Raw genomic sequence first — 72,089 nt, forward strand, 5'->3', positions numbered from 1 at the left:
GCTGACGACTATGCTACGTCTCTGAGTTGGGACGTAAGCCACGAGCAGGGTTCCATTGTTCACGATTTTGTTTAGGTGGTTGTCTTTGTTATCCGTGAACACGTAAGGGGAGACGAGTCTAATATTGAGAAACCATTTGTTATCGGGTAACAACACCCACTTGTCATCTTCAGTGAAGACGAGCATATATGGTTTGTTTTTGACGACGGTAGTGCTCTCAACATCGTCTAAGTCGAACAGTTTACCTCCGAATGATGGGTATATTCTCCAGTTGTCATCACCGGTGTTGACGAGGGCGTACTTAGTGTTGGCTGTTGCTCCTGTGGTATCTATCATATCACTTAGGGTTCCACCGGAGGAGACTTCAACGCGTTTGTAAATGTTGTTTTTCAGTTGCAAGGCATACGATTTACCATCTACTCCGGGAGCGTCGAAACCGCGTGTGTCTCCGAGGTCGGAGATCCCGATATTGACGCATTTTTTCACTCCGGGTCCTTGTGCGCTGGTCATGTTACATGAAGTGTTAAGCTGAGGTATCCTATATTTACAGGATTATGATTTATATCTAACACCGATATTGTCAGTTCAGGTATGTTGCCCTGGGTTAATCTCTTATACTGCCGTGGTGAAAATGACTCGGTTCTACCGTCGTTGAATTTCTCAGTTTTCACCGGCACTGCTCTCAGTATAGTGGAAGGGTGACCTCCTTGAATGTTATACGTTGTGCTCACCTGACCGAGATGAATGTACAGCTCTCGGTACGGTACTAGGTCGGGTAACTTCGTGCCTGTGACGGTTGTTGTTGGTTTTATCTCGTCAGGAGACATACCGAGTATCCTCGCTAATGGTCGGCCGAGCCTCAAGGAGGTTCTTCCGTTGTTGATTAACACCACTGTGCCGTTTGAGTCGTTCATCTTGAGTTCGGCTCCCAGGGGTTTGAAGACTTCGTCGTTTAGCGAGCACACGCTGTAGTAGCCGTCAGTTATTTGACTGCGAGTTCCACTGACGAACAGCTTATTGTTGCTGATATTAATGTTAGTCCATTGCGGTAGGTAGGTGATATCGCAGAGTGCGACTTCGAGTTGACCTGACGTGTTATCGATCGCGTGCGTCAGCTGAACGGCCTCACCGCTCGTTATTCCTGGAAGTGTTATGTACATATTACATATATATTTATTATATAATAGTTTTAAAATGTATTCCCCTGGTGTGTTTTACCCTAAACTGGACGTAGATTTCTCCCCCATGAAGATCGTGGTTGCTCCTGAGTTGTATTTCAATGCCCAGCTTTTAGATGTGTTCGATAAATATAAACTTTCGGTGACTAACATCAAGGCAGTCCACGCTTGGTTCAACAACCCTATGCAGTTCTGGCAGAATCAATTAAACTTTGCCGTGTGGTGCGCTACAACGGGATGTGGTGTGACATTGACCGACACTCGGCGTGGACCGCTGAGTCAGTCTGTGTTCAAGTTCCACGTGTACTACCAGGTCAGACGTATCCTTAAAGAGATCAGCGCCCCCCTCCCACAGGACAAAGCGTGGGACGCAACAAACAACCCGTACGATAGACTGGTCTACGAACGTATTTGCAATGAATTCGAAATAAACCCTAAGACGGATTGGCGTTTGCCGGGGCTGAACCACGGGTTGGGTATTCCTTACAGCGATGGGCTCTCAGTAAAAGCATTTAAGAAAGATTTAATAGTAAACTTTATGAAACGAAAAATGTTTAGTACTGAGAATTTTTTCCATGCATTAGATGATATTGTTCCTAAACCTACCAAATATGGACCACAACCAGTGAAAGATGCCAGTGATGATTTACTGAAACGAGGTATACTTAGGCAGGACTTTGCTTTGTCGAGTAATGAATGGAGGGATGATCGTATGGACTTTAAAGGTGGTGTTGCTTTCACAATCCAGAAAGTGGAGCAGGACCAGTCAAACGCAGACGGGTGGAAAATGTTCATGCTGGACACGTCGAAAGGATTCACTCGTGCTGGTACAATACGCTTGAACGACTCGATTCGAACGTACGTGTGGGCGCTGTTGGGTGCGCAGTCGATGACGCGTTCCAACATCCTCGGTAAGGGAACTGCTTACGACGCTCAGAAACAGTTCGTTTCCAACGTTGAGGATGCTATAAATTCTCCAGTTGATCTCCCGCGGGCCATCAACCGTTATCAAAACGTGTTAGAATACGCCAGATCGAAAGTCAACTACGTGTTCGGCGTGGGGTTGTACATGGCTCCGAGTGATATGCAACTGAGAATAAAAAAAGTGGTGGGTTATAACAACAAAATAGTCATAGCCACGAAGGATCAAAAGTTGGGTATCAACCCCGATATTAACACCCCACATATCCCACACACCCAACCACGTGAAACGGGTATAGTTGCGCCACCACCGGAGCCTAAAGTTCATGTGGAGGTACCCCCGGGGGGTGTGGGGGTTTCCACCACCTATCAGCAGCATATTGATAATAAAACAACTTTAATGATTGGTGGGGTAACTTTGGGACTTATTTGGTTAAAGATTTCTTAGCCGCTACGTACACCAGACCCGCCACGGCGACGATGGCTGCCCACAGGTTTTGACTGAGCCACATGGTAGTTTTAGACAGAGCGCTCAACAACCACGAGACGATGCTACCCAGTATGCCGGGAAGGGCTTCAGCGGCTTTACCAGCCAGTTTAGCTAGGCCTTCCCCGAGTTTTTTGATCCAGTCTTTAACACCACCACCACCGCCTGGAGTTCCACCGCCGCCGGCAGGCCCCACAGGGGTTCCTCCCACCAGTGACACCACCAGGGTTGATATGATTAAACCCAATGCAGTCAGAATGCTGGCGATGGTGATCCCTTGCTCCCGGAATAATATCCGAATCCTGTTGGCTAAAGTTGTATCTTCGTTCAGTATTCTATCGATTGTTTCCCGAATGCGACTGATCTGGGATCGAAGATGTTCACGATTCGAGGAAGCGGCTTCCAATCGTGTACGTCTCTCGTCTTCTAAATCGCGTAGTCGTTCATTGATACGATTCTTCATATCATCGTCGTCAGTTTCGGTGAGTTTGGTTTTTTCCCTAGCGATGTGCTCGTCGATTTCGTTCAGTTTCCCCATGTTGTTCACGAGTTCTTCACGCACGCGTTTCACGGCTTCGTCTAAGCCGTACAGTTCCCTTACCGGAAAGTCAAACCCCGGTAACGGTTTGTCCCAGTAGGTGCTCAACAGTTTTTCTATGCTGTCCGAGGCTTCTGTAGCACGCTCTGGCGTCATTTCATCTATAGTGGTGAGGTGGGATCTGGTAGCTTGCAGATCTTCTTTAACGGTCTTAGGTATTGCACCACCGTAATCACGCATGTTTAGATGTTCAATGATAAATTTAGCACCACCATTGCGGCTGGCTAGAGTTGACAAGGCCAGTGGTTTTTTAGTGATCTTGTTAAAGAGGTCAACCCCTGGGGCAGACTTAAGACGTAGAACACCCTTTGTATCAACAAAAAAATTCTTATGGTATATACCCTGGGGTTCAACGTAGTTTTTATCGCTTTTTAAACTTTCGTAATAATCATTTACCGTTGTTTCTAAAAGTTGTTGGCTCAATGGCAAACTAGTAAATGAGGTCTCCTGCTCATCAGATGCCTGGGCACTAGCGCCCCGCATATCATCCATAGGTATGTCTTCATCCATTAGTATTTAAATATATTTTATTTATATATAACAATGTACGGCAGAAAATTAGATCCTTTCAGAAGATTGAGAGAGCCATTAGGTGCCAGAGCCGTGCGACAGTCGGTGACTATCACCAACAATCCCAGCAAGATAGACCAGAATCAAACTCTGCTGGTTAGATTTCCAAACCTTGGTGAGAATGACCTCATTGTACCAGGCACTGTTCGACTGGCGTTCAATATCACGTTGACCTCCGACAACGACAAACGCGAGCTAGTGCGGAACGTGGGTCGAGCTATCATCAAGAAAACGACCGTCAAGATCAGCGGTAATGAGGTGCTGAGCATCGACGACAGCGACGTGTTTCACTGCTACAAGGATCTCTGGAAAAGCGAGAGAGAACGAGTCAATGATGTGTACCAGGGTATCAGCAAATCAACCCGGGCGCGCATAGGATACGTCTTCATGACAGACCAGCAAGACAAGCTATCGGACGGTGAAAAGGCCATCGCTCTAGCATACGGGAATCGATTCTGCGTGCCGCTCGACTTCGAGTTGCTCACGGGACACGCGCCGTTTTACCAGGCCGCACTGGGTGATAGGCTCGAATACGAGCTCACGTTTAACGACTATAGTAAAGTAGTGCGTACGCCGAACGGTGATGAGGCTAGTTATGCCATAGACAACATCTCTCTGGAGTTCGACATGGTCACTAGCCCGGAGCTGGCCAGGCAGGTTCGAAGCCAGTACTCTGGGAAGATGGCAATTCTGTACGATCGCGTACTGAGGCATAGATCAATCATGCGAGATAAGAGCGACACTGTGTGGAATATCAACCTGAACGTGCCGGCGCGATCGATGAAAGGTATCCTGGTCGTCCCCGTGGAGGATTACGATCCATTCCGGAGGGACAGCGAGAAGTTTTTCAACCCCGAGATTGAAAAGGTGGAAGTGACCATCGAGGGCGTGCCCAACCAGCTGTTCAGTCATGGTATGAGGCCACACCAGCAGTGGGATGAGATAAAAAAGCTACCAGTGGGAGACTACATAACAAAGGACCTGGACCTAGGCTCCGTGCAGATCGGTGAATACCTGACCACCAAGTATGCCCTATGGTTAGACATGCGATCCACGGATGATGATAAACTGCATGGCAGCGGGCGTCGTATAGATAACGGCAGCGAAGGGATAACCATCCAGATTACTAAGAAGGCTCAAACCGCTGGTAAGTTGAAATTATATCTGTACGTAATTATGGACGCGCAACTTAATATAGACAATGGGAGATTCGTGCAAGCCATCTACTAGTGGGGGAGACCCCCTGGGGTTACCCACTGACCCACACTGCGCTATCATATGCGGGCAGACTGGCTGTGGGAAGACCGTTTTCGTGTTGGATATGTTGGAGGGTTACTACAAGGATGTGTTCGATAACATCGTTATCATGTGCCCTACTCTGGGCATGAATAAAACGTACACGCGACCTTGGGTGATGACGGACCCGGACGTACACAAAATCGACCCTGGAACACGCCTGCAGGACTGGTTGAAAGCTCTTCACGAGAAATTTAAAGGGGAACCGACGCTGTTTATACTGGACGACTGCAGCGCTAATCGCGAGATAACAAAAAAGAGAGACATGCTATCGTACCTGGCCTTCTCCGGCCGGCATGCAAATCACAGCGTCTGGGTGCTAACGCAGAAGTTCAACTCGGTGTTGAAAGACCTCAGGGAGCAGACGCGATGGGTGGCCTTATTTCACTGTAAGGACAGGGATTCGTTTGAGGAGTGTTTGAGAGAGAACGATGTGATGAGTAAATTAGAACGGGAACGGGTGAAGAAACAGCTCGCTGAAACTAAACACGCTAAGCTCGTGCTAAAGACCGACCAACCAGTAGCATATATAGTTTGCTAAGCAAAGCTAAGTAAAAGCTAAGCAAAGCTAAGCAAATACTAAGCATAGCTATGATATTTGAAGTATTTGTCGTGTGCAACTTAACCTTCATTTCTCTGTGTTTTGTTTGTATCGGGTATTATATAGTTAAAACTAAATCTTACTTGTTATATTATAAGATGGAGTGTGAGGAATTGCTCGAACAATTGTCGCCCGCAGGCCCCACTGATGACAAGCGAGAGAAACTGGTGGCGTTGGCTGTTGGCGGCAAAGCCAAACATTACTTTGGAGACTACACTCCGGATAAAATTAACAAAATGTCAGCCGAAGAAATCGATAAGCTGTACGCTAGATACGAGTCCCGGCTCGGAGCAGAAATGACAAAAACAATAGGATCGGCTATGACCCAGATATACACCGGTATTGTATCACAATTCCTTCCCATTCCACCAGAGCGCCGACTTTACCTGTGGGAAGACCTCGAGAAAGACCCTTTTATCGAACACGCCGTGAGCTCTATCAGCTGCGGGCTGTACCACAAATATGGTATGTTGTTGGCTCCAGTGACGGCGGCGATTATCACAGCAAAACATTGCCAATTTGAGAGAAAGAATAATAATAATAGTATAGATGGATGCTGCACAGGAGGAGACCCCAGTGAGTCCCGAGGTGACGGAACCAGTGAGTCCCGAGGTGATACCCCCAACAGTAACCAGACAGAAGAATCCTAAGAGAGTAGCTGCCGGTAAAAAAAGGTGGTGTAACCAACATAAAGTGACTAACCCAACCCGACTGTTGTTGGCTGTAGGCGTAACTGCTGCCGTGGTTATAACATGGTTATACACCTCCCACAGTGAGCCACAACCCAACAGTGAGGTAACCCCCAACAGTGGGGGTATGGGGGTATCCCCCATGGTAGACCCGCATATCATGTTATAATTTAAAATATTTTATATCATATACATAATGTCTGAGGGGAAAACGTTCGTCAACGACGCATACCACGCCACAGTGGTAACCAGTCTAGCAGTAGGGTACGCTCGGTTGACTAAAATGGTGCTTAAACAACCAACTATCAAGCTAGATTTCAACCTGCAGGATATGGGTATGCTCATAATGAACCTTGGTATGGCGATGGCCACAAAAGACATCCTAGTAAAACAAGGAATAATACCTGATAATATAATGAAATAAATATAGGGATGGCCACGATAGCTATGATGGTCGGTGGGGCGTTAGTGAATGCCCTGGCATTTTCCGGGAGTAATTTCCTCTTCTCTAAACTACGAGATGGGGCTGAAATACAGGAAGAAAGGAAGCGACACGATCTCGCTATTGAGAACTTACAAAAGGCACAGGCCGAGTACGCTAAAAAACGCCTCCAGAGGATCGATTTTATTAACGAACAACTCACGCGTGAAAACCATGCCGTTCAAACATTCAACGATGTCGATGAAGCAATGAAAGAATACTATTTACTAACTGGTAAACAATTGGAACCGCTCAATAAACCCACACTCGCTCAGTACTACACACCATCCAAGGGACAAATGAATCGTGAACTGGGCTTCATAGTGTTGGGTATAGCAGCTACTGCGTTGGTTGCAAAGCAATTAAACTAAAATACTTATATAAGTAAACATGAGACCCGCTCCATACCGATGCGAATACATACTTATGGGGAAGACCGAGGCTTGTGGTAGGAAATGCAGGAATCAGGGGTTCTGTTGTTTCCATATGGGAAGTCCTAACTACACGTGTTCTGTGTGTGGTATCGGGGTTAAAGGACACTACTGTTTATGTAAAGCTCACGGAGCGAACGTAGTCAGACATCAACTCATATACGAGAATAAAAAAGGCTACATAAAAGAACGTAGGCGGCTGCTCAAGATAGCCACTTAAGAGTTACTGTGAATCAATTAAAGATTATACACACCTATGTATAGCTATGTCTGTGGAAAACATATTCAAATATGAACTGGCCTTATGGGGCAGCTTCAGATTTAAGATAATAGTGGACGTGGTATGGATTAAAGAGGGTGTTAAGTATACTCACCCCTTCGAATGGGAGCGGGATATCGCGTCTCAATACCATATAGAACGTTTTTTGAGTATAAGTGAATACAAGGAATACTATACCCAAGGCGAGTACTGGATTGAAACAGCCACACTATATATTTTACCAGGTACGTGGGACGATTTGACAGAATGTCTAGAATTGTACCCGGCCACCAGAAAATATTTTTTAAGAGTTACTGCCGACCAATTAGACATTGATTCTCTTAGGTGTAAACACTATGGCTACTGTGCGCGAGCTCAAGCGGGCCGCAAAGCAGAGAGGTGTTATCGGGTATTCTAGAATGCGGAAGCCAGCATTGTTGAGATTACTAGGTTTAGAAATCCCTCCTACGGTAAAACAGTTAAAAGCTCAAGCGAAACAACTTGGATACACGGGTTATTCAAAACTGGGGAAAGCCGGGTTAACCGCATTGTTATCACATGCCCCAGTAGCACGTCCAACTGTAAAACAACTGAAAGCCGAGGCACACGATTTGGGTTTAGGCGGGTATTCTCGTATGAGAAAACCACAGCTTTTAGAATTATTACGACAGAATAGAGCTATTGACCTACAGTTCGTGCGCACTGAGCACGCCGTAGGCAATTATTTGAGAGGTTGGCGCATGTGTGTTGATAGAAACATAGACATTACAGATATCAAGCCTCTGATAGCTGATAAGGTCAACCAGGAACTAAATAATCTAGGAAGTATCAAGTTTCAGATCACAGTGAAAATGTCGCTCGATAAGCAGGTTGGGAGTACCACTGAGTATGTTCAGCCTTACTTCCGAGGTAAACAAGAGGTCGTCACACATGCAGAGACCATTGACGCATCAATCGATACAAGTTTTCAGCAGATACGAGAATACCTAGAACGCTACACACACTTAGGGTCCGGGTGGGCTGTAGATAAAATCGATAATGTCTATCTAGATATAGCTAAATACGTGCTGTTCAGAGGTGGGTCATACCTAGCCTTGCCTCCCTACTATAAGAACAAACAAGCCATAGTAAACGTTAAGAATAGAGGAAACGATTGCTTGAGGTTATCTATCAGGTCAGCCTTATTTCCAGCTGCCACTAATCCGAACAGGCCTTCTAATTATCCACAGGACGATGGGCTCAACTGGGATGGTATAGATGAACCCACCCCAATATCCCAGATCACTAAAGTAGAAAAACAGAATAATCTGGCTATAAATGTCTTTGGACACGAAGGTAACACAACAATAGTACACAGGGTCAGCCCGGTGAAGGATTGTCAAGTTATTAATTTATTCATGATTCAAAAAGGTGAAAAGTATCACTACACGTGGATAAAACATCTCAGCCGGTTGTTGCACGACCAGTCGAAACACGTTGGGGAAAAACACTTTTGTGTACGATGCCTACACTGTTTCAGTCGGGCCGATTTATTAGAATCCCACCTGGAGGATTGCCAAGGTGTTGGGCAGACGGCCATACGAGTCGACATGCCTAAGGAAGGTGAAAATATCCTAAAATTCGACAATCACAAGAATCAAATGTCTGTGCCTTATATCATATACGCCGACTTCGAAGCCTTAGTGGCTGCCGCCGGCGAGGCTCCCAGTGGTGCCTTCACACAAAAAACACAAGAGCATAAAGCCTGCGGTTTTGGATACATTGTCGTCCGTTGTGACGGGGAAACGAAAGCTCCGGTAGTGTATAGGGGTCCTGACGCGGCTGAAAGGTTTCTAAAGTGCTTGCAGGAGGAAGAAAAAATTATTAGGAATGCATTGTATAAAATCGCTCCAATGCGTATGACCAGAGCCGACATGCTAGCTCACGCCAGTAGCACTAACTGTCACGTGTGCGACTCACCACTTAACGGTGATTCGGTGAGAGATCACTGCCACATAACTGGTAAGTATAGAGGCGCCGCTCACAACGCGTGCAACCTCAAGCTTAAAATCAATCCTAAGACAATAAACATCCCCGTTGTCTTTCACAACTTGAGAGGATACGACTCTCACTTGATCATGCAGGCCATCGCGAAAATCGATGGTAATATATCGTGCATCCCAAACAACATGGAGAGATACATCTCCTTCAGCTTAAACGGACTTAGGTTCATTGACTCGTTTCAATTCCTCCTGTCGTCACTCGACAGTCTGGTCAAGGTCAACAATACCTTCCCTATCACAGATCGATACACAGACGCCGAGACTAGACACCTGCTCATGAGGAAGGGCGTATACCCATATGAGTACATGGATAGTTGGGCTAAGTTCACCGAGACCAGACTACCTCCTATCGACTGCTTTTATAGCAAGCTGAATGAGGCGTCCGTCTCACGAGACGATTACTCGCACGCGATTAACGTATGGAATAAACTGGGTTGTAAGAACCTTGGCGATTATCACGATCTGTACTTGAGGACAGATGTACTACTGTTAGCCGACGTGTTCGAGACGTTTCGGCAAACATGTTTCAAGCAGTATAAACTCGACCCCGCATGGTATTACACCAGCCCAGGTCTGTCGTGGGACGCCTTGCTTAAAAAGACAGGAGTTAATTTGGAATTGCTCACAGATTATGACATGCACCTATTCATTGAGAAAGGCTTGCGAGGTGGGATTTCCATGGCATCCAAACGATACGCGAAAGCAAATAATCAATACGTGAAAGGTTACGATCCTAACAAACCAACCAATCACATTCTCTACCTCGACGCAAATAACCTGTACGGCTGGGCCATGAGCCAGTATCTACCTACAGGAGGATTCGAATGGGTACCAAACGTTGATGTTATGAGCATTGCACCAGATTCGAACAAAGGGTATATCCTCGAAGTTGACTTAGAGTATCCCAAGGTATTACACGCATCGCACAACAGCTATCCCCTTGCACCCGAACGTATGAAGGTTAACACAGACTGGATGTCTGAGTACCAACATAACTTGTCAGGTGGTCGTGTGGCGGACGTTGAGAAACTCGTGCCTAACTTAATGAATAAGACTAAGTACATAGTTCACTATCGCAACCTACAGCTGTACCTGTCATTGGGTATGAGACTGACCAAAATACACAGGGTGCTCATGTTCGACCAGAGCCCATGGATGGAGCCCTACATCAGAATGAACACAGACCTACGAAAAAAAGCCACCAGTGATTTTGAGAAAAATCTCTACAAGCTCATGAACAACTCGGTGTTTGGTAAGACTATGGAAAACCTGAGGAAACGCGTAACCGTGAAACTGGTTAGATCTAGTGAGGAAGACAAGCTCAGGAAATTGATAGCCAGTCCGGCATTCAACCGTAATAAAATATTCACAGACAACCTGGTTGCCCTACACATGAAGAAAAGCCACATAAAATTCAACCGGCCTGTTTACGTGGGGATGAGCATCCTCGATTTATCCAAACACCTGATGTACGACTTTTACTACAACGAGCTCAAGAAACAGTATGGCGACAGGTGCGAAGTGTTGTACACTGACACGGATTCCCTGCTGATGGAGATTCGAACCGAGGACGTGTACGAGGACATGGGGAAACAACTCGATTTATACGACACCAGCGACTATCCTAAGACCCATACTATACACAGCACGGTAAATAAAAAGGTCCTAGGTAAGATGAAGGACGAGTGTGCTGGCACGCCAATAGCTGAGTACATAGGTTTGAGACCTAAGATGTATTCCATATTGAAAGCCGACAATAGTGAGATCCGAAAAGCTAAAGGGGTTAAGAAGTATGTGGTGAAACAACACATCAAACACGCCAGATTCAAGGAGGCCCTGTTCAAAACCCGTACCTTTAGGCATAAGATGAACACGCTTAGAAGTGATGGACATAAGATATACGGACTGACTATAAACAAGACGTCCTTATCGCCTATGGACACGAAACGTTGGATAGCTATTGATGGTATAAACACATACGCGTATGGACATGAAAAAATTTGAGGCTATTTATTATAGCCCGCGTGGATATTGGAAAGGAGCTAGCGCAGTAGATAAGCTAGCTAAAATGGCGCGAGTATCACCAGAGAAAGCCAAAGCGTGGCTTGAAAAACAAGCCCTGTGGCAGATCTATTTGCCGGCGCCACGCTACGTACCTAGAAGGAGTTTCGGAATTAACATACCTAATAGCATTCACCAGGCAGACCTACTGTTCCTACCTCATGATAAGAGGTACAAGTATGCCTTAACCGTAGTGGACGTAGCCAGTCGTTACAAGGAAGCCGAACCCTTGACCACGAAAGATTCGGCCAAAGTAGCCAAAGGATTAGAACGCATATACAAACGCAGCCCGCTGACTTGGCCAACAGAGCTGCAAGTTGATCCAGGACGGGAGTTCATGGGTGCTGTTTCACAACTGCTAGCCAAACACGATACAAAGGTCAGACGTGGCACGGCCGGAGCCCATCGCAGCCAAGCTATAGTTGAGAGATTTAATAGGACTTTGGCTGAGCGCTTGTTCGGCCATCAATATGCTAGGGAAATGACAACCACTGGAAAACGATCGACTGAATGGGTAGCGAGGTTACCCGAGGTGGTGTCGGCAATCAACCATGAAGTAACCCGGCTCACTGGTAAGAAACCGGCAGACGCTATCAAACTAAAATCAGTGTTAGCAGAGTCGTCTGCTCCATTGCGTGGAAAGGAGAAACAGATACCAGATAGGGCCTTAGTTAGGTATCTATACCAGCCGGGGGAACACGAGGGTGATAGCCGTAAGCGAGCCACCGATCCTATATGGTCAGTCAAAACTTACAACATAGATAAAGTGGATATGAAAGCCGACGAACCTAACTTATACTACTTGAGGGGTGGGCCGGGTAGGGGGTTTGTAAGAGAAGAATTATTGATCGTACCGTACGGCACAGTGTTACCGCCTGCCAAGTCACGGTAAACGTGATGGCGTGGCTTTGTAGTAGGGGCAATAATATCAAGAGCTAATGGTCCCACCAAAGCCTCATTTAGTAAATGAGGCTTTTTAGAGGGGTTTTTGAAAAGTGTTTTCGGACTATCATTCTCTATACTACTTTAGATATAGCATTTCGCGACTGATTATGTTACATCTACCTAGAGTACAGACTACATAGGTGGGGCCTACAGGTAGGATAAAGAAACGTCCACGTCTTTGCTACCAGCCAGACCCAAGATCGGGAATACCAAGAGTCAATACACCGGCCGAAGATTGTTACATCCGGCAGAGGTACCTCCGGACTCACGATGAAACTACCGCCCCTTCCATGGAGCGGCCTTGACCCGTCTCTACCCTCCACTCAGACTGCAATGGGCACGTCGATGGTGCTCTTTACAGATGAAAGTCGGTTCAGATATGATGGTATAGTTCGAGTTTTTTAAGGCCTGCAGAGGAGGGCGATTGGCGCCGAATTGCAATCTGAATGTTCATTCGTTCGATGGAGAACGCGTCATGTTATGGAGCGACATTTGTGGCCAGAGAACAAGAATGGTTATCATCAGAGGAAATCTGAATGCCCAGCATATAGTGATGAAGCGATGAGACCTTCCGCTAAGGGGAGTCATTCTGCAGCACGACAACACACGGCCTCGCACCGCCAGAAGTGTTCTTGTATACCTGTACAACGCGTAACATCAACTTATTGCCTTGACCAGGGGCATTCTCCGGGCATGAACTCCTATTGGTCACCACTTTATGTTTTATCAAGTTTTACTTCTGCATTTACAATGATAATAAGGAGCGATACCACGTGGTCAACTATATCCTCTGCATTATATCACTATGTAATAAATCAAGACAAATGCCTGAGACGGACTGTGAAACTGTGAAACATAGATTTCCTGTGTTCAGTCCGTCTGAGGAGACACTATTCTTACCTAGCTGGTGGCTATCGGTTACAACTGGTCATCGCTAGCCCATGCTCGCTCGTCGTAACAGGCGTCTGACGAGGACATGGCGGTCAGGCTCGCTGACTTGAATGGTCCACGTCATCATATACCAAGTGCGTAGATCGATGCTGGTGATGTTAATCACTGGATTGTCAGGTCCAGACTCGATTATTCACCGACATCTGCCATATAGCTGGAATATTCCTGAGAGCTGCGTAAAATTAAACTTACTCAGCCACATCCTAACGCCATTGGTTCTGTCGGGTACAATTACCTCAATATTCACAATGTCAAATCAGGTTCGAAGTGCTATATATTTCATGCAGGTGGCTACCAGAATTGTCACGTGATATCACAGACCGATCAGGATACACTTCTGTTCCACGAGTTTTTCACGCGCAGAAGCAGACGTCACTTTATATATCCAATGCATTTCATATCAGTTCCGTTGTACCTGTTTATAATTTAGTTAAAGTCGTCATGGCAATGAACTCCGACCCGCTTCTATATTTGTCTGTTATTTACGTGTTAGAGGTTTCTTTTACATTTTGGACGTGTGTGCATCATGAAGATTGTTTACGAGTCAACGTCTTTCAATACGACATCCCACCCTGCCCTAGTTTCATAGTTTGAAGAGAACGTTGGAAAAATCCCCGCAAGGTATGTACAGCGATAAATAATTAAACAATGTGTTTGTAAAGGTTCAATGTAGGGTGAAAGACGGCAAACGAATTTGGGGTTTGACATTGCTTTGGTTGTAACCATATGTAAACAGACTCGCGCAAAAAGTATTCGAAACTGGACGTAATTCCCATAGACTTGTAAAATTGTAAAATAAGATTTCTGAATATATATAGAATTTTTTTTTGTGTTTCCATGGCAACAAGTTCGAGCTCGACTGAATTTGGTGGTAGCGTTCTTTTCGGGGGTAGAACTGTAAAATTGTACAATACTCTTCTTCCACTCGGCCATATGCACACCGGAATGTTGACATACCTTAGTCGTAATTAGTAGACATATTGATGAAGAATATTTTGCTGTTGTGCGGGATATTGATGACTTTGTGTTCTTGTTTACATTTCGACATGGATTTTTTTTATAGATGATCATAGGTTTTGTTTGCAGGCAAAACTATTAATAGTAATAATAAGCAAGATAAAGAAAATCATATATGCTTTTGGTGGTAGAACTGAAGCTTGCGGCAAAATCAAATAGTTCGTTACTGGCTTTCTAAGAAACAACTATTTGAAGGTATAAATAGTCGATAAGCCTCGAGAGATCTTGTCTATCTAAAGACAAATACTTGACCAGTACAAATTTATGCTCTTAAGAATAAGTTAATGCCTATGCACCTTGAGCGAGGCGTGTTGTTGGTGTAAGGGAGATAACTACGATTCCCGGCAATACTTACTGTTTTCGAATGTCTTAAGTTGTAAGTATGTAGTTTGCTTGATTCAGAATGGTAAATCTATTTTGTCTTGGGTTTGTTTTATGAAAAACTGTGTTTTGATGTAATGTCGGCTTGAGTGCAGTTTACCGTCGCAGTCAGCGGGCAGAATTACTCGCATCATTTCGCGCCCGCATTTTATATTTTCTGAAATTCTGTGCCAGTTCTGTTATTTAACCCGTCAGTCATGACAGTTGTCCACATGACCACAGAATCATTCCCGGCTGTAAAGTAATTATCTGATCGTACGCAGCACTACAACATATCAATACTTTACAGGATGTTACCTGCATTGACTATTTATAGGGTGTTATTTTACGTCAAGGTTAAACCCAGCACTGTTATTTCCCCGCTTCCTGGCTCAGTTGCCCTATGCATACCATGTCTAATGCCCAGCGTTCCTTCCAGTCAGATTAAATCAGAGTGTGATTACCCCAACAGGCACTGAGTAGATAAGAGTGAGTGAGCCAGATGGATTTATAAGGGTTTAGAGCATGGAGTCCACCCACCCCTAGCACACCCACATCCACCCCCACCCCTAGCACACCCCAACCAGCTCTAGCACATTCCACCCTGACCTAGCACCACAAACTTAGTCTTAGCACACCCACCCATCCAGATCACACAACATCCAGTGTACACCACCCACTTAGCACACCCTATCCACCTCTATTACACCACTCCCACCCACCCATAACACCACCCACCCCTAGCACATCCAACTAAGCCTTAGCAACCCCCCCCCAAACACCTCTAGCAACACCCCGAGCCTCCCCCACTACTCCACTCATTCACACCACTAGCACAACCCACCCGCCCCTAGCACACAAACCACACTACACCCAGCCTTAACACACCCTACAAACCTCTACTACACTCACACACCTGCATGAGTATCCCCTCTGCACACCCAACCCACCCTTTGCACACCCCACCCACCCATAGCACCCTTACCCATCCACAATACTACCTTAGTACACCCTACCCAACCTAAGGTCATGTCTTGTACACCCCACATACCCCTAACATGGCCCACCTAGCACAAATCAAACACCCATCCCTATAACACCCCAGCATCCTTAAGACACCCCTGGCACACCTAGCCCAGCCTTAGCACACCCCATCAACTCTACTCCCACCTCATTCTTTCTTTGAATATACATATTTATATATATAAACATGCACCCAATTACACATACATGTACCAGCTACCTGCAGGATAAAATAGATGCAAACACAATGAATAATACTAGGCTCCAGTCTGTGTGATATGTCCAAAAGCAGCCACTCGTGAGCTGCGCATTCGATCACAGGAACTAGTTTACAACCATCAGGTTACATTGACCTCAGCATAGCTCTTCAACTGCCATGACATATGCGGTTGTCAGACTAACCTTGTCATTAGCATGGTGCTATGTTGAACAGCTGAACAAGTACTGCAAGAGGACACAGTGATGCCTTGGTTCTGGAACAATTTCGTATAGGTTGCATGAAACTGGTAGGTGTCTGTGTTACTAGGAGAGGCTCTATTAGAGCATGAAGAAAACATGGGTGTTGTAGTCATGTGACTGCCTTATGGGACATGTCCGCCTGCCAGTAGAGTTTTGTGCAGTCATTTCGCAATTCATCAGTTCAATGCGAATTTTATCGGCATACATACTTAAGTGCCTAATGTACATCAATATCCGCTTGGACTTATCGGGAAGCAAGTCCTCTGTACCTAATGATATTCTCATTGTTAGAATCCAGGACAGAGTTGTTCCACAGCATGACATTAAACATTACACTCTTCTTATAGTTAGTTGTTATTCCCCTGTGTCTGATGATATCACATATGACAATCTCTCTTTAGGATTCTATATAGTTATCCCCCCGATGTCTGATGATATCACATATATGACAGTCTCCCTACAGGATTCTGTCTCATCATTCCTCAGTGTCTGATGATGTCACATATGACAATCTTCCTACAGGATTCTATCTAGTTATTCCCCTGTGTCTGATGATATGAGATATGACAGTATCCAAGATTCTATCTTGATAGTCCTCAGTGTCTGATGATATCACATATGACAGTCCCTATACAGGATTCTATCTAGTTATTCCCCTGTGTCTGATGATATGAGATATGACAGTATCCAAGATTCTATCTTGATATTCCTCAGTGTCTGATGATATCACATATGACAGTCCCCATACAGGATTCTATCTAGTTATTCCCCTGTGTCTGATGATATGAGATATGACAGTATCCAAGATTCTATCTTGATAGTCCTCAGTGTCTGATGATATCACATATGACAGTCCCCACACAGGATTCTATCTAGTTATTCCCCTGTGTCTGATGATATGAGATATGACAGTATCCAAGATTCTATCTTGATAGTCCTCAGTGTCTGATGATATCACATATGACAATCCCCATACAGGATTCTATCTAGTTATTCCCCTGTGTCTGATGATATGAGATATGACAGTATCCAAGATTCTATCTTGATATTCCTCAGTGTCTGATGATATCACAGATGACAGTCCCCATACAGGATTCTATCTCATTTCCCAGTGTCTGATGATATCATATATGATATTAGCAATCTGGCTGCTTCTTAGTTAATGCCTAGTTGTCTAGGTTCATGGGCCCATGAAGATGCAGGTTAGAATTCATTTTTAGCAACCCACTCTTGTCATAATGATGCTCGATGTTGATTGTCTGGTCAAGACTGGATTATTTACAGACAGCTGATGGCTGGAATATTGCTGGATGTGGCTTTATACAACAACCAACAAACCTGGGTCCATGAGAATAAAATATACTTCGTCGCCATTTTATATCAGTTGACTAAGTCTAAACCATTGCTCTGATACTCAAATCCACGAACGCTATCTTGTACTTGTAGGTAAAAAGTGTAGATCACTGTCAGATGTAAAAGAAACCTTTTCTTGCTGCATGGAAGACTAAGATTGTGAGTTTTACCTTCCAGAGTTTACAGAAAAACTGAATATGGACAAGTTTCCAAAGTGCAGTGTTTGCATGCAACAGTTTTGTTACCAAGGACCACCGCCCCGACTGTTGCCATGTCTGCATGCTGCATGCGACGTCTGCTGTTCTGATTCTGAGACAGAAACGTTGGAATGTTCATATTGTCATAAAGAATATGATAAAGGACAGAAGTTTCCAGAGGACAAAGTCAGGGCACAAGAGATCTTCCATCTGACTGTCCTTCATCATCCCGCCCAGTTGCTGTGCACGAACAGACAAGATGGTGGGCAGGCTGTTGTTTGGTGTAACTCATGTGAGGCTTTGTTTTGCGAAAATTGTCAAGTTGCACACAGTGACATGAAGATTACAAAAGGTCACAAAATTCAGACCATTGACCAACTGGCAAATAATGGGATTACTGTGGAAGACAAGGATGCTGTTTGTTCCATGCACCAAAGGCCGGTTGACTTCTATGATGCGACATGCGAAGCTCTGATGTGTTCAAAATGTAAACGTGACGATCATGTTGGGCATGATATTCAAGAAATTGATGAAGCATTTCAGTCCAAACAACGTGAACTGAAGAACAAATATAATGAACTGTTATTTCATCAAGAATCTTTAAATGAGTCAATTCTACAGATTAACAGTCTTGGGGAAAAGGTGGATGAGAAATTCCATTCCTTGGAGATGTTGAAAGTTCACACAATGTCTGAGCTCAATTCTTTGATTGACCAGAGAGAGAAGGAACTTGACATTGACCTGAAGACCTGTTTTGAACACATCCGACAAGGCACCAGTGAGAGGCATCAAGAACTGGAAACATCCCAGATCTCCCTGATGACCTCCCTTGAATACATAGAAAAGGCCTTGACCTTGACCCCCGTGGAGTACCTGGAGCTTCAGACCATCATGATGCAGAGTGTGGACTCCTGTATGTCTGAGCATGTGTCAGCCATGAAGCAACAGGAGGCAGTAGCAGCTGTCAAGTTCTCCACACAGGGTCTCCGGAGTCTCAAGACTGACATTGCCTCTATCGGATGTTTCCTAACAGCATTGGGCCGAAAGTCTCAGGTCCTTGACCAGCAGGACAACCAAGGTCATTCTTCATTCTCTTGTTATGTATAAATCTTTAGTGGAAATGCAAGTTATATTTGACATAATAGATGAAGACAGCAGGGTTCAAATATTACTTATCATGGCAGTTTATCATACTCAGCTCAGGTCCGTGTATTAGTCTGGCTTGTGTCACAAGTAACAAAAAATTGTGAGTAGCTTTAGATTAATTTTGTCAACTTTTATCAAACTTCCAGCAATATCTCAGTGGAGGAACCATATATGGGCTTTACACATCGTACCCATGTGGGGAATCAAACCTGGGTCTTCTGTGTGACGAGCGAATGCTTTAACTGCTAGGCTACCCACTGCCCCCTCAAAACTGTAAATACTTGTAAGTGGGCTTTAGATATTAGACTTTCATCATTGTTGGACTCAGAACAAATATAGGCAATATATGAAAATCCATTCAATGAAAGGTACAGCACAGCTTCCCACAAATTTACCTGTCTCCATATATTGATTGACTGATTGTAAACCTTAATGCACCCAGTGGCATCTGCCAATCACACAGTTTGTTTACGTGTGTTAATGCCATTATTGTACATGCATATGTTTTGCATTTAGGTTCAACAAGGTATGAGACCTTGATGAGAGAGATTGAAGTTTTAAAGAGAAGTAAACATGAGCTTGAGGACAGGTTACTGAAGGTGAGTGTCAGAAAGTTCAAATGTTTATTACGGTTGAAAAGAAAACAGTCCTCAGTCAATGTTAGCTCAGTAATCATTGACACTGGAGTACATTAGGTTGTGTTTGTTTGAAGCATTTTCTTGAATGTATAAAGTAAAAGAATGAGTACACCAAACCCCAGAAATTATAAGCTACTATGTTTTGACAACTGAAGTAAATATTTTAGTCCTCATTTTTACAGACGGAGAAAATGTGGAATGACAAACTAACAGCTGAAGAGAAAAAGAACGGTAATAAAGTGAAATATTCACAATTTTAGAAGTGCACAAATTTATATTTGACTACCAGTGAGACCTTGGGAAATAATATCCGCTAAAATTATGAACTTAAGATTATTTTAATTTATTTTATTTCATTATTTGAATTTGACTCAGGGAACTGTTGTTTGAAGACTTTAATGTATGTGTTTCAGATGTTGCGATGACACAGCTGCAAACTCAAAAGGAAGTAAGTATCGGGTGGGGACACTGTTGTTTAATAATGGCATGTAGTGATGCATCAGTATTTCTTCAGCATTAATATAATGACGAGTAATGTCTGATAGCAATCTACAGTGAGAGCATCAGATGCAAGCCTGCTAGTCATCGTTAATACACAATTTAAGACAACGCCACTTTGTAAATATCCGAAATACGTGAATGAATGAATGAGTGAGTTAGTTTTACGCTGCAATATTCCAGCAAAATCACGGATACCAGAAATGGGCTTCACACACTATACCCAGAGTAACTGAATGAACAAATCAACCAATCGTTCTTCTCTTGAAAATGAACAACACAGCCTCAGTGCATATTACATTTGGTGTGTTTACGATCCCTTTATTTACTTCATATTTGGGCATACACTTTCTCAGTATAAATTCTAGTACTTCATTCTTGTAACTCTTGGATTCGAACGTACACTCACAGAGCAAGGCACCAAATCACCAGCACACAGAGTCAGGGCTCAAACACACTCAACCACATCCTTTGAAGTGGCATCCATGACTGAAAGTATGAATATCCTGTACTTTACTCAGAAAGTGAAGCCCAAATATTGCTAATGTTACATTTGACCACTTTTGACTTCAATCCCATTATTGTTTTGTGTTTAGTCCAGTGCATCTCTGAGGAAGCAAGTGCAGAAGCAGCAAGCACAAATAGATAACTTCAAGACATTGGCACAGAAAATAGGTTTGTATGGTTGTTGATGATTTAGATTATGAGAGCGGGAGATTGTGGAACCTACACAAGAACAACATTAGAGTGTCTATATTTTTTTTTCTGTACACACAACGATTGTGAAAGAATTGTAATGATTAGGACAGCATCACAGAATAGTTTTTGTGAGTAAAAAGAGTTAACGATTGATAAAACATCCTATATATCTCCAGGGCATACGTTCCGATAAATCTCCACTATGCCGTGGATGAATCTACGGCTTGGACTGATGATTTTATTACATCCCTTGAATGTCTATTTATCCAATCAGGTGTCTACGCTGGGAAGTGGAGCTTACAAGTCACAGCTCACTTTCGCTTCTTAAATCACCAAACCAATTAAATTTGCCTACACAAATGATGCCGAGGTATGAGGTCAAAGGAGTTCTAGCGTAGATGTTTTAGAAGTTTCAGAACAGTCAGCTTGTCTGTATGGTTTCAAAAAAGATCTGAGTTAAACTTGACTACACAAATGATGCAGAGGTAAGAGGCCAAGGAGTTCTTGCATATACTTTTTAGAAGTCTCAGATCTGTCTATTTGCCTGTATGATTTTCCCAAAATTCCTTTGTGGTTCTGTGAATAAACCTTCACGGCTGCGTCTGTGAACTTTAACTCTTTGTTAAAGGTCACATGCAACATAAAACACAACTTTGCAGATTCTGACACCTTTTGGTGCGTACTTACCAAAACAAATCATAAACACTGCCAATTCAGCCTATAAAGCTGCAAAGAAATCACGATGAGAAAAAGCCCGCGAAATCGGGAATCAAACGATTCACTAAAGTGGTTTCAGCAGCTATGCTGCGCTGCGCCCATACGGTATGGGTAGTGAGTAGGTTCACAGCATGCCTGCTCGGAGTAAGAGGTAGTGAGCTAATAATCTTGGTTGTGTACATAAACAAGTAAATAATCTATTCGTTACATATAAAACATGTTCAACATATGTCATATATGGGATTTCACTTTCTCAATAAAGTACAAATTCTAGTACTTTTTTGATTGAGCCCCATCCGGGACTTGATCCCGCGCCCTCAGCGTCAGGCACCTAATCGCCAGCACACAGAGCCAGCCGCCTAAGCCTCTCAGCCACCGCGACTTCCACAAAAATGAAAGTCGGACAACTGGTAGTCTAGACTGCGTACTTTGTGTACCCCTCTGATAAGTGTGAATTGGCACGGCTCCCACGGCCGAAAGCTATGATTACACGATGCCATTTAGAAAGTGGTCAAATGCAACATATGTCATATTTGGGATTTCACTTTTTCAGTAAAGTATAAATTCTGTTGATTTGCTTTTTCACAATCACCAATGCATTCTGAACAAGTGATAACTACGTTTAATTACGTTTGAGTTTTTGATTGCATGTGACCTTTAATGCTGGCAAGTTCAGTAACAGCGGCTTAGTTGACAGGCTGCTGTGAGAATGCAGAGCCAGCAACGGGAGGTAATGAATATTATAAAAATATTATAGATGTCATAGATGCATCTAGGGTATAGTGGAGATTTATCGGAACGTACACCGTGGAGATATTGAGGATGGATAATACTGGCATATATGCACGTTCTGTGTAACATATGTCATATTTGGGATTTCACTTTCTTAGTAAAGTACAAATTCTAATACTTTTTTTTTTTTTTCGGTTGAGTCCCATCCAGGATTCGAACCCGCACCCTCAGAGTCAGGCACCTAATCGCCAGCACACAAAGTCAGCCGCCTAGCTCGCTCAGCCACCGCGACTTCCACAAAAATGAAAGTCGGACAACTGGTAGTCTAGACTGCGTACTTTGTGTACCCCTCTGATAAGTGTAAATTGGCACGGCTCCCACGGTTCGAATCCCGGATGGGACTCAACCGAAAAAAAAAAAAAAAAAAAGTATTAGAATTTGTACTTTACTAAGAAAGTGAAATCCCAAATATGACATATGTTGCATTTGACCACTTTCTAAATGGCATCGTGTAATCACGTTCTGTGTAATTAATGAATATTATTTTGTTGTATAAAAGACCAATGAAGATCCAGGTTAAAAATGATCTTCAGCCACCCATGCTCAGAAGAGGCGACTAACAGGATTAGGTGGTCAGGTTCATGGACTTAGTTGACATGTGTGCAGATCGATGCTCATGCTGCTGATCACTGGATTGCCTGGTCCAAACTTGATTACTTACAGACTACCGCCATTTAGCTCCAGTCTTAAACAACAAACAAATAGATCATGGTATGTAACGACTTATTGTAGGTGTGAGACTGACCAGTGACTTGACCCTTGTCAGCAGTCAGTACACCAGTGATGAGCCTTTAAGACTCAACTGTAAGTATGGACGGAATATTATCTAACCTTCATGGAAAAAATGTTAATGTCATTTGTCAGTGACACGAAGTTTCCGTGTCACCCCTCTTAGGAGGGTCACAAAAGAAAAAGATATTGCCCACTGGCAGGTGCCAGGCCAACCGCCGAAACATCCCCCGAGAAGCTGTATCGCTGACATTCGTGTGACGTCATAATATGATGCATGCAGTACATGGAGTTAAAAAAACGAGCTGTTCGATAAGCTTTTCTTGAGTGCACATCTAATCTATTTTAACGACTTTCACTGCTTTATTTAAACTATTTTATTCATTGCATAATTTATACCAGTCTTGGCAATCATCTCTGGATAGCAGACATAAATGTTTGTACTACAAGCAATTCAAATCTTTGTTAAAATTAATGTAGAGAGATGCTTAATGTAGAGTAATGATATTCCTCAAAATTTAAGGAATATATATGCTCAGTTTCGGTGTTGTAATCTTAAGTTTCCGGTTGAGTGAGTGAGTGAGTTTAGTTTTACGCCGTCTTTAGCAATATTCCAGCAATATCATGGCGTGGGACACCAGAAAATGGGCTTCACACATTGTACGCTTGCAGTTGAAACTGGTAGACATACTAATGTTGTATTTGATGACAGGCATTGCCTGCTTTGCAAATTAAATGATGTCTTTGCTATTTAAGATGAATGGCATGTGTTCTATATCTGTGAAGCATACTCCCATATCAGGAGAAAGTATTTATCAAAGTATTTTGATAAATGTCCATCAATTACTAATTTCATATCGATATAGGGAGTAATATCATCAAGGATAGATGTCTCTTTTCATACTTCGCTGATAAGAAACACAAATCTGAAATACTTTATATGTGCTCCAATTAACCATCAATTTATGTATATTATTTTGGGCTGGAGGCCTGTTACTGAGATAAAATTTTGTCTGTCATATTGCCTTTTGAAATGGTTCAAACCGAGTGCAAATTGTCTCCATGGAATTAAAGAAAACTACAAATGCCAAAACACTGAAAATCATGGAAGACACCCCATTAGGTTCTGTTTTCTTGTGTGTACCAACTTTTGAACATTTTTTTAGCTATGCTCCAGAAACGAAATGATTACAGACAAACATTCGGAAATACAGGCAGTATATCCCCCAGCATTATATGCAGCTGCCATCCAATGTGCTGATGCCCATCATAAACTTGACAAATGTTATGGATAAAACAACTTCTTTATTACGAGAGAGCGACGTTCCATTGTTATATATTGCAGTAAGTAAAGTTACCAATTATAGGACTTACTTCCCTTCGTCTATGGCACCATTGGATCATTCGCCATTGTATGGATAACGAATCTATCATAGAGTCGAATTTAAAGCTATAAATGTATTAACTGGCCTTGTTATTGTTTCATAAAGAACCCGAGATTACCTGAGTAAGACAAAACACAAAACATTACATGGTGTCAGAAGTGGGATTCTACACATCATAAAACATGCTAAGTAGAATATCACATCCTATACTGGAATGTCAAATCTCGGCGAAGAGTGAAAGCCCTTTCAACAGCAGGTGAAGATGATGTTCCCAGGACCATTGGCAAATAAGACGGAGGAGTTACAAGTAAGCCGTCTGCTTCTGTGGTTTGGTGATCGTGGCTGAGATGTTACGAACACTTTTCAACTTTGTGAGGAGGAAAAGAAGCTATTAAAGCCTTTCTATGAATGTTTCTCTGAATGTGTGTCTCCAAAATCAAATTTCATCGTCGTATGTTGGAAATTCAGAAATCGAACACAATCTCGAAGTGAAAGTGTAGACGCATTTGTGACTGATCTGAAGATCTTAGTTCGAGATTGTGAATGATGATCATGATCATATGCTTGAGTCTTAAGTTAGTGATGCTCAATGATGACTTGACTCTAGTAGTGAGTTCAATTGTGTCTCAACCTAGTCTTAAGTTAGTGATGCTCAGTGATGACTTGACTCTAGTAGTGAGTTCAATTGTGTCTCAACCTAGTCTTCACCTGGATAAGAACACTGTCATGAAGGAATTCCCAGATCTCACAAAGTTGGCAGGGGCACATTACTTCAGCGTTTTTGACGCATGGTCAAGATACTAGTCCATCAAGTTTGAAGAAAAGTCGTCATGCCTCACCATGTTCAACTGCCCTTTTGGGCGATACCAATTTTTGCATCTGCCGTTTGGGATCAACTCATCTCAAGATGGATGAAGCTAGTGAAGGCCTCGAAGGAGTATCAGCGATAGTTGATGACATTCTTGCGTATGGTTGCGCAAGAGAAGAACATGACAGAAACCTGAGAGCCATGCTTCAGCGATCCGGAAAGAAAAGAGTGTGCTTCAACCCAGACAAGACTGTGACAGGTGAGCAAGAAGTCTAGTATTTCGGACAAACTGTGTCTGCAGATGTGATAAAGCCAGATCCAAAGAAAATCACAGCTATCCCAAACTTGGAACCTATCAACGAAGCAAGATTGGAGACAATACTCGGTATGGTGAGTTACCTGGCAAAGTTTGCTCTGCGTCTCTCTGAGGTGACATCCTCACTTCATGACTTAACCAAGAAAGAAAATGAGTTCCAGTGTGACAGCAACCATGACAAAGTATTCCAAGAAACGAAAGATGCTGTTACCACTACTAAGTTTCTAGCTTACTACGATCCGAAGAAGGAACTGGTGCTACAAGTCAATGCTTCAAAGAGACGACTTGGCATTGCATTGTTGCAAACTCTGTGACTTGTGGCATATGCATCCAAAGCCATGACCTATTGTGAGCAATATTATGCTCAAATTCTCTATCTATGCTATTCTGTTCGGGCGCAAGCGCTTCCTTCAGCTTCTGTAGAAAGTGATCATAAACCCCTCTAAATAATCATAAGAAATACACTTGCTGTTGCGCCACCAAGAATGCAATGCATGATGTTGCAGCTGCAGAAATACAACATCACCGTTATCCATCGTCCAGGAAAAGAAATTCCTCTATCTGACACCTTGTCGCGAAAGTTCAAGTGTAAGTTCAAGTTACGTCAGTTTGTCAATGGCACCGTTGGAGCATTCACCACTGTATGGATAACAAGTCTACCATGGAGTCGCCATTAAAGCTACAACAATCAGTTTATTGTTTCATAAAGAACCCGAGTTTACATGTGTAAGACAAAACATTACATCTAGTACAGATTATTCTACCGTTGTCAAACAGGAATGTAACATACAGTGTAACATAGAGTCGCACTCTCATAATAAAGTTTGTCAGTTTTGTACTTCCCAGCTTCTGAAATGCTGTTCAAAGAAGCAACATAAGCTTTTTGTACTTGTTCCCACTGAAAAGATTTTAATAGCCTGCACTATATAAGTACCACTGAATTAATTGTTTGATGAAAGAGCCTGATAGCCATTTCCGATAATACCAAATATAAGATCAGACTGTATATTCGAGGATAGCACCAAGCATCAGTACTGTCAGCTATGGACTAGATTCTAAAATCTGAAGCATATTTATTCCTTCTTTGTACTGTAGTCCAAAGCTCCATAAGAACATACATAGAGAGATATAGTGCTGGGTCCTGCAAATGCACCACCAAAACTCTGTCTAAATAATATTGATTTTTTCCCCCTTTGACTTGATTTTGGTGTTTACGTGACATAGACGTACAAATTTACGAATCCCAATTCCATGTTCCAATTCAAGCTTGATAACTTCTCTTGTTTATTTGATCGACAGATTAGACAGAAATTCTCTCATCAAGCTGGACTTGAAGTAACTGTTAGATTATTTCTTCTTTTAAGTGTTTAGGAAACTTCTAATCACTCTTGTTCTGTTTGTGCATGCACCACTATGGTCCATCAACTTCACTTTTGGCACCCTGTTTTTACAAATTACCTTTCAACCCAAAATGGCTCAAAAACTTTTGTGTGCATATATCTCTGCATATCTTATGCCCTGCCTAAGTCAGTTATCATTTTCGGCAATCAGATAATGGTATCTTACTGGCCTGTGGGCTACTAGATAATTTCTACTTATGGTTTCAAACTGCAAATAATCTTGGATGTAATTTTATATATGATCATAATGAAGCTGTGTTAAATTTCACAATAATAATAAAGTACAGCTAGAAGGGAGTGAAATTATACCTCTTCGATTAATAGTCCAATAAACATTAACATCACGCATTGTGTCATTACATCAGGGCAAGTAGAATATTAGTCAGGACAAGTTACTTTCTTGAAGTCACTTGCCCTGTGGCAAGTGCCTTTTCAGCATATTTTTGAACCCCTGCAGCCAACATCATGGTCCGACACTCGTGCATCTGGTTTACATTCTTTTGCCTTCAAGCAGAGCCAAAGGGACTGTATAGTCGTCACAAATCCATTTTGAATAATTAGATTTATTTAAATCTTTAAAGACTTAAAGCATATAAAACATTATCTAGTTTCATTCTGAGACCAGTTGTTGTACTATTGTATACCAATCTGTTTATGCATTGCAGGTGTGCCACTCAAGTTCGATGTATTGCAGGCAAACTTCAATAACGTTTCTGTCAGTGACAGATACATGATCAATCAACCTGCCAAGAATCCTCCCTCCACACACAGGAAGTTTAATAAATACAGCGGTACTTGTGGCTCCATGACCTTTCCTTACGTTTTGCCCTCAAAACCTGTTGCTCCATTTTGGTCCCACAAACGTCAAGGTCAGATTGTTTCCTCTCATGCCCAAGCAACTTGTGACCCAACAGATCCCTACTACTTTCAAGTTACTGTTAAAATAACACAAAGAGCAAAAATAGAAACATATATATTTGAAATTGGATTTTCTGAGCCATCTATAGCTGATACAGAAAAACGTATGAACTTTAAATGGAAACGCCAAGACCAATGTGGATTATATGTTGGCTTCTGTCCAACTCACAAACAAATATGCACACTCATACACGGTGTTTTCAGTTGTGTTGATCACCCATTCCGGAATGAACCAGGAATGTCGATCATGACGTATGGAGTGGTGTATAATCCAGTGAGAAGGAGAGTGATATTCATTGATGTCAACAAGAAGAAGGTACTATATTCAACTTCTCTTGAGTATACCCACCTTCTCCCGATGTTTGGCATCCAGCAGAGCAATGAGTTTAAAGTTGAGATGACCTTGATGGAAGTGACGGACTGGGGTATCGATGCAAAATTACGCAGCGTTATCCAACAAGCGCTCACAAGAGATTAGCATTTGGCAGGGCAACAAGTTTACCGAATGAAGTTCTGGAATGGCATTTAGAAGTTCCACGAACATGAATACATGACACGTTTTATGGATAACAACTTCTTATTCTTAATACAACATTGCTGAGCCAATGCCTGCTCCTTCGTCAGGTGAATGCCGTGGTAGTGCACAGAGTGAAGATATAGACGAAACATGTTTACACAACACAAGGTGGGAGAATGTACAAAGACAAAAATATAATCACAATTAATGGGTTTGATGTACAAAGGTGAGGATATAAAAAATGACAAAGTCACGAGTGGGAGCAGGGAGAGTTGTTGTACAAAGTGTAAAAAGATGGCATCACAATATGAAGCCAGTTAGATGTTTTATCTATATCATCTCTGCGCATTCACCTCGCATTCACCTGATGAGGAGGGAGACACTGCCTGCTGCTTTTGTTTGAAATACTAATGCAGTCAAGGCAGACAATAGAGGGGTTAGTTAAAGGCTGTTCTGAAAATACTTCGACGTGTATTATCATTGAATAATTAGAAATTTGAAAATTCACAGACCTACAAAATTACACACAACATCAACATATTCAAACACAGTCTGTCTGCCTACAAGTGGATTGTAGTCCTGCTGAAATTTGTCCTCCAGACGTTGATACTTATCCTCATGGGGGCAGTTGTCCTGAACAGATCTGTAGTTAACTATTTCAGCATTTCCACAAATTTTTATCATTAATTCAGCAACTGTTTGGTTCATTATTTGTTCATCAATTGTTGATTTAGTTGTATCTTTTACCAGCTTTATACATATTTCCCACATCGAAGGAGTGAATTGCTAAATATCCAGACACACCTCATAGACAGGGAGATTAGTGAGTGGTCAGAGTTTATACTTGGTAGAATATTGGTGTTGTTAAGGATGGATAGTACTCCATGTGAAACCAGCAAGAAATTAGTCTTGCTTGTTTGAGGGGTGGGATGCAGTTGAGTGATGCATCTAATGTCGTAGTTGTGTTCATGCCATTGATCTTGCAGATCACATTTACCAATCATTTCTGATTTGGGTGTTGATGGTTCCTTGACCATCCTTGCAAAAGTGCCAATGGATTCTTGTGTTCTTCCTGGTCAGATACAGAATATGTGTCAATTATAATCAGTCCACATTGAGAGTTGACAACAAATCTCACATTAACTTGGACATTGTCCATATCAGCGAAAATGAATACAAGGACTGCATATTGCCAGTGTATAATATTATGTGCGTTAAGTTATAGACACTGACATGACAGGTGTTAGCTCATCATTTATGAATCACAGCCCAGCTTGGATCACATCTCATCATTACTGTGAACAGACTAACTGAAAACTGCTCATGGGCTACCATTAATGTCTGTATGAATCCATAAGACAATATTCTGGGTGCAGGCACAGTGAGGTATTCTTGTATTCAAGAATAGAAAGAACTTACAAGATGTGTCATGTGTTACAGCAGAGCAGTGTTCACTGTTGAGATGACATCCAAGGGCCTCCATGTAAGGTTAAATGGTGTCAGCCCTCAGGATGATTCTCAACCCAAAACAGTATAAGCATTTGTATTTTATGGAGATGTGTAATCCCAATATTACATATGTTACATGTAATCACTTTCTCAAGGATACAATATTCTTGTGAATTCATCGCTTTCAGCCATGTGAGGTGTCAGATCTGTTCACATTTTACTTTTCAGAGTGTACATATAGTAGAAAGTATGTGATTGATCTAGATTACCAGTTTTATAATTATGAGTGGCAGAGTGGGTTAGATGGCTGACTTAGCTGGCAATTAGATGCTGGACTTAGGGTGTGGGTTCAAATTCCAGACGGGACTCAGACCCCAGATGTATTAGAATCTGTATCTTACAGGGAAAGTTTCATCCCAGATATGATGTTACTTTATCCAGCAAGCTCTCCAGTGAGAATATATTTTTCTTTGAACAAGCACAGTGATATGTAACTTTTAGATAATGCAGACATCTTAGTAAATTCTGTGTGATTGTAGTCTGTCTGTCCATTATTCTGTGGATAAGCATTTTTTGTACCTTCGTTGTTTCATTACTCCTGATGAACCATTGTCACTAGTTGTGGAAAGCTAGAGGAAGGTATTGTCACAAATAACTGAAGATGACATCATGCATTCATCACCTCATCACTTACACTACTTCATGACACTTTAATGTCATGTCAACAAGGCATTATCGGAGTTGACGTCATATGCGGGTACCTGGAGACCTACATTTTCTTAGAAAAAAGAAACTTCGATCTTGCACATGTGCACATGGAAGAGGAAGCCTCAACCACATGTTGCCATTTTTCACTTTAAAAATTAATGTAACTTTTGTTCAAATTATTTCTGTTGTGTTATTTTGCAGTTTTCATCATCATGCTTGTATGCACAAATGTTTACTTGATTGACAGTAATTATTTTGTCAATTTGTATTCAATACATTTTCTACTCAAGGTGATGCACGGTTGCTCGGAAATTTGACAGAAGCAAGGATCTTGTGCAGTAGAGGTCAAAGTCACTGATGTAAGAATGTTGCAGTTTCATAGTCTTTCGTTGAACTTTTTACCATTTCAATAGAAGGTAATATGTTAATGTTGCTAATTCAACGATTTGTGTGGACTTTCTGCGTATTTCTCCACAGTGGGAGAGGTTTCTTTGGTAGGCCCATAGATGTAGGGAAAGGGTGCCTTTAAAGCTCCCGTCAAAATCACAACAAAACACAAGTTTTCTATCATGTCTGTATTGTCTTCATATAAAAACATGCATGTACTCTACCCTGGAATTTATAAACACCAGCTTTGTAAAACATCTGCAGATTGATGAACAATAAATAAAACCAGTGTGTTATGTATTTTCTTGCATGTATGAATGCATCAAGCTGCTAGATGGGGAGGGGATATCACTATGCTCCTTAAATGTTTTCCAACAAGTCAAATACATATAGGTACGTTCACTTCCAAAATGTGAAAATGACAAACAACCACCTTCAGGAAATGAATGTTTGTATTACAGGTTTCAGAATGATGTTAATAATTCATGAATTTACACATTGGGTACAAACACTGAATATATCACAAGGTCTATGTACAATACATTTGGGGATGAATTTTGGCGTCGTGGGATGATTAACGGCTAAGTATCCTGAAGAAATATTCCACCTGAAACAAACAAGTGCCAGGTCTTATATACATGACTTGGTATAAGTACTTTTCTTGACAAGCATTGATATATTTCATATCAAAAGAGGGCTATATTCTACTCATCGATCATAATTTTTGTGAGATGTGACATCTTCTGTGAAAGCCAGTTTAGGAATGATAGTGTGGCATGATATGGTGTTTGAAATATTTAATGGTATAGACAGATTTAAGAGCTGATGGCAACTTCTACTCAATCCTAGAATGAAGCCACTTACCTCAAGGAGGCCATCTTCAGGCAAGTCTGTGCAGTGGACAGCGTTGCGTACTTTGTCAGACCCAAACAGAGCTCGCAGTGTCCGTGGTCGCAGATGGCGTGCAATCTCCTGCAAAACAAAACAATTACACATTTAGCCATGTTAACACTTCTTCTAAATATATACACACACACAATGAATTTATGTAGGATTCCAAACTAAGCACACTAAGACCTCTTCTGTTATCAGAGGGATGTATTTCACTTGTAGAGACATAACATTCCAGTTCGAGACATTTGAGTATGTATGAGTATGCAGGCACTTGTTACGTTTTAACAGCTTGCTGTGTGAGGAGATGATGTTGATTCTGATTTTAACAGAACTTCAGCTACAGCATTTCACGTGGGAAAAAACTGGAAGGGTAGGATCCGGACACACAGTGCTCATCAAAACAATCTGATGATCATTACTCCCTAATTTGAACATTAACAGTCATTGTCTTTTCAAATCATGCTATCAAGATAAATCAAGACTTCTGAAGCCATGATTAGAAGATTCTGGTACACCGAAGGTAGACAACTCTGATCACCTGTTTCTTTCTTTTTTCAAGTCACTTAACCTTTGGCCTGCTAAATTAATCTTACAGGTAAATCTCAGGTAACCAGGTAACCCTTGGCCTAAATTTTCGAAGCTCTTAGCATTAAGATAGTCGTAAGTGCCATACATTAACATTACCTTACAACTGTCTTATCGCTAAGAGAGCTTTGTAATTTTTAGGCCCTGACCTCAATGCTCCCTATGAATTAAGTTTGAATGAGCTGATGGCGTGGAATTCTACATTTCATTCTGTCAGCTATCTCATTTCCTGAAAGTATTGAACTCTTCCTGAGATTCATGGGAAATTCTGGATCACTGTGTGACCATTCTCTTCCCATAGAGGTTAATCCTGTCATATCTTCCTACATAACTTCTGTTCTGATACGGCCATATTTCCCGGTCATCGAGAACTCCCCTTGCGGCAAAAAATCGCAACAGGAATTATCTCCCTTGGTACTATCCAATCAGAACATGCGTTAAATAGACTTAGCTCCAATATGGCGGCCCCCATGGATTTGATTCAATGCGAAGTAAAGTTTTGATACTTCATGTTTAACTGAAAATCAGAAACTGGCAATAAAGAGTGCAGGGATCAATCGCCAGGATGTGTTTGTGGAAACAAAAACTGGTAGTGGCAAGTTTTCCTGATGCATTCGGAAATTACTGAGATCTTGCGAATGATCACTCTTGAAACAAAGTCTCTGATTGCACAACTAAATCTGAATACCTCCAATTGCGAGTCTTGAACACTCGCACCATGAAAGGGCCGTATTAGAACAGAGGTTACGTCGGAAGATATGACAGGAGTAACTGCTGTGGGAAGAGAATGCATTGTGACAGGCATGAGGGTAACATTCTGACTGGGATAAAGGAGCAACTCACAGGATCAGCGGGTCCAGCCATCTCTCGGAATGTGTTAGATGCATCCTGGGCACGAACTTCCAGTGCGATGCAGGGTCCTGATGTCAGCTCGGCCACCATACCATTGTATTCCTGAACAACACCCTTGTACACCTCATAGAACTCCTCAGCATTTGCCTTCTGCATGTGGAACATCTCAATGGCCGAGACATCAAACCCTGCGTCGGTGATGGCACTGATCACCTTCCCAGCAATGCCTGTATGTATAGAAACAGTGAGTGAGTTATGAGCTGTGTCTACCCTCTAGGCATGAGATGCCAGGGACCTGCTGATGGGCGAAGGACAACAGTATGTGATTCTAACGCTATGTCAAGGCAGTACTACAAGCAGGCCATAATACATGCATCAATGTTGTAGACAACATTACATGTGTCTGGATGGGCAGTGGACATACGGCACTCTTCTCAAGAACAGGAACACTTGTAAACATCAAAGAAAAACATCACATGTCGCTACTGGGTCATGACAGTCAAGGTTGTGGTATGTTCCAGGTCAGCCCCAAACTTACTGTAACTACATGTCAGAAGATGATAACAGGTGTGAGTGAGTTTAGTTTTACACAACATGTAGCAATATCACAGCAGAAATGGGCATTACACACTGTATCTGTAGGAAATTTAACCCACTTCTTCAGAGTCCCGAGCAAGCACTTATACCACAAGGCTACCCCACTACCCGATAAGCCTGCAAGCTACTGAGTGAAGGACAGATGTGTGAAAGCTTGAGAAATGTTGGGAGATACAGTATGTGTCTGTACAGTTAGAGAGTTGGCTTCATGTTTGTGGGTACCTGACTTGACTGCGTGGGGCTTGATGACACAGCAGGTGCAGTCCTTGAGGACGGCGGTGTTGCGCCGACTGGCACCTGATGATGGGAAGAAGAACTCCAGCTCACGGGCAGATGATGATGGACTGTCAGAACCATGGCTGGCATTCATCGTCTTGTCTGAAAAACAGACACCAATGACATGCAATCTGAAATATCAAACCAAGACGCCCTATAATGAGCTCTGATGCGGCTGTCTGCTCCCCTGGACGTGATATTCTGAGCTCCATTATGGCGGTCTATTCTACTTTTGCCACACTGAGCCCTGATGCTGCCATCTGTTCCCCTAGCTGTGCCATACTGAGCTCTGATCCAGTTGTCTGTTCCCCTAGCTGTACTATACTGAGCTCTGATGCTGTTTTCTGTTCCCCAACCTGTACCATACTAAGCTCTGGCGTTGTTGGCTGTTCCCCAACATGTGCTATACTGAGCACTGATACTGCTATCTGTTCCCCAACTTATGCCATACCGAGCCCTGATACTGTTGTCTATACCCCAACTTGTGTCACACTGAGCTCTGATACTGCTGTCTGTTCCCCTACTTGTGTCATACTGAGCTCTGATACTGTTGTCTGTTCCCCTACCTGTGCCAAACTGAGCCCTGATGCTGTTGGGAGCCTCAGAACGTGCCACAGTCGGGTCAGTGGGTCCGATTGCATCTCTCCATTTCTGTATTGCATCCTCCCCAACCAGCTCCATAGCAATGACAGGACCACTTGTCACATAATTCAGCAGTCCACTGGAATGTGGCCAAGACAAGATTACTGAACACACTGTTCTAGATACTATGTGCACATGCATGATCTTAGGTGTGCAGCAAATATATTGGAACTACGAAAATCAACTTGTGAACATACAAACACATGCATACACACACACATGCATGCACACACACATGCATGCATACACACACACGCATGCACCTCTGAGTCATGGCAGCCGTGCGTGTGGTATTGTCGGACAACTTGCATACACAAATACAGTGTGTCTATCTATCTACTCACTCTAAGAATGGTTTCCCTTTGTGCTCCTGGTAGAATTCAAAGGCTTCATTGCGGTCAAGTTGGCACATCTTCATCTGTGAGATCTGGAAACCATTGCGGTAGATGTGGTCCAGAATTTGTCCGGCCTTCTTGACAGCATCTGGCTTGATCAAACCCAGAGTCCTAGGACAGCAAATTGAAACAATCAAAATTGCTAATTTCACAACTTAGTAAATACCAATCTCGTGTTTTTTCAGAAACAAAACTTTCTGAAGGGGTCTTCCAAAGAGAGCCAGACAGCTTGAGAGAGTCAGAGAGAGAGAGAGAAAGAGAGAGAGCCAGATAGTGAGAGAGAGACAGAGACAGAGAGAGAGTCAGAGAGAGAGAGAGAGAGAGACAGAGTCAGTGTTAGTTAATGCTGCCATGAATGCCAGTGATATCAAGGCGTCCATGCACTGTGGCAGGCCAGAAAGCCCAGTGATGCCTGTGTTAGCTGCTTGTCACTTGGTGAAACCTACAAACTCTAAGCTGTCTTGGCTGGCTGTCCAGATACAGATCCCGTGCTAACACTGAATCTTTAGCAGGGTAAATCATGATCCGACACAAGTGAAAAATGTGGTCACTATAAATTTGAACACTATTTAATTGTTTCAGAAAGACAATTAGGTAATTTAAGTCTGTAAAAAATGCACTGAACATGCAATCAGACCTCTGTCTACAATTGTATAGACTGATAAAATTACCTTCAACATCCAGTCAGACCTTATATCACTGAGCTATGAATATTTCAACCCTATGTACACTGAAAGCAATTGAATCTTACTGTTAATGTCACTGCAAATTGCTTCAAGTCACCAGTGCTTGAATGAGCTAAGTGTATGCATGTATATTTTACACAAAAAAGGAGGGGGAACATGCATAATTATAAGATGAAAGTTGTAAACTGTACACCAAAGCACAATGAACTGTATTTGAGTAAATCTTGGCGCACATACTTCTCCTTCTTGCTGGAGAGCCTGTTCTTGGTGTAGACGTCGGCATAGTCCTTGATAACAATCTGTCGACCCAGAATGTTGAGTGTACTGCCGATGTACAGGTCACTCAGCTCAATAGGACTATCCCTCAGACTGGTCTTGAGGTAAATCTTCCGAGTCTTCATGCAGTACTGGGAGAACAATGGGGGTTTAAACAAACTCAGCTAAGAGTCAAATCTTGTTCATGAACATTACATTGATGACAATTTAAATGGTGGCAGTAATTCAGAATAGTTAGCTGTTGATGGAAAACATCAATAAATGTTCTCAACGGACCAAACTGCAACTGGACAAGTGTGACGAGGATATAAGGGACATAACTCTGTAGCATGTTGTTAGATTTGCTTCCCGACTGCTGCGGTCACTAAGTAACAACAGATGGTGACCTGATTTGTCACTGCTGCTTCAAAGTATTGACATCAAAGGACTGACTGTTTTTCCTTGTCAGCGTTAACAGACACAGCAAACCAGAGCTTCACAATACACAATTAGTATTCAGAATTCATTTTTCAATAAAATTTTGGATATCATCTCAGATATGTTTGGGAAAAACAAATTTCGGCAGTATTGCTCTGTCATCAGTTACAGAATCTCACACCATCACCACTGGTTCTTTATAGTATTTGTACTTTATTCTAAAATCCTTACATCTTTAAGGATAGTTCACGCACTATTTGTCTGTGAGCACAGCTACTAGTCTCAAGCCAGCCTCTAGTCAAATTCTATGAGGGCTAGTAGGATTAAGTAACACAGTTAGGAGATGAACATCATGTGTTGGCCAATTTCCAGGTGTTATTGAGTATTTGAAGCATGGGAATACATTTGGAACCCATGGCATACACGCAAATGTACTGAAAAGTATACTAGGAGCAATTTAAGTTCTAGCCAGTGGAACTCAAAGTATTTGGCACAAGCTGCGGTTTACAATTACAGGAACCAGAATTATTGATGAGTTACCATTTCAATTCCCTTTGTGCTAACATAGTATGTGAAAATGAACTGTCTGATGCGAGCTGCCTGCTCCTCATTCCACTCAACCAGGAAACAAAACCTGTCTTGGTCCGTCTGAAACACATAAAACATGTAACCATAGCAACTAAGAACATATTCCACAATATGAACAAAAATAGAAAGACAAAGACAGAGACAATAGCTAGTAGTTGTAGCACATTTGATATATGTTAGTAGCAGCTTTGGATCTGTTTGGGCTGATAGTGGGCTGTACAAGTGGTACATGGTTATCTTACAGTGGCTCCTTTCACTAACCTACACTACTAACGTTAACCTTAACTCCCGTTCTGTAACACTGCACTAAGGTTGCCTATGCCAATGGTAACCTTAGCGCAGTGTTAAAGAATGGGAGTTAAGGTTAACCTTAGTTGAGGTTGCTTTGTGAAAGAAGCCCCAAGACACTATCATGTTGGGTGGATGTTTTTCGATAAAGCAGCAGACTGTCACAAAAGCTTAGAAACCAATACTGAGAAACTTGTGCACATCCTTAAATGGTGAGTGGCATTCATGAGACTGCTTTCCTACCTAGCAATTCAGAAACACGCACTACCACTTTACTCTCATGTTAGCACCTGCAAGAAGTAAGTTTCATCACATCCTCTAACGCAACCGCAAAATTCAAAACTGCCACAAACGAAACACGACAACTTTTTAGAGATAAAAGTGTACATTTGGGTTCTTGCATGACATTTCCACTTCATGTCAAATATGTTCAACAGGAGACACCAGTATCAGTCACCACATCCTCTCTGCACACAGATTCATTCTGGTGCTGTAATTGTCTGACACGAACATAATGCTTACAGGGGACACCAGTATCAGTCACCACATCCTCTCTGCACACAGATTCATTCTGGTGCTGTATGTCTGACACGAACATAATGCTTACAGGAGACACCAGTATCAGTCACCACATCCTCTCTGCACACAGATTCATTCTGGTGCTGTATGTCTGACACGAACATAATGCTTACAGGAGACACCAGTATCAGTCACCACATCCTCTCTGCACACAGATTCATTCTGGTGCTGTATGTCTGACACGAACATAATGCTTACAGGAGACACCAGTATCAGTCACCACATCCTCTCTGCACACAGATTCATTCTGGTGCTTATGTCTGACATGGACATTGCTTACAGGAGACACACTTTTCCTTCACTTAAAGTAACACAGTTCCGCTTCATGTTTATATTTGTTTCATTGGGACCATTTGATGAGTGCCAGTTTTCACCTGATCCCTCCAAAATAACTATTCAGTGTTTATTTAAAGATGTGTTCAACTGGCCCTCTGGTCCAGCAGTGAAATTAAACATATGATCATTTTCTGGTCTGGCAATATTTTGGACTTGACACATGCATAGTAACCTGCCTGCCAATTATTTGATTAGGTCGCGTGATGCTTCTTATATTGAAAACCACGAGGAAAGTTGAAAAAATATAAAACCGAGATGACAACAAGCCTCAAATTTGAATTCCTTGACCCACTACCGATTTAACCCATGAATTAAAATATGAGCATAATATCTTAAAAGCATTATACAAAAGAATTAGAAGAAAATAACATGCACAATGCCTTCTGGGAAGTAAAACTGTTTACTGTGGGAACATTCTACAGGTAAGTGGTTTCTGACCGGTCCATTACTACGATATGTTACTTCAAAGTAACCACCTTATTTGGTCACTGTACAACTTCTAGCACTTTGTATCTGCGTTAAAATGCAACTTTGGGATCTTTATCACTTGAGTGAGGACAAGAAAAAATTGTTTCAGTTTTTGAGAAGAAAGAACAAATTGGGAGGGGAAAAAGTGTGGCAAGTGTGAGACTGGGATGTCATATTTGTGCACAGACAAAAGTTACGGCACAGACTGGAAATGCTAAAAATGTAACAAGAAAGCTTGTGGGGAAACAGTTTTCAGTTCTTCACAAATTATGGTTTGAAAATAGTAGACCTGAGATTGGTACAATTTTGTTTCTTACTTATAGACGGGTTTGGAACATTGCTTCCACAGGATTTTGTCCCACAGAGGTCAGACATTTCGTCAGATCACACCCCTGTGACTGGTACCACTCTTGTGTGGAAGTGTGTGTTGGCTGTGCAGAATTGAGGACAGTGGACAGATTGGTGGAGTTGGGAGAATTGTCAAAAGTGATGAATTAAATTTTTGGAAAATGGAAGTTCAATCAGGGGAAACAGGTGGAAGGGCAGTGACGATTCGAGAGAATTGACAGGGACAGTAAACAGTGGTTTTTTGCTTGTGTGGACAAGAGGGATTCGGTAACATTGATTCTCATCATTCTCAAACATATAAGGCCTGGGACAACCATTATAAGTGATTGCTGGCGAGCAATCACATGTCTTCAGGTAGAAGACTTCATGCACCTGACTGCTAATCTTTCTATTAACTTCAAAGATCCCGTGACAAGTGCCCACACCAACATGACAGAGTCATCCTGGGGAGTGTTAAAGCAATCCCTGCTTGAATAGTTATGACAACAGAACTCTGCTCCTTTCATTTTGAGGAATTCTGTATTTGAAGGAAATATCTGACTGAGTCAGTGAATAAATTAGCAGCATTCTTGATTTGATACAAGAATATACAACCCACATGCTTAAGACTAAGAACTTGCGTAAATCAGATGCCCCCTCACACAGTTAAACATACTTGCATTTAACAACAGTTTGGATGACTTTGTGTTGTAACGGTAAGTACTTGCCGATTTTTGTATTGATGAACAATAAATACCCCCTAATAGGGGGACACCCTCCTACCCTTCTTGAAAACAACTGAAAGGAAAAACACTTAGTGTAGGTTAATAGGTTCTTCAGGGCTAGGGGCTTTAATGTTCAATTATTAGCGTATCCAAAGAAATGTTCTTTCCAGTATCCAGTATCCAAACCAAGCTGAATTTGACATTCTTGTGATTTTGACGACTGCATTGCTAGCACTATATCAGGGAAGTACATGCGAAATATGAGTGCACAAACAGTTTCATCGGTAGGGCGGAAGTCCAATTCCTTTCATGCGACGTTTTAGTGACAATTGAAATGTGGAAGTTACGTTATGTAAAGAGCAAATAAACATCAATATCATTTAACCTAGATCATTAATCCTCTCAATGCTATCGTCGAACCCATTCGACAGGAGTGCAGGATAATGACATCTCCAAATAAAACTTGCAATAATTATTCAACGAGTCGGATTTACGTGTCATATGAATTATGTATGGAATGTACTAATTCTCACCTTTTTAAATATGTAATGTTCAATACGTTTATATACCTTAAAGCGAAACGCCCGCGAGTTAAAAATGAGATCGCCGAATTTCTCGGCACGCAGTCGAAAATAACGGCCATTGTTGACTTCCAGCGCACCACGCCGTGTGGTACCCAGTCTAATATTTTCTTCATAATGAAATATTTTTTGACAGTTTAGTCGATATTTTTTGTTCCTTGACGAAGAGAAAGCTCATAAGTTTCCCATTTTCTAAAAATTAGTAACTTTCGGCTCAAATAAATATAAACAAAACCAATCTCAACGTTATATCATCGATTGGACGAACAGAAACGATCATGGCAACGGCGGTAAACAAACAACTATGTATCGTGATGCCGAAGAAAATGTGCCATCCTTTTGACATATCCAATTATTTTATCTGGAATTAATTACACGATGTGAATAGGTAAATGTTATTGCCTCTGCACAGAAATTACCAGATTTAGCGATTTTATTTTGATTTGGTTTGATAAACTTCCAACATTCACAAAGTTGACAGCCGTTGGTGACCCGAAAGGGCGTGGCCAAACTCGCGGTCTTTCTAAGTGACAAGATACGAAGGATGTATGAAAATATGCGTTCATAAGCAGAATCTGAACACATATACATTGAAAGAAAACAACTCAATACCTATATAATGCAGATAATGAAACAATATCACAATATTTGTAATTCTACCCACCCTTGATGAAACCGGAAGCACGTACACGGCATGGCACTCGTGGAAGTAAAATGTGAACGAGTTGGAAAACGACCATTGATACATTTTCTAAACTGATTCAAATTCCCGTAAGATCCATACTATACACCAGAATTACCTTTCAGTCATCCTCAGTCATTTACTATTAGTTGTGTTCAATAGCAGTTGTCATTTGTTGCTTGTGTTGTAGTATTTCTCCTGAAGTTAGCCGTCGATGTGTTGATCTTTAGTTTAGCAAATCCGAAGTCGATGATTTTCGCGGTCTATTTTTTTTCAAAGAATGTTCTGACACGGGGAGACATATAAATTGTCAGTGTGTCGTAACAATAACAGAATATTCTTCTGTGTATATCGTTACAAGACGTACAAATTTGATGATTGAAGATCTCATGAAAAAAAATCATTTTTCCTTTTGCAGAAACGAACGAAACCAGAGCTAGTGTGAGAATGTAACGTACAGTAAATGTATTTCATAAAAATTAATTACTGCTTAGAAAACAACTGTCATCGTCTTTGTGAATCAGTATTTATTTTAGACATTAAAACAGCTAAACATCACATCTTTTGTTCACGAATTTGGAGCAAAATTGAAATTATTTTGTTACTCCAAACAGCAGAGCTTTCAGAGTTAATTCTACCTAGTATAAAGCAGGTAATGTTTCAGATCAAATTGTTTGACGTGTGTGCATATTTGTATAAAAAAAATCATGTCATGTGGCTCAGTCCGTGGTTCCATACAGCTTTTAGATATTGCACTAGTGCAATCTGAACTGCAAAATGTACCTCATGTTTATGGCCATACTTTTTACCTACTTGCACACTGTCTATGTTCATATTTTACTGTTAAAACAGACTTCATCTGGGAAACAGACTGATGATCCAAACTCTTGGAGCAGTGATTACACTGACAGTGATCGAAAGACAGACTCATTTTTTTCTTGTGATGAAATTTCATGAAGTAATATGAAATTATCATACCAGACCTAGAATAATTTTGTCGTAGTGATGTTTAGAATATGGAATCAAAACTACAAGTGACATATAATTAAGTGTTGAGTAGGAGGTGCAACCTATGTTAGTCTTTGGCATCAAGGTAATCATGTGGTGGCAAGTAAATTTCTTTTTTCCTAATACTGAGCTCTGCAGTGAGTGGTTTTTGTTGTCCAGTTTGGAGCTATTCTTTAAGATTTCAATTTGGATTTTTTTTCATTGCCATGTGTATATGGCAAAGACATATATATCAAATGCTTCCAGATCTTTAACGGAAGACTGCTCAGTCCTTGGCATTTTGTTATTCAAGGATGACTGTTCTTCATGTTTCTTGTTTCATGATGGTTTAGGCTATTAAACACTAAATAATTGGAGTATATCACCATCAGACACTTCAGCAAACAGAAACAATCCTTGAAAGTTCATTAGACCCATTTCATATTGTGACATTGCTCCTAAACCCAGGAAAAGACAATAAGGTAGAATAATATATATTTACAGAATATGAAGCATGTTTACTTTCACCAGAGACAATATAACTTCTTATATGTATATGGTTTCTTTTTTATCAAATGATAACATTTTCCGATAAATTTACATGTACTGTTACTTCAACAACATAAATGACATTATTTGTCATGTGCGATTCAAAATAATTCAGCAAACAAAGTGGTACTGCTGAAAACAAAAATAACTCATCACCCATTTGTATTTGATGTACATTTTGGCACGATATTATGAAGAAATAAAATACACAAAATAATTTGTAACATCTATCCATATATTTTATGGCATACATGTAGTTGTAATAAAAAATTGTGCAAAACTGTCAGCTTTCCACATTACTGAAAGACATTGATTAAAATTTGGTTATTTACACGTTGCAAATGCATTGACATATTTTAAGTGTCTTTGCCTTTGTCTATTTGAGAGAGAAAAATAATTGTCATATTATTAATATCATTTAACATATTAAAGTATATGAAAAGATTTAAAGTTGTCACCAGTTATGAAACATAAAGCATTGACAAATCTATCGTAATTATTCATCAAGAACGTTAATTCATTGCATAAAATTATGAATGTAATTCAACTTGTTCTAAAGTGAGACATATATAATTTTCCCAATCATGTAATATGAACGCAATTTTTATCAAATCATCTCCGATTTCATGTGAAACTATAACTGAAAATATATTTTTTGTTTATAAAACATGTATACTGCAGTTCTTACTACACTACATCGTCATAAAAAGAAAAGCATGAATGTTATTTTGAAACACAAATGCCACGCCCATATCCGCGCACCTGTTGTTGAGAATGATCTTTGTACACGTTTCTGTGTTGGACCATGTGAAAAAAACAATAAGCTGGGATCAACATGCATCACAATTATATCTTTGCTATCTTTATATTCAGTGGACAATAAAGTAATGTGCCTAACATGAACAAAAATTCAAATAAAAGATACTGAAAAACTTGCATCGGCAGTGTTGATCGACTACTGTTTCCGGGTCACGGGAGCATACAAGGTCAAACTGGTTCGGCTATGTGCAAATTATATAGTCAAAAATACACCAAGAAAATTCTATGAGCTCTGATTAATCACTTTAAACAGTTATTTGTGCTAAATTCTGCTAAAATCTCCAACTTTTCTGTTCATATTCAATAGCGAATGAATTTCATCAAGCAATCCCCGTCTGTGACATCACATCCGGTGACCTTTGCACTTAGTAGAAAACAAGTTAGATTTCACGATCTTAATATTCGTCCGTCTTTCGTTATACTAAACGGAAAATGATACATGGAACACTTGTAGAATGAGAAATTCTCCCTCTTTCACCAGGTCTTACACAGAAGAGTTCTGTAATCTTTCTTCTGACCAAAAAAGTTATATTTTATGTAGGAGTTCGACGAAGCGCGCCATGTTTGTTTTTTCGTATGCGTAACACGATTTAACACCGTCTTTTTGTGGGTTTGTGCAAAAATTAATGAACCATAACACTTGATATTTGCACTCATGAATGCTTATGAATCATGTATTTTATTCTGCTATTTTCATTACATGACACGTTTAAATAAACGTAATAGTGCCATTTCAGTAAGACCTGTCATGACATCGAATATATTATTTGTTTACGACGAACGTTTTCGATTATTTTTTTTCAGAATTATTTTTTAATTTGTCGTCGCGCTGATATTTGCCGATACAAATATACGAAATTAATGTCAGATACTTATGAAATATCAGTAGTAAGAATACTGAAATCGGTTTGCGATAATTGGACAATTTATACGGTTCCTAGTATAAAACGCATCCGGCTACCAATCGAGTAATTCAGGTAAATTCAGGAAAATTTACTCTATTTATGTTTGTCTTGTAATTAATATCTGTACGTTTGAAATTATCTGGATATTTTTTGATAATAATGTTTATTTTTGTATGTAGTATTAATGAGCTGAATATTTTTTCAGTTGTCCCTTCTTTAGTGACGCACTGAGAGTTTGAAATCACCCACCCTCTTATTAGCGCCTTATGCTGAAATTAATTCAGCAGGCTAAAGGTTAACACTACTTCAGATGCAAAATCAGTTGCCTGTATTACAAAAAATAGCAAGTGAAATTGAGCAAGATCAGACTTGTTTGATACTGACAGGTTATGTATAAAACTGTGAGGAAGCCACATGATCAAAACACTCTCTCGCAGTGCGAAGGTAAAAGTACGGCTCATGGTCGAAACCACATACAAAACACCCAGATGTGGCAAGCGGTTGCAGTTTTGCCAATATGAGGTCATCAACGCTATTTTTGTAGGAAACACAATATTAATGTGTGAAATAGATGAATATATATCTGTATCACTCAAGGTCAGCAGAATCAAAACTTAAAATGATATGAAGGCAAAAATTATGTTTTTGTCTTACATCATCAGAAACCCCTAACACCGGGATACAATGCAGTCTTTCCCTATTCACAATATAGAGGTCACCTGTTTGCCTGATTTCTGATAATGCATACTATCTGGATACAGTCTAAGTAAAGTTAGTCTCAGTGTATTTCTTTACGTTCCACTACTGAGTCTAACAAAACCTAGCAGAAGGTCGCGTCAGGTAACCTTTGAGTGACCAATGACCATCCAATCAAACTTGAGATGGTTAAATTGATTTAGCCAATCAGGCAACGTCTACTATTTAGGGATCAGATGGATTTGCAAAATATTCAGGTCACTGACACAGACCTCTCCACAAACAAAAATCTGCATATAACACAATTACTTGACATGCAGTATATACGTGTTGGGGTTTCTGTTGACATGGTTACCATTAGCTAATATTTCCGCAATAAGACATCCCTGAATATTGCCAAAACACCATTTTCAGTGACTGTTTACTCACCATTGTCATGGTTGTACGTATGCTGAGTGCATCACCCGGAAACGAGCGTACGCTAAATAGCATTCAGAATCGTTCGGGTACGAACTTTTAAAAATTTTAAAAGGTATGTGCGAATGTCCACTTTCGCGATTTGGAAAGCTGTGTTTTGATTGGTCAATCTCAAAGGTTACCTGACGATACCTCCCATATGGTTTTGTTTGACTCAGCAGTGGAGTGTAATGAAAAGTACTGAGGATAAGTTTACTTAGACTGTATCTGGGTAAAGTGAACCATATGTCGTTGTAATTTGGGTTAATTTCGAATGATGTAATACAACTTAAATTCTTTGTACCGTTGTGTCTCGTAGATATCCGAAATGACCAGCAGATCTTTCACTGTGCTGTCCATTAAGTTTTGTTCAGTGTCAACCACTGGCACTGTTCGCTGTTGCTAAACTGGTTACACGTTAGAGAAAATGCCTTTTGCATATACATAACTTCCAAAGAATATTTGTTATGATAACGAGCGTAAACAACCAGTGTGTGTCCCCGTGTGTAACAATGAATCTGATAGACATGTCTAGATCTAGTATCACGTCTCAACTGAAGTTGGAAATATTTACAAGTCGTTCAAGCCAAACAATAAATATCAGTCAGACTATAAAAAGGTAAGGGTTTGTTTAGTAATATTAAAATTCCACGTTCAACTTACCATAATTGTTCCGAATATCACCGTCAAAATACGTTGCAGACCGTCCTCAACTGTACGTTATCCCTTGAGATCACCGCTTTTTCTGTTGTTGTAGCAACACGTCGGGTCGTTGCCATTTGAAAGACGATACACGATTGGTTACTCTGGTGTAAAGGAAATCGTAATATCATATCCGGTGTGTAACTTCCGGGATTGTGGGGAAAGGTAAACTTAAATTCGTGTTTGTTGTGACAAAGCGTTCATATTCCCTGAGCGTTACCGAGAACATCGTTGTAGGATACAGGATTTGAAATTATTCTTGAATTAAAGAACTGTTCATTTAGGTGTTTTTTGGTTACCTTTCAGGCTTGAACAATGATTGAATGAACGGCATCTTGTGTAATCAGGCTCCGTACTTGTCATTATGAGGCTTCATTTTTAACTAAATAAATGCTAAATTGCCTATAAGGATACTCAAACACATTAGGGGATATGTTTTATCAATGTAGCTTGACGGCAGATACGAACATCAACACGTTGGGGAGAACCTGAATACGAGCTGTAATAGAACTAGCTATTGTAGTTCAGACGAGCCCTATCCTAGAGTTTAGGCCCACCGGTCAACACATACAAAGAAAAGACCCTTTAAGAACAACTTCACACACTGCAGTCACGTCATTACTCCACTCATCTGGAACTGACTTACCCATATTTGAATCTACTTGCAGTTACACCACAAACCCTAGCGTTTTTGATACATTGGCTGCTAAACTACCCAACTCAATCGGCATTGACAATTTTCAGACAAAACAATACTCCAGAAAACTGAAAATATATCCCGGTGTTAGGGGTTTTCAACGATGTAACACAAAAGTATAATTTTTATCTTTGATATCTTTTGAAGTTTTGATTTTGCTGACCTTGTGTGATAAAGACATATTCATCAATTTCACACAAAGATAACATGTGTTTCCTACAAAAATAGTGTTGATGACATCGTATCACTGCGAGAGAGTGTTTTGATCATGTGGTTTCCTGTTTTACACATAACCTGTCACTAGCAGATGACTCGCTATGTTTTGTTATGCAGGCCATTGATTTTGCATCTGAAGTGGTCGCCGAAATCACAAGAACATCAAATTCGGCTAGCTTTGGTATATCCCGCAATTTGGAGTCCCACCTCTTGAACAGCTTGAGTTTATGATTACATGACTTCCAGTTTGGAAATATTATTTGTGTATTTTTTTTCTCCACTAACACTTGAAAAATAGGCAATAAAACTATATAAGCCCAGTGTGGGACAGATTTATCCATTGCATGAGTTCTGGTTCTTTTTTGCATAATTATAAATAAATAGGGTATATCCACATGCTTTTATTGAATTTGTTAGTGGTTTTGGTAAATTGTTTGTGTATTTTGTCTTATGTTCATTACAGCTCTGCATATGTCCTTACCATGTGTCACATTCACTCATTCCATGCTAACCGATACCCTAGAATGGTTATCACCAAGTTCTTGCATTTTACTCACAAAGGAATCCCAAGGAAGCAATGTTCAACAAATTGAGTTAAGATAGTGCATATTCAAGGACAAGACATTCACATCATTGTTGTGAATGTAGTGAATGTGTTTTCATGAAATAAATCTGACTCAGTTTGAAGAAAAGTATATTATCAGTATAATATTTGGAGTTTCACAAACAAAGGGCTGCAGTACTTGCATAGGCAGGTAAACAGTCTGCTGCTTATCACTTTGTAAACGAGTGCTGATTTTTTGTAAAAGATCTCATTGTTCATAGTCAGGTATTGACTAATTGTAATTGTTCATCAGCTAAGCTCAGCTTCAGGTTTGCTAGACACAGGAACAATTCAATTTTCCATATGTCATTAATCAAAATCTGAAAGAGTGCATTCAGTAACGTATGTTATTACATAGCCTCAAAATAGGTTTTGAATTACTTGCATTATGGATATGTAGCTTTATCATGTTTAACTTGATTAAAATATTTAAATGGCTTGAGCAAGTACCCAATATACTGTCTCGTTGACGAGACTTTTAAGGTATGAACATACAACAATAAATCTGAAAGTGCATGAATTTGCATTTTATAAATCTCTAATTAATGTAATGTAACTGTTCCTGCTGATGGGTGTGCGGGTAACCAAGTGATTTTATGAGGTAAACGTGGTAATAGGGATGTTACTATGCACTAGTTTCATGAATTGATATGTAAGTCACGATACCCAAGTCACGATTTGATAGTATCACGATACCTATTTTCGCAGCATTATTGTGGAAATTTAGTCATATTTTGAACATCAGTATTTCTTATTTTATAATTGTCCTTTAAAAGATCAACATTTTTTTTCTCAGAGATTAAGATGTTTTTATTTCCCATCTTTGTGTATGAAAAATAATCCTTTATCATTCTCATATCAGAAACAATCATGATACAACTGCAAAATGTAAACAATTCAAAAACATATTTAACCAATACTTTCCAAAACTAAATACTGATACAGTTTTGAATGTTATCAATACTTGTATTGTCTCAGAAAAAGAATCAGTGTATAGTGGTTTCCCTGCATGGTAACATTGTAATGGTGGACAATAAGAATAGACTAGGATTATTATCAAATGCCACACTTTCAGTATGTTCATTTTCCAGTCATATTTGTTCCAGAAATTCAACAGAAACATGCAAGCAGCCCCAAAGAAAAAATCTCCACAAGAAACTGTGTTGTTGAGACATCCACGACCCAAGTATGATTTCCAAGGGAAAAAACTTGTCAAGAAAACAAATAAACAAATAAGTTCAGAAGCAGATCAGATCACCTCCAAAGCACCTCCCATGCAGACTATACTAACTAAGCCAAATGAGTTATCTCACAACCAACAGCAAGTACAGCATTTCGCTGAACATGACTTTAGAACTAAGAGTGCTGGTATTGTCAGGCCAGTACCTGCAGTGAGTGCAGCCACTCGAGCACCTGCGGCTCAGACCACAATCCAGACTATTCAACTTCCACAAAAACCAATACAGGTGATAGCCCCTGTGACAGCCTGTACTCCACTGTCCAAGGAGACCCAGGTCACGGTGCCAAGCCCCTCCTCAACAATCCTCCAACTAGAACAAGAGCTAGGAGTGATCAGGCCCAGCAAGGATGAACACGATAGACTAAAGCAGGAGAACGAGCAGTTGAAACAGGATCTAGATGTTCAGCACAAGGTTTGGACATCATTTTATTGGTATCATGACAGCATGCTGCTTTTGCAAGTTTTGCTACTGAAGATTGTTGAACTTCTTGTGAAAGGAGGATAAAGTAAGATCTAATTTAATGAACAAGTCCTGATTGGGCCAACTGTTGCAAATGTTATTGTCACAGCCTGTGTGTAAGGAAATGTTGAGTCAATATATATGATCATGTATCCACACATTGCTTCCAACAGTCAGGATGATATTGACATGATTGAACGTGTTTCTTGTTGTTGATGATATTAGTAGTTTTCAGAATGTTCAGTATTGTGAACTGTGTGCAGTATAAACAGCAAACAAACATGTGTTTGTTCCAGGTGAATACAGAGCTGAAGAAGTTGTTGATTGCTTCTGTTGGAGAGGATCTGGAGAGACGTGTTGAGCGACTGGCTCGGTAAGCGCAACATGCATACGGAAATGTTGCCCTGTGATGCAGATAAAGCCCATCTAAATTCATACATTTACTAATGAAGGAAAAAATATTACATTAATCATTGTTAATGATATTCCAGTTACACAGTATGGAAACAGTAGATGACAGTGACATGCAAATCAGCAGTCGCCTAAAACAGCATGTTAAACTGAATTGTGTTTCACAACTGTTCTCCCACTGTTCATGTCCACTGTTGGTTGAACATGTTTAGAAATACCCAGCAGGCTTGAACTCTTGGAGATAAATGAGTTGGAGTATGAGTTCCACAGACAGGTATCAATACACAAAGCAGATGATCGTGTCAGAGAAAACGATAGTGTTTAACTTTTAACAGAGTGTTTAACAGGTTTTCCTGGTATGTAGGGACAAGGCGGAGTTGTCGATGGAGGTCGGGGGTTACACCAAGAAGGTGACGGAGGACTACGAGAATCTGGACAAGATCTCCATCCAGGCTGACATGTGGCGCACCAAGTTCCTTGCCAGCAGGTTTGTTACCATGGTTATAGGGTACTACTGTCCGATGTAGGAAGTTGTGGGGAAGTTCACCGACCCTTTCAGAGGAGTCAGTGGAAAATGTCTGGTGATTGGATCATTCCCATCTAGTCATTTTTGCTGATGTGCAATAGTTGTAATAATTAATGATTAATGTAATTTGTAAGAATTCAGCACACCTAGATGAGCTGCACTTTGTAAGCTAGGAGGAAGTGGGTCAGATGATGAGCAAAATGTGTCCTGTCTGAATCAACAATGATTTCTCTTCACTCTGATGACCTTGACTTCTACCTGGCTTAAATCAGGGGTGGAAATAACTCATTGCCCGACATCCCAATCCAGCGATCTGTATCTCACGCTATACCAGTGCCCTGTTAAATTACCAGTGTTAATTATGCTCTTTTTATTAAAAAATCAACAAGAAAATTGGCAGGTATAGTGGAAGAATTATGAGGGCAAGTGTTTTTCATGTGCCACTGAATACACTTGCAATTTTGAAGTTATTTCTGCTATGAGATAACATCAGTTATCATCGTGGTAGTGGAGGATGTTGGATGTGTTGGATGTAGTCTGTGTTGATCACATGTTGCCAGAGTGATGATTGACGAGCTGGCCAGTGCCCGAGCGTTCTACTCACTTCAATACCAGGAGTCCCAGGATGCACTGCAACAGTTGCTCACAGAGAGACATGAGCTGCGTGCAAATTTACTGGAAACCATGAAGTGAGTTACCTCCCTTGTATACTGTATTGTTGTTTAACACTGTACCAGATAACTTGAGTCAACTGATATAAATAGTTGTCCAAAGCTGGTAGCAAGATCCATAAACTAAGGGAGACAATGAGCCACTTTTCTCAGGAGAAGAGATCCTGTAGAGCCAGAGCTGGCTTTCAACAGTAAATCAAGGTGCAACACTTGAAAAGAAGAGTTTTACTGCTATTGGATTTTTGAAAGTTTCAATTTCAATTTGTACACAAGCTCCAAGCTGAATATGGATGGGAGATTTGTTTGTTGTATTTTTGAAACTCCAAGACATGTTGTGTAGTGATGCTGTTAACTTCACTCACTAATCATCACAGGTGTCTTCAGCAAGTGAAAGGGGCCTTTGATCCACTGAATGCTCACAAGTCGACAAATCTGCCATCAACAAATGTCATTGACTTGGCTCGAATGTCCCAACAGTTATCTGAAGCAATCCGGTACCGCCTCCTCCCCGGCAAGCTCAATCTCCAGACCACCATCAACATTGAGGACCAACTGGACAACTCCATGACCCAGGCTGAGAGCTTCGCCCACCAGGTGAGCGTTGATACTGTCTTCCTAGGGACTATGGCATGGGTTCGATACCTGGCATGTGAGGCCCATTTCTGGTGTCGCACACCATGATATTGCTGGAATATTGCTAACAGCAGATTAACACCATACTCACTCACTCACTCAGTCAGTCCCTCCTAGAGACATGTTTAGTCTTCCGGATCATATATTTCATTTGTCGAGCGACCCGTGTAGATACGGGGTAGAATAGGTCTTCAGCAACCTTTTGTCGTCATAAGGGGCGGTCAGACTCGCTGACTTGGTTGGCACATGTCATCAGTTCCCAATTGTGCAAAACAATGCTCATGCTATTGGTGACTAGATTGTCTGGTCCAGAACTGATTATTTACCGTCATGAAAATTATATTAATTAGTGTAGTAGACAGTATTGCTGACAACCTGAGTTGCAACTCAAACCAAGGGAAGTAACTCCAGTTGGACATGGATGTAATCCCAGCTTATCAACATACATCAGTACAAATTGAGTTTTCTTAAGAATTATTTGTGTTACATTAGACCAACTGCAACTATTTATATTATTAATCATTATGCTGATTATTTCAAGTGATATCATACAGTTGTTAAGGTAAACAGTTGCAGTATATCAATAGTTATTTATGATGCCATCTGTGCTTCCATGTCTGTTTCAGCTGGTTGCAAGACAGACGAAACTGGATCCTGTACACAAGTCTGTATCAGGGAACCTGTTCGGCCCCGGGTCACGTGTCGAGAGGTTCCACCCTGATGCTCGCTATGACAACTTGACTGTCAATTGTTGTGCCCACTGCAAGGGGGAAATCAGCGTACTGTAGACAGAGATGAAGCAACAGAGAAGAGAAAAAGGAGAGAAAACAACAAATGTGTCATAAACATGTAGCAAGAGAAAAAACATCACAAGATTGTCAAACATTTTTATTTCATATCAAATAATATGAACTTAGATACAAGTGTTCCTCTAAATGGTAATGTCCCCACTCACATATTGTTGTATTTCGATGTGCTAATTATGCAGCATTCTTGAACACATGGAAGAAGGTCAACATGCTCAAAGAGATTTTGGAACATTCGTTGCCATGACAAGACAGACTCATCAAAGTGAAGTACTTTTCTAGAATGGCAGTTTTTTATCAGTTTCTGAAGTTGAGCACTTTCCTCGCTATTCAGTCTGTATCATATATTGGCTCACATCAGAAATTATATTTATGCTCAGCCATAACTGGTACCCAAGCATTAATCCTAAACAAGGCGAATGTCCTTTACAATATCACTTGTTTTTCTCTAACTCAGTAACTGAGTTTGAAATGTTCCTTAGAGCATGTTGGCCAGAAATTACAGGATGTGTTCAGAAATGTAGTTTATTTGTTACCGGTAATGGGATATGAAACAGATCTGTAGCACATGATTTTCTTATATATTTATAAGTAACTGTGGTAACTGATGCTTTATGAAACATGTGCAATTTGGCTTTCATCTTTGATGTATATTATTCAGTGAAACCATGTTAACTTTAACTCTGTGTAAATCAGTATTTTGCTGAAGACACAGTAAGCTTCTTAAAAGATTGAGTGCTTTGCATCCTGCCCCGGTGACACAGGTTGGTGCTCTGAATATTAACCAATTTTACAGCCAAGTAAACAACTATCAAGCAGCTCTTTTCTGCCCTTAGGTCAGAACCCCATTTGTTTCAAACTGTTAATAACTTATAGACTACCTGTCTACTCCGAAGTATCTTGGTTTGTTTAGACAGAGTCTCCGGTTTGTTATGCGGGGCATACAGACAAGGCAAACAATAGGTGAAGACTTTGCTGATGAGGTGACTGGTCACATGACTTGACATTTTCTTCCTGTGTACCCAACCCAGGTTGCGTATGTACAGGGGAGGTAACTCCTCCTTGTCTATGCGAGTAACTGCCGGGATTAGTGTTAGTGTAGTCAGTCAGTGATGGGTTACTACTTGAGAGTTCACATCTTTTGTATGTTGGTATCTTCTGTACTTCCCAACCTGCAAGCAAAGCAAAAAAACCTGTGGTTCACTTGCGCACTTTAATCCATTAAATAGAAAATATGATATCTGCAAGAATCTTACTTATTATATTTATGGTAATTCTTATGATCCAGCTATTTTTATTATTAAATGATATATGAGAAACTAACACTAGTGTATATCTAGTCAGTCATATTTTTAGGTCTCTTGCAATATTGCAGTACTGTCCTTAAAAGCCTACAAAAATATACAAACTATGTTGTTAGGCAATGTTAATTTGCGGGTAGATATTCATCTGTGGTTATGCTAAATCTCAGATGTAGAATGAAAGTTTTTATTCTGTGTATCTGTTACAAAAGTCACATCTATTTTTATTTCGTAAGATGTTTAAGTAGCTCAAAATTCTTTGCCAGTGAAACAACAACCAGGTGTTTAAGTTGAACATTTTTGTTCCAGTGAATATTGGCATTGAATGACATACATTGATCATGTTGTAACACATTGGACTATCCAAAACTGGCTTCCACAGGAGTTATTTGTGTTAAGAAAGGTCACATGAAGCCTTGCAGACAATTTTTGGTGTTGTTGTTTTTTACCATAATGTCAGGACCAAGTGACATCATTCATCTTTCACCATGAAAATAGGTTATCTGTGTTTAAACAATTACTACTGTTTAGGATGTTGAGGAAGGTGGAACAATGACCGTATATAGTAAATAGAATCTCAGTTTTGTGTTGTTGCCTTCATTGTTTAAATTTTGATTCGTGATGATATATTTGATAACAGATTGAGATTGTGTCTGTGTACAAGGAAATTGTTTGTGTACTGATGAGAACTCAAGAAGTGCAGACTTTATAAGATGCACCTTCTGTTACAGGTGTATTGCTAATCTCATTCATCAGTAGCAATTCATGGGATATGCAACCTTGACAATACAGTGGAAGCTGTCTAAACTGAAACTCATTGGTTTAGACAATGTCCTGGATTGTAGAGTCGATGATAAATGTACAAACCACAGACGGGACTGAGATTTTATACAAGTGTTGACAACTTACTGGATTGTACAGAAGCTAGTTTTGACAGTTTCCACTGTAAACAATGACACCTCTGTTGGAGTTATCCAAATGTTCACCAACATGATGTGTAACAATAATGTGTTGCTACGGAAACTTGTTATTCCTGGCATTTAATAATAATGTATGGCACTTATGACTATCTTATCACTAAGAGAGTTATGATTACACGATGTCATTTAGAAAGTGGTCAAGTGCAACATATATCATATTTGGGATTTCACTTTGTACTCTGAGGGTGTGGGTTTGAATCCCGGATGGGACCCAACCCAAAAAGTACTAGAATTTGTAGTTAATTAAGAAAGTGAAATCCCAAATATGACATATGTTGCACTAAGAGAGTTGTAAAAATCTAGACCAAGGTTTACAGAATTTCACAACATGTGATAGTTTGATGTATGGGAGCATGAAGGCTATGTGTCATACCTCGTGTTGTGATATACACTATATTGTCATGACTTGTATCTTGTATATCAGTGTTACAATTGTATATCATTGTATATCTTGTATATCTTTGTATCAGTGTATGTGTATATATAAATATATTATTCTAGTCAAACTGTCTTCTGATTGGATGATGATTTTCCCATCAGTCAGACCTACAGACTCTGTACCCAAGACAACACTGAATTTGTCATAATGTTGGCAGGAACCTTTTAGTTTTTGTATTTTTTATGATATTTCTAAACAAACAAGAAGAGGAATCTTCACTTGAATTGTGGATTTTGTGGGTCACAGTCAAGTAAAGAAATAGAGCTAAACAGTTACTTAAGAATGCCACTTCAAGGAAAAACAAACGTTAAATAATGAAGTTTGGTAATTATTCCACTGTGGCCTTAGGTCTTGTGGTTTGTACTTGAGTACTGACAGGACTGTGATTTACTGTGGAACTTTTGTGGGACCATGTTTTTGACACGCAAGTAACTCTTTGACTGTGATATAAATCTTTTATTGCAAACTGTGGGAACATCTTTGAGTGGTATTTTAGAAGTTGCTAAGTACAATATAGAACATACTGTATGGATAGCAGCTTCTGTTATTCATGAGAGCAACAAACAACAAAAGTTGTTATCCATAAAGTTAGCTCTATATTAAACAAACTGTGACATAAAGCTACTTTCTCTCGTCTGTACTGGATAATGATACTCATTCTGTGGTTTGATTCACGACATGGTTCAATCTTGAAGTGGCACAAAATAATACTCACTCTTTAACTACAGCTGTAGGACTTGAATGACATCACAATCATCAGTAAGGTGTATGTGTCAGCTCACTAACACATGTATTCAGATGCAGATATTGCATGTGGAGGTGTGGTTATGAACTGTATGATGTATAAGGTTGAGGATATCGAGCAGTGTTGTATCATGTGTATTGTACTGGTATGTACTCACACTAGTTTTTAAAGTTCATAGGGGTGAAACATTCTTGGGTTCAATCTTCGCAGCATCTACTATATGTTACGATTTGATTTTGTGCAGTTCAGTTGGTTTAAACTGTGAGTTAATGTGCAGTATTTGGTTATGGTGCCATTCCACTGCTCCTTGAAGAAATGTCCTTATATTGATGATGGTACAGGAGCTCTTACCATTGATGATGATGATGATGATGATGATGATGATGATGATGATGATGATGATATTTTAGTGTCGGGTAAGATGTATGATTGTGTGAGATGAAGCTCATGTGTTCAGTGACTGTATACAAACTGTAATGGTCAAACGAATGATTTCAGATGATAATTAGAATGTAACCTAATTTCTGCTATGTACTTACTCTAAGTGTTAAGTGTATCAACACCCTTGAGTAAAAGCTTTCTCTTGTGTTGATATGTTCAGTATCAAAAGATGCAGGATGAAGGAAACTGTCAATCATCTCACAGGTCTGTGACACACATCTAACAGTTTAGTTTTTGTGTAAACCAGACAGCTATTTCATCCAGTTTGTGTGCAGCTGAAAAAGAGAACAGAGATTGTTGTAGAAATGAGGCAGGAAGTCAAGGGGAGGTAATAGGTATTGATCGATCAGTGATAGAAGCAGTCTCTTTATGGGAATTAGGGGTGCTTCACAATCTGCATGTGTAAATAACTCTTTTGATACTGAGGAAACAGCTATAAACATATAGTGATGGTTATGAAAGTTAAATGTGACTTAATGTACAGATTTCATTAAGTCTCTAAGTATCACCATGATTTTCATACTAATTGTGTTACAATCATCAGGGCTGTGGAGAGTGTAGTGTCACTGTGGTATCCATGGAGACATTGACCAACTTCTTAGTAAACAGAATAACCTTAACCATGTTTGGTTTCATGGGACTCGCTTGGTCTGGGTTCAGTTCTCCTTTTGGTGTCCTTGGTCCAAATATGGTTTATTCATTTTTACTCATTTGGGTCCCTCTTTCTCTAATCAGACAATGAACATGGTGTAACGCTTTGATTATGGTCATTTTTCAGGTTTTGTTCAGGATTGATGGCATGTTAAATGCAAAAATCGAATTCTTTATGAGGACAAATGGAACTTTCAGATGGGTGCAATCAGATATGAAGTTTGTGATGTGAACATACTGCCATGGACTCTTTTTTGTCTTACATTTGTTTTATCCTCTAGCAATTCATGGGAAATGACCTATGCAGATCTGGGGTAGAATAAGTCTTCAGCAACCCATGCTTGCCACAAATAGCAACTATGCTTGTTGTGTGAGGCAACTAACAGGATTGGGTGGTCAGGCTTGCAGATATGGTTGACATATGTCATCATATCATAATTGTGCTGACAGATGCTCATGTTGTTGATCACAACACTATTTGTGTCTGGCACTATTTGATTATGTAAAAACCGCCAGCATATAGCTGGAATATTGCTGACTGTACATAAAACTTAACTCACTCACCCATGGGAAAGGTTGTAGACTCCTCAGAGAGCTGATTATGAAAATACAAGAAATGATCACTTGAGTGGGGTAATGTATGGTTTAATGTGCACTTGGTGCGTGATGAATGTTAGAGAGGCCTGCTAACTGTGTGAACATTTGCCTATCAATGGTGCTGAATTCAGTGACCTTGAAAATGTGAGCAAAATGGAGTGTATGATTACACGATGCCATTTAGAAAGTGGTCAAATGCAACATATGTCATATTTGGGATTTCACTTTCTTAGTAAAGTACAAATTCTAGTACTTTTTTCGGTTGAGTCCCATCCGGGATTCGAACCCGCACCACCAGTTGTGGAAGTCGCGGTGGCTGAGCGGGCTAGGCGGCTGACTTTGTGTGCTGGCGATTAGGTGCCTGACTCTGAGGGTGCGGGTTCGAATCCCGGATGGGACTCAACCGAAAAAAGTACTAGAATTTGTCCTTTACTAAGAAAGTGAAATCCCAAATATGACATATGTTGCAAATGGAGTGTAGTGTCAGAACATACCAGAAAGATATGAATACTGGTGCCATGAAGCATATATGAATGAGAGGTTGACGGTTGTAAAGTACACATGAAATGTTGCATCTCTGTACAAAAGTTTAACTAAAAGTGCAAATATATATTTTAATAAATATCCTGTTAATCGATATGATGTGTTTGTTGCTTTCTACACATTGTAGATCTAGGTAGATATTTCATCTTATATTCAGCCGTTGATGACAACGTGCGATCGTTGAAGCCAACTGTATTTAATAAAGATTCTGGTTGGTTCCAAACGTTTAGCAACATACATGCACAACTTGTTATCATCGTGTTAAGCAACACTTGCATGTACACACACTATATTGTCATCCTGCTAAGGAACACTTGCATGTACACACAATGTATTGTTATCCTGCTAAGGAACACTTGCATGTACACACAATGTATTGTTATCCTGCTACGGAACACTTGCATGTACACACACTATATTGTCATCGTGCTACGGAACACTTGCATGTACACACACTATATTGTCATCGTGCTAAGGAACACTTGCATGTACACACAATGTATTGTCAGTGTGTTAAGCAACAGTTCATATACGCACCATGTATTGTCATGGTGTTAAGGAACACTTGCACGTTAACACACTGTATATGGCCATTGTGTTAAGCAACACTTGCACGTTAGCACACTGTACATTGCCATTGTGTTAAGCAACGCATACATGTACACACAACATTTTGTCATCGTGTTAAAGAACACTAGCATGTACACACAACACATTGACACCATCTTAAGCAGAAGTTACAGAAAATACACCCTTTTAACGTGTACATGACACGTGTAACCGGAGTGTATTTTCTGTAGTTTTTATTATTACTGATTATGTTTTACTGGGTTACAAAGTTTAGAGTTTTGAGTGATAGTTATTAACAGTCACATTTGGTACCACGGTAATAGTGTTATAGCGGCACACCTTTAAGTAGCGCTTTAGAGTTGCGCTTTGGTGTGTGTTTTGAGTGTTGGTAAACAGGAGGCCGATCGCGAAGCTTCGACACTTTGCTGGATTGCTCAAGAATCAGTGACTGTGTATATAAAGGCTGGTTGATGTGTTGACTACACACACACACGGACTTACACTCAGAGTAATACTGGAGTTATGTTCTCATTCGGCCAACCTACATTTGTCTGCAGCTTCTACAACGCTTGACCTACATTCAAGATCACTCGCTGTGAAAGATTTAGTAGAACTGTTTCTCACTGAAAACCAAGAGTGAGTGAGTGAGTTTAGTTTTACGCCACACTCAGCAATATTCCAGCCATATGGCGGCGGTCTGTAAATAATCGAGCCTGGACCAGACAATCCAGTGACCAACAACATGAGTATCGATCTGCGCAATTGGGAACCGATGACATGTGACAAATAAGTTAGAAACACACACACACACACACACACACACACACACACACACACACACACACACACACACACACACACACACACACACACACACACACACACACACACACACACACACACACACACACACACACACACACACACACACACACACACACCGTATTCTTGTGGTATTAAGCAAAACTCACTTGCACACGCAGTATGTTGGCAACCGCTGCCTTAAAAAGGTAACATTCATTAACGTGGCAAAATTGCTGTGATGCAGATACTCCACGAATAACCATTCTTTCACATATGTTTTTACAGCAGAATATCCAAAGCGTGCCTTCCATTGGAATATTTTGTAGTCTTAAAGAATGTCTGTAACTCAATTGAATCTTGTGTATGAAGTAAAATGTTATTGAGATGTCCCTAGGCAGCCCTCGACCTTTCCTGCTGTCAACTTTTATAGAGACGCAGCAGGTAAGTTTCATTGAATGTTCCCTGGGGAAGACAACCGAATGTTTGTATCCGGTGATGTGACATTCCTGTAATATTGATTTCGTGGGATTGTGTCTGGGAAAGCACTGTGTCTGGGAAAGCACTTTACAAAATTAATGTTTGAAGAGGAAGAAGAAACACCCAAATGTCACTCATATCATTAAGTCCAGTCGAATGTAGCCAGATGAGTCTACAGTGTACAGTGAGTGGGAGAACTCATGATGATTTTGTTGTGAACACATCTTGGTGAAGAACAAAACCTGCAGTGAAATTGGTGGTGGATGATTGCCACTTCCGTGAAAAATGCTATGTCAGTATTGATAACACAGGCCATTATTGATAACACAAACCCAGTCACAATCAAACTGTGGGATTATAAACTGCTTAGAACTGACGATCAAAATCAGATTCTGTGCTCAGCTAGATCTTACAGGTTCTAACTAACATACAAATCACTACTTCACCTGTGTCCCTGTCTGATCTACCAAACACTGCTTCACATGTGCCCCTGTCTGATCTACCAATCACTGCTTCACCTGTGACAGTGTCTGATCTACAAATGACTGCATCTCCTGCGCCTGTGTCTGCTCTTCCAATGGCTGCATCACCTGTGCCCTGTCTCATCTACCAATGACTACATCACCTGTGACAGTGTCTGATCTCTCAATCACTGCATCACCCGTGCCCTGTCTGATATAACAATCACTGCTTCAACCTCTGCACCTTTCTGATTTACCAATCACTGCATCACCTGTGCCCCTGTCTGATCTACCGATGACTGCCTCACCTGTGCCCCTCTCTGATCTACCGATGACTGCTTCACCTGTGCCCCTCTCTGATCTACCGATGACTGCCTCACCTGTGCCCCTCTCTGATCTACCAATGACTGCCTCACCTTTCCCCTCTCTGATCTACCAACCACAGCTTCACCTGTGCCCCTCTCCGATCTACGGATGGCTGCTTCACCTGTGCCCCTCTCTAACCTATCAATCGCTGCATCACCTGTGCCCCTCTCTGATCTACCGATGACTGCTTCACCTGTGCCCCTCTCTGATCTACGGATGACTGCTTCACCTGTGCCCCTCTCTAACCTATCAATCGCTGCATCACCTGTGCTCGTGTCTGATCTACCGATCACTGCATCACATGTGTCCGTGTCTGCTCTTCCAATGACTGCTTCATCTGTGACAGTGTCTGCTTTTCCAATGGCTGCGTCACTTGTGTCGTCTGATCTACCAATCACTGCTTCACATGTGCCCCTGTCCGATCAACCAATGACCGCATCTCATGTGCCCCAGTCTGATCTACCAATCACTGATTCACCTTTGCCCGTATCTGCTCTTCCAGTGGCTGCATCACATGTGCTCTGTCTGATCTACCAATCACTGCATCACCTATGCGAGTTTCTGCTTTACCAATCACTGCATGACCTGTACCCGTATCTGCTCTTCTAATGAGTGCTTCATCTGTTGCCGTGACTGCTCTTCCAGTGGCTGCATCACCTGTGCTCTGTCTGATCTACCAATCACTGAGTAACCTGTGCCCTTGTCTGATCTACAAATCATTGCATAGCCTGTGGCAGTGTCTGATCTACCAATCACTCAGTAACAATAGTCCCTGATCTACCAATCACTGAGTAACGTGTATCTCTGTTTGATCTACCAATCACTGAGTACCATGTATCTCTGTTTGATCTACCAATCACTGAGTAACATGTATCTCTGTTTGATCTACCAATCACTGAGTAACATGTATCTCCGTCTGATCTACGACTATCTAGATCGTTGTTTTGTATGATAGGTAATTTCTACACTGAGGTACATCTCCAGACGCGTAGGAAGCCATTTTTCCATGTAAACCTGATAGGCTGCAAAGCTTCATATTTGTGTTGATGGCTTGCCCAGCAATATACGCAACCATCTTGTTTTAGCCTGGTCTTTATTCTCCATAATGGTCTCCACGCCCGGTCTGCTCTTCAGTATCAATATCAAACATATCAGTATCAAACATATCATATAGAATTTGTGAAATGATTTACCATAGAGGGTTAAGCAGTAAGTTATAGCATTCGTGAACGACTGCGTACTGTGAAGGCAGTTAGAAGCAGAAAGATTGGATACATTCCACCGTGGGAGATAGTTCGGCAGAAAAAGCTATAGTTGTCAATGTGTCGATGAGGTTAGCCGTGTATCACACACAAGTGCAGCGGACTGTTGATGTATTCTACCAGACACATCAATCCAGCTGTACATGAAAACACAGGTGCATCTGACGTTGTGTGCAACGTACTACACACAAGTGCAGCGGACTGTTGATATATTCTACCAGACACATTAATCCAGCTGTACATGAAAACACACGTGCATCTGATGTTTATCGACAAATCCAATCATCCTGCAGAGGCTGTTGAGTCCGGCGCGATTGCCCCCTACTGATTTTACACTGTTTACTCCGTAACAATTAATATAGTCTATTCTTGCCACACACAGTTTTACAGCCATGTATTGAGATCACATTGAATGCGAATCGATAAACATGAAATTAAGAGCAGAAAAACAGACCACCCACCGCTATATTGCTTTGTTCTGTACGTCAAGGGCCAACCTAACCTTGCTTTGTGTAAAAGTTAGTGGGTAGCGGCTAAAGCGTTTGTTTTGTACGCTTATGGAGTATGTTCGACTCTCACATCTGTACAGTGGGAGAAAAGACCACGACGACGACGATGACGACGATGATGACGACGACGATGATATTTCCATGGTGTCGAGCTCTGTATCTATATTCAAACAGAAAGTAGGCACAAGACATGATACATCACCCGACTTGGATCTACTTGAACATTTTCAGCATTATACGCCTACGTTAAAAGTGTTTGTCACACATTTAGTTTATTCAGCAATTAGACGTGGATATACGTATTATCCAGAAATATATGGTAGCTGCACATTCACCAGACAATAGCAACACACTATATTCCACTCCAAACAAAATCTGGGCGTGACAAGACAATGTGTTACCCGATAACCTGACCTACGTCGACAAGCTCTTTAAGGCATTACATAGATGTGGTGTGTAATATCTACTGAACAATATACCAGTTGTCCATCCCACCTCTGTATACAACTTAACAAACAATACGTGAAATATGGTGATATGATCGACCTCGGACAATACACAACTTAACAACCTCCTTCAGAACAATGTCCAGGCAAGACTTCACACCTTCAGAATTATTCATAATCCATACCCCTATTACTGTTATCATACACACCGTCAGATGTTCCTGTGCCACCTGGTATAACACTCGGCATGATCCATGATTGGCAGGTTTCACGGTACGTGCGTATTCTTCTGGGTGGTCCGGTACTTTGCATACACTTCGATATACGTCACACCACGGAACAAGATAAAGCGTACAAGATTTATATGCAAAACAACTTTTCTTTCAAGAAGCTAAATCAAGATTTGCTGACAAATGTGTACTGATAGAAGTGGCCAACAGGTGGTAAAGAGGAAGTGACAGAATGGAGACTTTCTTGATGCCCATAAGTTAGGTTACCCAGTACCGAACACATTACGTAAATAATGGGCATTACCTTTCGTACGACTTGACCGCCTGTCTGACTGTAAAACATCTGGCGCCTGTTCCAGAAAGTGGTCGCAGTGCTACGTCTGTCGTGAGTCTATGTTACAGCATGGGAGGTACGATCATCTTAACGCTATGTCTGTCGTAAGTCTATGTTACAGCATGGGAGGTACGATCATCTTAGCGCTACGTCTGTCGTAAGTCTATGTTACAGCATAGGAGGTACGATCATCTTAGTGCTGCGTCTGTCGTGAGTCTATGTCACAGCATGGGAGGTACGATCATCTTAGCGCTACGTCTGTCGTGAGTCTATGTCACAGCATAGGAGGTACGATCATCTTAGTGCTGCGTCTGTCGTAAGTCTATGTTACAGCATGGGAGGTACGATCATCTTAGCGCTACGTCTGTCGTAAGTCTATGTTACAGCATAGGAGGTACGATCATCTTAGTGCTGCGTCTGTCGTGAGTCTATGTCACAGCATGGGAGGTACGATCATCTTAGCGATACGTCTGTCGTAAGTCTATGTTACAGCATGGGAGGTACCATCATCTTAGCGCTACGTCTGTCGTGAGTCTATGTCACAGCATGGGAGGTACGATCATCTTAGCGCTACGTCTGTCGTGATTCTATGTCACAGCATGGGAGGTACCATCATCTTAGCGCTACGTCTGTCGTAAGTCTGTCACAGCATGGGAGGTACGATCATCTTAGCGCTACGTCTGTCGTGAGTCTATGTCACAGCATGTTAGGTACGATCATCTTAGCGATACGTCTGTCGTGAGTCTATGTTACAACATGGGAGGTACGATCATCTTAGCGATACGATTACTTTTTTGAACGGGACTCTGGAAAACACGAAGTTCCATTCACATCACGCATTTAGCGTAGTATGCACGCAGGAAGATCTGTAGTCAATATTTGGGTTTATTTTACATTACTTAATACCAATGTGTACACAATTAAAGGTTAAAGTAAAGTTTTGAATGCACTAAAGAAATACGAAAACGCATGATAGAAACGAAAATGTTGATATTCTTAATTTCTGAAATAAATCAAATGTTATTTTTACAATAGTGTATCAGACTTAATATTAGCCGTCTACCCACGTGCATATATATTCATGCTCATAATTATTGTCCCCTTTCATGTTTGTGTAGATGTCGAGCAGACATGCAAAGCGAATACGTCAACTGATGAGATCGTGGGACGAAATGCTCGTTTACGTGGGCTGAGATTCAGTCGCCATAAATCCATCTCATACATTGACAACTCGTCGAATCCACATGTCAAACATATTAGTTAAGGTGACTTCTAATGGATGTAACAAATCACATGTTCAGCCATCAGATTAGAGTTAGCGTCAGAACGGTTCAGAGAATCAAAAGAATTTAAGAAGGACAACGTCGGCCACCCTATGCAGCGTTCAGACTGACCCTGGAATACCACAGTACGTCATGATCGTTCATTGTACTGTCTCACAAGACGTAATCGACGTCGGTAGCAACAACACCGACAGACAAATGGGATGTGTTAGTTAACGCTAGACTTGATTGCAAGATATAGGGCAATTCGACCTCTCTGTCGAACATGTGTGACTGGCGGACGTTAGAGGTTTTTATTGGCCCTGCATCACCAGAATGTCCAGTTACCACTGGCGACACGTCTTCTACACAGATGAGTCTAAGCCTTCTCATCAGAGACGATGGATGAGGATGAGGACACAGGTCGTCTGCGGAAAGGGTCCGTCTGGGTCTAGTCCTAGGTAATGTACACGACGGTGGTGGATCTGCGGATGTGTCTGTGACATAGCTGATACACGGAATGGTTGCCACAAGAATGAGACTCATGGGACAGACTTTGAAGGGCACCTGTCCACAAGGTCACGGGGTGTATGGCCTCAACCTCCTTCAAGAATACAGTGCTCGACATCGCAAAGCCAACTGATGACTTGTGGCAAGTAAAGAAAGGATGTCGACAGATTGTCAAGGGCAGCGCAAAGTTCTGACATGCATCCTGGGACTGCATGGAGCGCTCTGTCACTACCACTAGACCTTTAGGCTGCTTTAGGCGGTGCTTTGGTCAGAACATGGGACCATGTGGACTATACAGACGGATTATCTCCCTTATCGATTCGCATGGCGGCACGGGACGATACTAAATGTTTTGAAGTAGCACATGGTACCCAGGAGCGGATACAGCTTCTTCAGAAAGGTGTGTGTGTGTGTGTGTGTGTGTGTGTGTGTATGTGTGTGTGTGTGTGTGTGTGTGTGTGTGCGATCGGTATCCCTAGTTTAAGTCGATGACAATGGCAATCGTTGAATCTGTCCTGTTGTTTAACCTCATACCATGATAATATATGTCTGCGTATACAGTGGCAATACATTTAAGCATGAGTACACGTCAGAATCAAATGACATCAACTTTGCCACCGGAGCTGGTATATATTGTCGACTTCCATTAATATTAACAGTCAAAAGGTATATACATCACCAGAAATGGACGTTTTATGTTGTATCTGTGTGAGGAATCCAACGAGCGAAGGCTCCAACCACCAGACTAGAGATGAAACAAACATAAATTGTTAATGCACTGCCAGCTGATGTACGTGTGTTCCTAGCAACAGTTTTCTCATGTAACGTCTAGACAACGTTTGATAACGTTTCTTAAAATCCAATTTGACGTGTATCTTTTCTTTTGCCCGGTAGCTTGACATCAACGGACACGAGGGTGCGATCTCCAACTACAACTGCCAAACCTTTACGCATCTGGGATGGTGTGAGGAGAAGCTTGAAGATCATATATTGTTCGTGTTTCATTAAATCCTTAATGAACTGCAGCATGGAAGCACACGGGCAACCAGTCAATACCCATCGGTTCTTCCAGCATGCGGCCATATTGTTGTAAATGTCACCAACAGATGACTCTTCTGCTCGGATGACTATAAATGTTAAGTGTCGTGATGGGGTCAAGGCATGGGAAACGCCTTCGCGTAGGAATAACTCTCAGTAAAGGTTACAATTATTTTGAGCTGGGCTCCGTCTCTTCTCACCATCTATACCCAGTTGAATGCGCGCAGAAAAAGACAGATAACAGCCTAAACTAATAGAGAGTACTCCAGTCAATCCCACACTAATCAAGGTGATGAAACGGGGCGCGAAACTGATTTAAGTTTTGCAAAGTCATGGAGTTTACTTAACTGTTTTCCTACCATTGTTTCTTTAGCAGGTACCGGATGTAGTCTGGAGGACGGTGAATGACTTTAGTTTTACTCCGCACTCCGCTTTATTCCGGCTATATAACTACGGTCTACAATTAATCGAATCTGGACGAGACAATACAATCGCACTTTAGAAGGTGGTAAGATGCATTGCATGTGTTGGGATTACATTTCCCAGCGAAGTCTACCTCTGTTTTTGGTGAATTCCCATCCGGTATTCGAACACACACTGTAATTGGCCATACCGCCATTGCTGACACTGATGCGTTCCAGATTAGCACTGCTCTTCACAAATATATGTATGAAGTGAATGTTTCATGTTTTCTTAGGGAATATATCGTCGATCGGGCAGAATATGCTAGGTCTTCACTGACACTTGCTTTTTGATAGTGATTCCTAAACAAATGATCCAATCGGAATAGCAGCATGGTCTCCGGTTTAGGAGATACTTCTAATGAATACAGAAGGGGTTTTATCATCAGTAATGATATCGACAGGCCCTTGCAAGCCACATGTCGTTGACTGTTAAATATTTATAAGTACCCAGACAAACTGCCCATTACAAGGGAACATTAACTTTAATGGCTGACGTCTCACTTCCGGTGCGACAACTGAAAATGTGCGCACATCCGGATCTAAGTGAGCCTCGACTATGTCCGGGAAAAGGGCGGCTGCTTAATGTCAACCCCAAAGCAATGGTTTGTAAATTACATATTAAGTTGGGGGTCTTGAAATAGGAATAATAACAGTAACTTACCACCGTGTATTTGAACAGATGAAAGTACTGACGACAAACGTTCTACTCAAGGACGTTTTTTTTTTTGTCTATAAAACCTTTCACCAACACACATCCGATAATTTGCCGATTTCAGCTGTAACTGATTTCATTTCTTTCAAGCAGGATTACTGGACAATGGAATGGGACATAACGACTCGGCAGCGTGAAATGCTTGTGATTAGCAAACTATTAAACTGGTACCACCAAAGCGCAAATGTTGACGGGTGTCCCAAGTCTACGGCAAGCGTACAGGATGGATTGATCAGACGTCAGGGTCTTTGATGTTTAACGCAAACGGCGAATCAAATTGCCGCAAATAAAGAACAGGGTACTGATCAGGGAAGTGACCTTATTATCGGGAGTGGTAACGCCCTTTGTCCTGATTCAGTGACGGATGGGTTGTCTTTTATAACGACTGACGGAATCGATTGACACATGTCATTGTATTCCAAATACCTAGCTCGATGTTCATGTTGTTGACCACTAGACTGTCTGGTCCAGACTCGATTATTTACAGATATGCCGCATTATAGCTGGCGAATTGCTGAGTGAGACGTAAAACTAAACTCACTCACTCCTTCAGGACAACCGCATCTTCGCTGATTGTACACGATTTGTCCTCGCTTACCTCAAGCTGCACAACATTTATACAGTGGAGTGGGACAGAGTTTCTCAAATCCTTGTCACCCTGCAGAAACCCATACGATATATACCTGATCTGGTGAATGAATGTTTGACAAGTCGTATCTGATCTGATACAGAACGTCAGTGAAAAATCCTGTTTTGAGTAAAGGGAAAAATGGCTGTGGAAAAGAAAATCGGAAATAACACCGGGTGTTCGCAAAACGAGACAGTATTAACAAAAGTTGCCTAAAAATGGAACAACACGTAATTTTCTCACTTACTGAAAATTTCAAAGGTTTCAGTTATTTCCGACTATCTACGTACTTTTCATAGTTTGTAGAAGCTATGACCAGGCTCACTGACTTACATATTTACAAACCATTGTCGCTTATCATCTTCATCATCGTCCTGATAAATGCTTGTGTTCTATCACGCCATCAGCATCTTTTGCTCTTACCCGCGCGATTCTAGATGTGTTTAGGTTTTGGCAACACGGGCAGCGCCACGCTTCCATTGCGCTGAAATGAAATTCACTCACACCTGGTCACGAGATGAATGAGCACAGAAGCTGGAATCGGTTGCGCCACGACGTTGACGGTTTGTTTCTTACTCCACAATTCGTCCCTTAGGTCGGAAAAGATGGATGGGTCGTGAAAGGGACGTGTCACCTTACCCAAGCTTCCACACCAGCACGGGAATCACGATCTATATGCTACACTACCGCACGAAGTATGATCTTTTCTGTTCATACGACCACACGCGCTGAGATGGAGTGTTGGTTTCGCAAGATCAAATGATAGTTCCACGTTTCCCCAGAAGTGTCCTGACTGAATGTCTCCTCTAGATGTCTCCTGTAGATGTCTCCTGTTGACGTATCCTATAGACGACTTCTGTGGATGTCTCCTGAAGATGTCTCCTGTTAACGTATCCTATAGACGACTTTTGTAGATGTCTCCTGAAGATGTCTCCTGTGGCCATATCCTATAGACGACTTCTGTAGATGTCTCCTGAAGATGTCTCCTGTTGACGTATCCTATAGACGACTTATGTGGATGTCTCCTGAAGATGTCTCCTGTTGACGTATCCTATAGACGACTTCTGTGGATGTCTCCTGAAGATGTCTCCTGTTGTCGTATCCTATAGACGACTTCTGTGGATGTCTCCTGAAGTTGTCTCCTGTTGACGTATCCTATAGACGACTTCTGTAGATGTCTCCTGAAGATGTCTCCTGTTGACGTATCCTATAGACGACTTTTCTAGATGTCTCCTGAAGATGTCTCCTGTTGACGTATCCTATAGACGACTTCTCTAGATGTCTCCTGAAGATGTCTCCTGTGGCCGTATCCTATAGACGACTTCTGTAGATGTCTCCTGAAGATGTCTCCAGTGGACGTATCCTATAGACGACTTCTGTAGATGTCTCCTGAAGATGTCTCCTGTGGCCGTATCCTATAGACGACTTCTGTAGATGTCTCCTGAAGATGTCTCCTGTTGACGTATCCTATAGACGACTTCTGTAGATGTCTCCTGAAGATGTCTCCTGTGGCCGTATCCTATAGACGACTTCTGTGGATGTCTCCTGAAGATGTCTCCAGTGGACGTATCCTATAGACGACTTCTGTAGATGTCTCCTGAAGATGTCTCCTGTGGCCGTATCCTATAGACGGCTTCTCTAGATGTCTCCTGAAGATGTCTCCTGTGGCCATATCCTATAGACGACTTCTGTAGATGTCTCCTGAAGATGTCTCCTGTTGACGCATCCTACAGACGACTTCTCTAGATGTCTCCTTAAGATGTCTCCTGTTGCCGTATCCTATAGACGACTTCTGTAGATGTCTCCTGAAGATGTCTCCTGTGGCCGTGTCCTATAGAGGACTTCTGTAGATGTCTCCTGAAGATGTCTTCTGGTGATGTCTCTTGTGGACGTATCCTGTACATGAGACTTGTAGCTGTTTTCTGTGATATATCTTGCAGATGTTTTCTGTGATATATCTTGTAAATGTTTTCTGTGATATATCTTGTAGATGTTTTCTGTGACATATCTTGTAGATGTTTTCTGTGATATATCTTGTAAATGTTTTCTGTGATATATCTTGTAGATGTTTTCTGTGATATATCTTGTAAATGTTTTCTGTGATATATCTTGTAAATGTTTTCTGTGATATATCTTGTAGATGTTTTCTGTGATATATCTTGTAGATGTTTTCTGTGATATATCTTGTAGATGTTTTCTGTGATATATCTTGTAGATGTTTTCTGTGATATATCTTGTAGATGTTTTCTGTGATATATCTTGTAAATGTTTTCTGTAATATATTTTGTAGATGTTTTCTGTGATATATCTTGTAGATGTTTTCTGTGATATATCTTGTAGATGTTTTCTGTGATATATCTTGTAAATGTTTTCTGTAATATATCTTGTAGATGTTTTCTGTGATATATCTTGTAGTTGTTTTCTGTGATATATCTTGTAGATGTTTTCTGTGATATATTTTGTAAATGTTTTCTGTAATATATCTTGTAGATGTTTTCTGTGATATATCTTGTAGATGTTTTCTGTGATATATCTTGTAGATGTTTTCTGTGATATATCTTGTAAATGTTTTCTGTAATATATTTTGTAGATGTTTTCTGTGATATATCTTGTAGATGTTTTCTGTGATATATCTTGTAGATGTTTTCTGTGATATATCTTGTAAATGTTTTCTGTAATATATCTTGTAGATGTTTTCTGTGATATATCTTGTAGTTGTTTTCTGTGATATATCTTGTAGATGTTTTCTGTGATATATTTTGTAAATGTTTTCTGTAATATATCTTGTAGATGTTTTCTGTGATATATCTTGTAGATGTTTTCTGTGATATATCTTGCAGATGCCACCTATGAGCGTGCATGCATGTAAACTAGTGTGTGCGTTCGCGGAGATTGGATGAGTTCCTATACCTGGAAAATGTCGTAACAAAAAGAAACCATCACCCGTGTATCCGTCATTGCCATCGTTAAGCAGAGAGCCGTCCTACACCTATAAGAACGGTTTACAGATTTTTAGCTCGAAAGTAAATGTCTCACATAAGCAAAATTAATACACATTTAGGGCCACTATGCGAGTGAGACGAGCCCTCGTCGAGATGATAAAACGCCAATAACCATTTAACGCGTTTCATATTCCATGTCATGGCATTGACCGAGTTATCGATCGTGCCGCGGATGTTGTATTTCATCTGCTACAAACTATGATATGGTAAAGCAATGCCGTTGCATTTCATCGCAGCTAGACAATTTCAGTCGTATCGATTTTGTGAATACCTTCGTATTTCCTTTGTATCAAATTTTGTTTTCATTATGCTTGGCAATAAATGTGGATTTGGTCTGGCTTGGTGAAGGAAATGTGTGTTTCGATAAAGAATTAGGAATGAAGTAAGCCTGTCTTGTTGAGAGTACACGTGCAGGTGTGAATTATTTGTAAAGCAATTCTTTTCGAGCATTTGTAATGTGAGATTGAAACCCGCGTACATCGGATCCTGGCATGGCTAAGGGACAAACCTTGCCTCTACGTCAGATCTGCGGGAGTTGAGTGAATCAGGGTTTATGCCCCTTTAACAATTTTCCAGTAATATCAACGGGGGGGGGGGGGGGGGGGGGGGGACACCAGAAATGTTCTCCTCACTTTATAACCATGTGGGGAATTACACACGGATCTTTGCGGGTGCTTTAACTTCCAGGCTACCCCACAACCCAAGCATCAGATCTAACA

The 72,089-nt window shown here is 41.0% G+C and overlaps 3 protein-coding genes across 3 annotated transcripts; 2 read left to right on the forward strand and 1 right to left on the reverse strand.

Moving 5' to 3' along the window:
- The first annotated feature begins 16,236 nt into the window (after positions 1 to 16,236).
- On the forward strand, positions 16,237 to 31,326 carry LOC137281947 (tripartite motif-containing protein 2-like). Its single transcript, XM_067813681.1, has 8 exons — positions 16,237 to 16,416; positions 17,900 to 18,997; positions 19,582 to 19,664; positions 19,886 to 19,934; positions 20,117 to 20,151; positions 20,798 to 20,876; positions 23,142 to 23,213; positions 27,713 to 31,326. The coding sequence occupies exons 2-8, from the start codon at positions 17,920 to 17,922 to the stop codon at positions 28,441 to 28,443; spliced, it is 2,127 nt and encodes a 708-aa protein (XP_067669782.1). The 5' UTR covers positions 16,237 to 16,416; positions 17,900 to 17,919; the 3' UTR covers positions 28,444 to 31,326.
- LOC137281949 (nucleoside diphosphate kinase homolog 7-like) lies at positions 31,200 to 46,465 on the reverse strand. Its single transcript, XM_067813683.1, has 9 exons — positions 46,296 to 46,465; positions 37,187 to 37,294; positions 36,191 to 36,360; positions 35,217 to 35,378; positions 34,797 to 34,951; positions 34,177 to 34,332; positions 33,349 to 33,584; positions 31,891 to 31,998; positions 31,200 to 31,633 (listed from the first exon to the last, which is right to left on the reverse strand). Exons 1-9 carry the CDS (start codon positions 46,296 to 46,298, stop codon positions 31,601 to 31,603), a joined length of 1,131 nt encoding a protein of 376 aa, XP_067669784.1. The 5' UTR covers positions 46,299 to 46,465; the 3' UTR covers positions 31,200 to 31,600.
- Positions 46,466 to 46,478: 13 nt separating this feature from the next.
- LOC137281950 (golgin-45-like) lies at positions 46,479 to 52,610 on the forward strand. The gene is made up of 7 exons (XM_067813684.1): positions 46,479 to 46,499; positions 48,958 to 49,503; positions 49,848 to 49,924; positions 50,327 to 50,449; positions 51,049 to 51,177; positions 51,534 to 51,753; positions 52,419 to 52,610. Exons 2-7 carry the CDS (start codon positions 48,973 to 48,975, stop codon positions 52,578 to 52,580), a joined length of 1,242 nt encoding a protein of 413 aa, XP_067669785.1. The 5' UTR covers positions 46,479 to 46,499; positions 48,958 to 48,972; the 3' UTR covers positions 52,581 to 52,610.
- The last annotated feature ends 19,479 nt before the right edge of the window (positions 52,611 to 72,089 follow it).

Source organism: Haliotis asinina, chromosome 4 (genome assembly GCF_037392515.1).
Source record: "Haliotis asinina isolate JCU_RB_2024 chromosome 4, JCU_Hal_asi_v2, whole genome shotgun sequence".
Taxonomy (NCBI): Eukaryota; Metazoa; Mollusca; class Gastropoda; order Lepetellida; family Haliotidae; genus Haliotis; species Haliotis asinina.

Bases quoted from the DNA above. Each gene is read 5' to 3' on its own strand.
- LOC137281950 (XM_067813684.1), top strand. From the start codon at position 48,973: ATGCAAGCAGCCCCAAAGAAAAAATCTCCACAAGAAACTGTGTTGTTG. The intron at 49,504-49,847 runs GTTTGGACATCA...TGTTTGTTCCAG, and splicing joins ATCTAGATGTTCAGCACAAG to GTGAATACAGAGCTGAAGAA. The intron at 51,178-51,533 runs GTGAGTTACCTC...TAATCATCACAG, and splicing joins AATTTACTGGAAACCATGAA to GTGTCTTCAGCAAGTGAAAG.
- LOC137281949 (XM_067813683.1), bottom strand. The intron at 35,379-36,190 runs GTATGTGCGCCA...TTGCTGTCCTAG, and splicing joins CTCTCCAGCAAGAAGGAGAA to GACTCTGGGTTTGATCAAGC. The intron at 33,585-34,176 runs GTACCCACAAAC...CTATACATACAG, and splicing joins GCCCCACGCAGTCAAGTCAG to GCATTGCTGGGAAGGTGATC.
- LOC137281947 (XM_067813681.1), top strand. From the start codon at position 17,920: ATGGACAAGTTTCCAAAGTGCAGTGTTTGCATGCAACAGTTTTGTTAC. The intron at 18,998-19,581 runs GTCATTCTTCAT...TTTTGCATTTAG, and splicing joins TGACCAGCAGGACAACCAAG to GTTCAACAAGGTATGAGACC. The intron at 19,665-19,885 runs GTGAGTGTCAGA...TCATTTTTACAG, and splicing joins TTGAGGACAGGTTACTGAAG to ACGGAGAAAATGTGGAATGA.